Source organism: Perna viridis, chromosome 13 (genome assembly GCF_037379345.1).
Source record: "Perna viridis isolate PV_CMFRI_1.1 ecotype Kerala chromosome 13, ASM3737934v1, whole genome shotgun sequence".
NCBI classification, from domain to species: domain Eukaryota; kingdom Metazoa; phylum Mollusca; class Bivalvia; order Mytilida; family Mytilidae; genus Perna; species Perna viridis.
In genome coordinates, this window is record NC_142457.1 from 9,932,931 (window position 1) to 10,005,019 (window position 72,089).

The 72,089-nt window shown below is 32.9% G+C and overlaps 3 protein-coding genes and 1 long non-coding RNA gene across 6 annotated transcripts in view; 1 reads left to right on the plus strand and 3 right to left on the minus strand.

The window, feature by feature from the left end:
• The window catches only part of LOC148599509 (epidermal growth factor receptor-like), a 15,646-nt gene extending 7,288 nt beyond the window's left edge, over nucleotides 1-8,358 (minus strand). Inside the window, exons 1-4 of the mRNA XM_088557820.1 lie at nucleotides 8,238-8,358; nucleotides 3,012-3,380; nucleotides 1,825-1,956; nucleotides 873-953 (exon numbers count right to left, since the gene is read on the minus strand). Of these exons, the coding sequence (XP_088413946.1) occupies nucleotides 873-953; nucleotides 1,825-1,956; nucleotides 3,012-3,380; nucleotides 8,238-8,334 (679 nt within the window). The 5' untranslated portion in view covers nucleotides 8,335-8,358. The remainder of the gene's footprint in view (nucleotides 1-872; nucleotides 954-1,824; nucleotides 1,957-3,011; nucleotides 3,381-8,237) is intronic.
• A 13,893-nt stretch (nucleotides 8,359-22,251) lies between these two features.
• LOC148599510 (inactive dipeptidyl peptidase 10-like) lies at nucleotides 22,252-48,178 on the plus strand. Its single transcript, XM_088558028.1, has 23 exons — nucleotides 22,252-22,447; nucleotides 23,933-24,047; nucleotides 25,516-25,611; nucleotides 26,932-27,026; nucleotides 27,509-27,586; nucleotides 28,745-28,797; nucleotides 30,771-30,849; nucleotides 31,967-32,087; nucleotides 33,709-33,869; nucleotides 34,957-35,181; nucleotides 36,151-36,189; nucleotides 36,544-36,651; nucleotides 37,801-37,943; nucleotides 38,527-38,708; nucleotides 40,129-40,227; nucleotides 41,012-41,087; nucleotides 41,979-42,173; nucleotides 42,852-42,906; nucleotides 43,946-44,048; nucleotides 45,105-45,163; nucleotides 45,857-45,929; nucleotides 46,619-46,692; nucleotides 47,658-48,178. The coding sequence occupies exons 1-23, from the start codon at nucleotides 22,430-22,432 to the stop codon at nucleotides 47,796-47,798; spliced, it is 2,388 nt and encodes a 795-aa protein (XP_088414154.1). The 5' UTR covers nucleotides 22,252-22,429; the 3' UTR covers nucleotides 47,799-48,178.
• Nucleotides 48,179-54,699: 6,521 nt separating this feature from the next.
• On the minus strand, nucleotides 54,700-60,162 carry LOC148599511 (uncharacterized). Its single transcript, XR_015917776.1, has 3 exons — nucleotides 59,584-60,162; nucleotides 57,568-57,645; nucleotides 54,700-55,658 (listed from the first exon to the last, which is right to left on the minus strand). It is a non-coding gene; the product is annotated as an uncharacterized LOC148599511 (long non-coding RNA).
• A 6,769-nt stretch (nucleotides 60,163-66,931) lies between these two features.
• Nucleotides 66,932-72,089, minus strand: part of LOC148599512 (uncharacterized) — a 7,599-nt gene continuing 2,441 nt past the window's right edge. For 2 of the 3 annotated variants that reach the window (XM_088557576.1, XM_088557578.1), the window contains 4 exons: nucleotides 71,398-71,512; nucleotides 70,440-70,579; nucleotides 67,658-67,848; nucleotides 66,932-67,627 (listed from right to left, as the gene is read on the minus strand). In XM_088557576.1, coding sequence (XP_088413702.1) covers nucleotides 67,611-67,627; nucleotides 67,658-67,848; nucleotides 70,440-70,579; nucleotides 71,398-71,512 — 463 coding nt within the window. In that variant the 3' untranslated portion in view covers nucleotides 66,932-67,610. The remainder of the gene's footprint in view (nucleotides 67,628-67,657; nucleotides 67,849-70,439; nucleotides 70,580-71,397; nucleotides 71,513-72,089) is intronic. The other variant, XM_088557577.1, reaches the window with a different exon arrangement.

Here is a 72,089-nt window from a genome sequence, read left to right on the forward strand (position 1 = left end):
AGAAGCCGTTTGGCTAAACGAATGAGCAAGTCATTTAAGACAATTTAAACGACGGTAGGTGTCAATAAAGTCGTAGAAAATATTTTTATTCAAATTTTAACAGTATGTTATTTATGTGACGCCGACTATAGTTTCAGTTTCCCTTCTAAACATTTTTATCTCTTAGAACTTGATCATTGTCATTTTTAATCCGTATTTTTACCAAAAAATGATACTTCGCGTTTAACATTGAATTGAATGCTACGTTAATGACGAATCTCCATACATTTGAATGGTAGACTAGGACCCATTCTTACGAAACCACGGAGTCACGTGACGAGACTTACATACCCTATTGTGCATATCCATTGGTGGTGACCTGAGTCTATATTTTAGCGACTTAGGGTCGCTTACGATATTGACCAGTGAACAAGATCAATTAAGATAGTGCTTTATATGTTTTACCCCAAGTCTTGTGTATTTACATGTTTTTTTTTTGTTTGTATATATCTTTATGCCTGCGTCTTTTAAGCATGTGTAATGTTTGTGTATTTATATGTAATTGGTACTGTTTGACCGATAAATTACTTAAAATATCTTTTGCCCACTCGTTCCCACAAATGAATAATATCCTTCATCAAATTAAGCAAAAAAAAAGTAAATACTTTGAAATCCATTTTTGCTGACAAGGAAACCTACATTAGAACTTAAGGCAAATGTCTTCCTCATATTATTCACTTAATCTAAGTTTGATGGAAAATCAAATCTCTTTGTCAATTACCAAGTTAACTTACTACCCAAGGAAGTTCACTGGGTGATCGTCATTGAATCACAGACAGACAAACTATATACCCAGGAGTTAAATATATGACTGACTCGCTACATAATCTTACTTGTTTGACACATAAACCGTGTCTCTCCCCAGCAATGTCTTTGTCCATTTACTTCACATTCTGAATCACATTCTTTTTCGCCTATATATATATATAATAATACAAATTTTGTAACATGTACATATATTTTTTGTTTCTGATTTTGTAAGCTTAGACGATATCAATTTTGCCCTTTTGAGTCGTTAATTAAGAACGACCGTTTCATCAGTATGACTAATTGAAGATGCATGGTTTTGAATGAAGGGTCATCATAAACGATAAACATTGCTTGTTTATATATTTTACAGAGTTCTAATGGGGAAAGTATTTTGTGTACACCTAATAAAAAGCAAACGTACACAAAAAGCTTTAATCTGTGCACATTTTAGAGTGTGTACGCACAATAAAATGATGCGCGCATATGATAATTATTTCACGCTCAGAATATAATATCACAATATCTTTTTTCGTGAGCACTGAATTTTCTCTTTCGGGTGCTTATCGGAGCCTCGTAGTTTGGGCGACGTTTTATGAGTTAATTATAACAAACTGCGAAGTTTGGTAGGAAAGGGTTTTTTGTTATTGCTCTTACTTTTTTTTCTTTTTTATCTATTTATGCGTGTGTGTGTGTGTGTGTGTGTGTGTGAGAGAGAGAGAGATTGAACTAAATGGGATGCTTGTATTTCCGAAATATAAACATATATATATACATATATACATTGTAGATAACTCCAATTGCAATAATCTGATTATAATCGACTATTACATGTATATTCCTTCACGTGAGCAAATATACACGTCAGTTTTCAGCAAAAAAAAATAAAAAAGTCCTGTCTTTTGAACAACAATATTCACAATCAGATTGACTAACAGTTACGTGTAATTAGTAGAACAGACACGTGTATATTCCATCTTTTTTTGTGGGATTTTATGTACTGTAGATAATGCTTTTAAAATTGTTCTATCGACTCACACTGTTCAGAGTAAGCTAGCTCGCCATATTTTACTGGTTCTTCGTCATCGGGCACAATAGAGCGCCAGTTTATTGTGTTCACGTGACATAGATGGGGATTCTGAGCAAAGAAAACCTTTCCTTTCGAAATTTCTGAAAAAAAATCATATGAAGTCCTATTCCAAATTATTGCAACTAATTGAACGTTTAGAATGTTTCATCCCAAGCATAATATTAAATAGATGATGATGTTGATTATCGATGTCGCCAAAGATGTCGGTGTTTAAAGAATAATAGATATATATGCTGATAGTAAACTTATACACAAAAATTATGATAAAAAGTAAAGTTTTGTAAGATTCAAGCGAAATGGGAAAAAAATCAGAAACATGCATGTTTTAAACCCATTTGAAAATATCATTATTTGATCTCTGCATTACTGGATTTGATCAGAAATTTCTCAGTAGAATGTTAGAAAAAAAGTTTTGACAGAGTTATCTGCCCTTGAAATATTCATTGAAATAACTCGTTTTACCAAAATGATATGGAAAATCTTTTTTCCTTGATTCTGGTAGCGAAAATTTCAAAATGATGGTTTTTTTACATACCATGTTTTACCCACAGCCTGATTCTTACACAGACTGACACTTACATGTATGACATCAACTCGAAAAATTATACTTAACATAACAGCAAAATTACTGTAATGAGTATGCGTAAAATATACATCCGCAAAGTACGGTTTGGAGTAGAAGAGAAGAATTATCCTCGCGGCATGCTCGTGGGCTATCTCGAAGTTAACACGGAAAGGTCTATTCTTCAATGTTTCATATTACATATGAATATATAGCCGGACCAGTCTGGGCATACCAAAATATAAAATTGGCATTTCCGTTGGAATTACATTTTCAATTTATATAAATCGTAAACCATCAAGTGCACGCAAAGATGTTTCAGATTACTGTAAGTGGAATTTACGTCCTTAAACATTTACGTCAAAATTTTGACATGTAAAAAAATCATCTTATTTTGCGAATCGATACGAATGCCTGTGGATATCTACAAATAAAATGATTTTACAGTTCCCTAAGAAAGCAACAAAATTTTGCAAAAATGTACATGTACATATATCATGAATATTTAGCTCTCTCCTTTTTACACGTTGAAATCGGACGTTTGAAGGAACTAGTAATTGACATAAGAAGTACCTTGTAAAGCAGGTAGCTGTAACTCCCTGAGTCCAAGGCGAAGTGGGTCATCACCAGCCTCAGATGTCAAGGCAACAACAAGGCCGTACTCCTCCCCCATAATGTTGTAGGTACTATCTGCTCTAATCAGCCTCAAGTTTGTCAGAGGTATGGTCTCTACCTCTAACAAGCCAAGGAGGACATATCCTGTTACAACTCGTATAGAGGAAAGAAAGGTTATATCGTAGGAGGCATTTATTGCCTTGTCAACATGGGTCACTTCAAGGTTTCCCTCCACGTGGGTACAGTCTTTATACCTCCTTCGTAGAGATTCATAATGGTCGTCCTGGTTACCAGACATTCCAAAGCCAACGTGTGTTCCGTAACATTCTGAAAATTGTAGGTTGAATTTCCTTTATTTGTATTATTTCATGCGCTTTTAATATCTCATTTACAAGTCGATTTTACATATCCTTTTGATTTATTTATATGGTTTGTGATTTACTTCTGTAACAAACGAACACTCTACATTTCATTTTTAAGGGTTTGAATAGGATACAATTTGAAATAAATCGGCAGAAAGCAAATGTGTGATGAACGCTTTTTCCAACAAACGGTCGGCATTTCAATAGTCTATGCATACAAAGAATGCTTGTTTCTGGGCCCTATTTTCCGTCCTCTCTTAACAGTTCTAGTCACAACACCTAAAATCAATTCCAGCAATTCGTTTGTGGTATGGCACCTAAAACTAAAATTTCAAAGAGATCCATTCACTTATAGTCAGGATTGTGCCCGGACACCGTGGAAAGGCTTGTTTCCGGTCACTTTTGGGCCCTGATTTATAAATGATTCAGGTAATACCATAAATCAATTTCAGCCTTCCTTTGGTGCTATGGCGTCCTATTGTGCTGCTTCAAAGCGATTCATTCACTTATAGTCAATAATTTTCCGAACATCACAGAATGGTTTGTTCCTGAATATCCTTTTTGGCCCCTAATTCCTAAAAAAATTACGTTATGATCTCTTAAAGTACTCTAAGCCTTCCTTTTGTGGTATGACAACTGTATGTGTAATTTTTGTATGTGTAACGGCGGGTGTTTATAGAAAAGCAGAGGACGCTTACCCTAGCGGTGCACCTGGTCCATGCTCCCAGTTTTTAGTGGAGTCCGAGTTGCTCATTTGCTTTTTTACATTGTATGTATGATTTTAGTTACTTCAGGTTCTTTGTTGTGTGTCTGTTTTCCATGTCTGGTCTTTGTCCCTGGGGTACATTCTTTTGATTACGGCTATAACCTTGGTTCCCTTGATTACTGTTTCAAAGAGGTCCATTCAAAATTAATCAAGTAACTGTTCGGACATTATGAAAAGGCTTGTTTCTTGTCCCTTTAATTATGGCCCCTAATTCCTAGATGGTTCAAGTCACTACCCCCAAATTCAATTCCTTCCTTCAGCGGTATCATGGCACCTTATGGTATAATTCCACAAAGGTAAGGCCTTAACTAAAGTTATTGTCCTGATCTGAAATGTTTACGAACGACGACGACGATAGCATGATACCATTATATGACCGTAAATTTAGTGTGGTCGTATAAAAAAATAACCATTTTCTAAATATTTAAATAAAAGGTTTCGTCAAGTGCAGCATAATACGACCGCAGCTAGTTCACTTGATGCAAGTGTGAACACAATACTATTTTTGACATACTAAACATAGGGACTTACAGTTCATTATGGATACACCAACACATTTCGACACAATATTGCACAATATTTTGGAACTCAATTTAAGTATAAAGGTCTGCTTCAGGGTGCATTCATGGATCATTTTGTACCTCATTATCTCACAAATAGTAAATGATAAGGTTAATTTGGTCAGCATATTTCTTAAGCTCTTGCATTGAGGCTGGGATTTACATATGGAACCCAATAAAAAAGATTAAAAAAAAACCGCACCAACAAGAAAAAGGCCAATTTGTGAGGATTGGTCCCCTTTGAACCCTTATAACTGGAAAGCCGCAAGAAATATATGAAATTTGACTGATAAATGCAGGCAGGGAATTTCATGAGGAATGTAACAAAAAAACTTCAAAATAGCACCAAAAATAAAAAAGAAGATTTTTTGGGCATTGTCCCATTTGGCCCCTTATAATTTGAAAACTGTCAAAGATTCCAAAATCTGATTGAAAAACGTAGACAACGACTCATTAGGAATTTACTGAAACAATCCAAATAAAAACAGAAATAAAAAGGCCATTGTAAAGAAATAATAAGAAAATACATGTTTCTGTCCCCTTTGTGGCCCCTTATTCTTATTTGGTTGAAGTAACAGCCCCAAAAATCAATTCAAGTCTTTGTTTTGTGGTATGGATCATTGTTATGTCTAATATGATGTCTTCATGTCGTCAAACAGTATATGTCGGTACAACCCCATTTTTAGCACCTGCGGCACTGTCTTTTTTCTTTCGCTGTCGCTTCGAAACAATGCACTCATTTAATAACGTTTACGCGATGATTTAACGGCTGCGAGGTTATCTAATTGATATCAATTACATAAATACACTCATTTAACTCATACGATGACATAAATATACAAATTTAATCCAACTTCCATATGGGGGAGGTTAAACGGAACAGCCGTTATTTTGGCTACGCCCAGGGAAGTTGTCCCAAAATTACCGTATTTGTCTTTTGTGGTATGGAACATTGTTATACATGTACAATTTCATAAGATTAATTCACTAATGGTCAAGTTATTGTCTGGACATGCATGATTCTGGTCCCCTCTTTGGTCCCTTATTTCTCAGAAATTCAAGTGTTTACCCCAAAAATCTATCCAAGTCTGACCATTGTGGTAAAGACTATAGATTGTTATGAAACAATATCATAGCCATTCCTATACTTTAATTTGAATTATATAGTTAAATTCCATGAAATGCTTGTCTTTTTTGGTCCCTGATTCTAAAACGGATAAGGGCCATAACTCCCAATATCAATACCAACTTTTCAATTGTGGTTTGGAACCTTGTTATAAAATTTTATAAAGGTGTTCAACTAGTATGCAAGTTATCGTACGAAAAAAACAAGTGTGTACGGACGACGGCGACGACAACAACGATGACAGCAACATACCAATATACGACCGCAATATTTTAGCGGTCGTATAAAAAATGGGTGCAATCGGTATTGAGTAAGTCCGATAATTGCAAAATCCTTCTTTAAAATTTTTGTTTAAATCAAGTCTCTTAATTCTAAATCGTAAAAATGGAAATTAAAGAAACGCACACAGAACAGATGGGCTAAATATTGACACAACATTCCAGCTTTAAAATTAAGCTCTCAATTATGGTCAATAGCTCAAATACTTGCAATTAGACTTTTAAAGATAACATGATCAGACAAACAGACGGACAGACAAGTGCTTTCTTTCAATAACATAATTTATTTCTGTAGGGTGTGATCAATAAAAATCAAAAGCCTAGATAAACAGAAATAAACAATTAATAATTTCGTGGCATTTCGTGGAAGCGTCTATGAGTTGAAGTCTATAAGCACGACATTGTAGAATAAAAAAATACAAATATTAGAAGGGAGCTTACACAAATAGAAATAAACGATTAAACAAAGTTTCGTGAAAATTGCTTGAAGCTTTTTCAGGTCATCAGGAAAATATTGGACCCCCTTTTTCATGAATTAAGTCCCATAACTCAAAAATGAAAAAAAAAGAGAAAAATCTATAAAATCTAAATAGAGCTCACATCAATGTAAAAAAAATCAGCAAAGTTTCGAGAAAACAGGTGAATCTTCTACTGAGTTATAATTTGAAACCAAAAGCCCCCCTTCCTCATAACTCTAAATCTTAAAATCATAAAATTTCAAAAAATGAAAGGGACTTTCCATTGGTATACATAAATAATTCACAAAAGTGCATTGAAATTGCCGCAAGAACTTTTGAGTTCCGAAGTCCGGATACATAAAATCATCTTGTTTTGTATGATTAAAGTCCTACTACTCAAAAATAGCATAATCTTAAATAAATAAAAATTAAAGAGGATCTCACATAATTGAAAATAAAACTAATCACCAGTTTAAATCAATCGGTGGAGGCATATTTAGTTGAAGTACGAACTGTGGACAACGGGTGTACGGACACCGAAATAACATAATACAGACGTATAAAATCGAAATGGAGTTTACACCAATAGAAGTGAACAATTCAAGTTTTATAGATATTGATGCAAGGGTTTTTGAGTAATTGTCTAGAAACAGAAAATCACACAACTAAAAAAATGTAACAGAATTTTCTTAAAATCAAAAGGGAGCTACAATCAAAAGATGGTTTTATAAAAACTGTTGTCAGCATGCGAAGTGAGAACGACAGACGGACAGACGGGCTCGTAAGATAATACTTTCCTAAAAATATCTTTAACATAATAAGGCTATTACATGTATGAAATAAAATAATTTATACCAACCATCGCCTTTGTACCCTTTAACTTCATTCCTGTAGAAAGTGTGAGCTGGTAAATGAAAACATGGAATTGACCCTTTTCGACTTCATTCATGTAGAAAGTTTGCAGTGGTAAACGAAAACGTGGAACTAACCTAAGTACATCGTGTTTTTTTTTCGGTACCAGAGGCGGAGTCTATTGGGGTGATTCTGGGGTTTGGACCCCCCTTTTTGTTTTAAAATATTGTTAAAATTGTGCAGAACTATGGCAAAAATGAACAAATAAAAGAACAAATTTCTGGATACATGTAAATTAACTCGATACAAGTAAATTAACTCGATACGTACTGTCACCCCATTTGAAACCAAAATTATAAGTGATTATTTTAGTATTCAACTTTTTACAATACACAAAACACTTCTATCACGACCATGATCATGATTGTAATAAATGACGTAGATAATTGAAGCTGAAACTCCTTCGAAGATGATTAAGTGAAGGGGTTATCTCGGGTCGCATTCTCTCGCTAGTGCAGTTACACAAAGGTTTTGACTAGTTTATGAATACCACTACACATATACAGCACGCGATAAATATTTAAGAAATTAAAGGCATGATTATACAAGATTTTTTTAATTCTTGGTACTTTTCAGACTAAATGATTTGAAATACGCTTTTATTCCCCTTCGTCCATTAAGACTCGCATACACTAAGATTTACTTGAAGTTCTAAATACATCCATGTTACAAGAACATGTATCAATAATGGCAACAAAGTGGATATAATCTTAGAGACAAACCTTTTGTTTCCTCTTCCTTATCTACTGTTACAATTTTAACTCCATAAATATTCGGTAAAACATATAAAAAAGTAAACAAACACATTAAAACATCCATTTTGAAATGCTGAACTGAACTGATCACGTGACAATAGTTCATAATTGATTCAGCATCCAAAAATATATATTGACAGGCAGGTGGTGTTTTTTTTTTATATCTAGTACATTCGTGTGTTAATCAACTAATTCAAAGGCCTAATGGTTTTGTGTACCTTTTTGCAAACACGCTTACGTATTTTTATGGAGCTTGGGATTGAGTTTCGAACCTGGAATCCTTACTTCACCTACGGCACTCTAGATAGATCTATATCCAAATATTAATCCTTACTTCACCTACGGCACTAGATAGATCTATATCAAAATATTTTTAAAAGTTCCCGATTACAAGCTAATGAAACTATAACGGATCGTCTCGCGTGCCTTCATTTATATTTGAGCACTGTTCGAAGGAATAGTGACCGCTATCTTTGAAATAAGCGTAGATATTCATTTTATATCGACTGTTGTACATATAGGATTACCCAGGTCAAGTGCTAGCATGTCAGTTAATTACGAGTAGTCCTTAGTTTGTACATTTGTGTAAGTTATATCCAGTTTCTTCATTTCTGTTGTAACAAAGGACTCGGATCTTTTTGAACTTATTTTAGGTTTGTTTCATTGTGTAATATCATTTCCACAGTAGCTAGATTTTAAAGGGGAGGGTTGTGATCACGCCAAAGTATTTTAACCCCACCGCATTTTTTGTGCCTGTCTCAAGTCTGGACTTTCAGGTGTATGTATTAAGTTAATTATTATGTTTCTTGAGTATATATAGAGGCAACTTTTTCGCTGTGCCTGTGTATAAATATGTTTTGGGAGCAGCTGCAGCCTGCCCTGTGGTGCACGGCTTTCCACTTCGTTCTTTGAAGACCAATGGGTGGCCTTGGGCTGATATATTCATCCTAGTGGGACTGATGTCTCTCTGGCATATTCACAATAGCTATTTTCGTTATATATAAGATATTAATTGCATAATCAATGTATCCAATGGCGGATCATAAAGGTGATCCGCACACTCTTTTTGCTGAACAATTTCTTAAAAAAAATTGAAATTAATTGTCCGGAACCACTCTGGGTCCCTTTTTAAAATCTCTGGATCCGTCCTGATGTACATGTACAATAGGATTTTTTTTTAATTCATCGAAACAGTTATGACTCAATATGCTCGTTGATCTTTGTCAAGTACTTTTTTAAGTATGAGGCCATTACAAGACATTATTTGTACATATGTCGTGTAATTCCAAAATATAATATTGGCAATGCATAATTTACTATGCCTGAATTCAGCAAACTCAAAGAAACTTTAGATCCAGAAATAAAATATCTGTAAATACTGAGTTTATTCAGAATTTAGTGGTTTTCTGGAGACAGAAAGGTGTACAAACATCAAGGTCCAGCAATTCGAGTGTGTGTACTTGTTTAGTTACTAGTAGTATTTTTTTCTTACTTATTAACCCGTTCTATTTTCCCTGGCCGCATATACTTCATTCATTGGCTAAAGTTTCCATTTTGATGAGGTACAGGACAATTGAGAATGGGGCAAGGACAAGGACAATGGGTGATGGGCAATGAGGCGTGATGGTTATGGGGCAATGAAGAATGGAGAACGGGTCATGGGAGATGTAGGGGGAGGGTGTTCAATGTTGACAAGACACACATTGATGATAAAAAAAACTAGATATCATTGATATGAATTCAGGTAAAAAAATCTTAGATGTTAGCCATGCACAACGCATTCAATTTATCACAGCCGAGACAGTAAACAGTTAAGCAAAAATCATTAATTTGACCTTGAGGTTCAAGTTCAAGGTCACATGTCATCAACCATAGTACGCGACAAGTCGCCATGCGCTGATCTACCCTTATACCAAATATCAAAAGCCTACACCAAACGAAAACAAAGCCACAGCCCAGACACGATTTGTTACAGGTGGACGGATGATTACTATTGGGCGATAGAGTGGGAAATTGGCAAATGGGTAGGGAATGGGGCGATAAGGTCGGAAATGGGACGATGAAGTGTGGTCAGTGGAAAATTGGGATGAGTGGGAAGGTTATCTTATAAGATAAAAATCTGTTAATTAACATCAATTAATAGTAAACTATAAGAAGGGATAAGTTTTCACTAATGAATAATTTTACTCTCTTCAAGCTAAAACATGAATATCTACCAATGCCTCCTTTTTATAACCAATTAGTCTTTTATCTTTGCATTAATTACATGTTCATAGTTAATGTATCTTTACTATTTACTTGTTTGTTTTTCCGATGTTGTTGATAAAGAATCTCGGTAGGACTGTAATTAACCTTATGGTGTTAATTAATTATATACGATCATTTGTAAAATACATGCAGTACGTACATATACATGAACATATAGCATTTCATATTCGATGCTCTGTAAGAATTTTATAAATTTCATAAAGATGAATACAAGGCTAAAATGTTTGGATCTAGAATGTTGGTCCAGTCGTGCCAGGGTCTAAAATAATGGTCCAACGTGTCGGAAGAGAAGATTATAGTGTACGACAACAAATGAAAATTTGGCCTTTTTTCAATATTGAAGATGAAACATGGACAATAGTTTAAAATCTCAAATCCAGTTTGACAATTCAATGAAGCTACAGGCTGTGTCGATAATTGAAGAAGATGGAAAACGTATACCATCCCCTTGCGGTAAAGATGGAAACAATGATATGTTATATTCACATTTCAACCAGAATAATGTTTCTAGTGCAACCTACATGTATGTTCATGTGCTTATAGTTCAGCGAACGGCTGTTTATTTTCTACTTTCTAACATAACGAAACTGTTCTACTTAAATTTATAATAACATTCAACACACAGTAACAGGTACGTTAATTGTGCCTTCACCATTTTACACCACTAAACCATCGTACATTGTACACTATTCAACAATCGTATACGTACACTACTAAAACATCGTACACTACTAAACCATCGTACACTACAAAACAATCTTACACTACTAAACCATCGTACACTACTAAACCAATCGTGTTTTTCCACATCGAATGCCTGCAATCTTATCGGTAGAGTGGCACCATTGGCCGAACTGTGTTTACTGATGATTAAATCGGAACTCATTCTGAACATTATAAAGAAAGCGGAATCCCGCGAGTTGAAACGAGTGTTGCCTGATTCTTATGGACAGTATTACCTTAATCTATTGTCCTGTTCTACGTCGCCCCTTGTTTCAGTAATTTGGATAACAAGATCAACATGGAATAACGTTGTAGGTATACTATACGGGATCATTTGTTTATTTGTTGTAGATTTAGTTGTCTAAAAATTTGGCTCCTGTTATCACGTGAGTGTTAGAAACATTTTTTTTCGGTTTGAAAAGAGTAACAATAAGTTCGAAGTTAGCTTGCGATGTCTTACCTTAATAGATCATTTTGGGATACTAGTATTCTATAAATGGCTCAATGGTGATTTATAATGCTCTGGGTACATCTATTTTATTCGATATACATTCAACAAAGGAATTTAAGTGATTTATGTAGCCAAAAAAAAAACAAAAACAAAAAAACGAGCAAACAACCTTTTTAGTAGTTATTCAAACATTTATAATTGGTAAAATATTCACGGATCAAGACTGAAGTATACCGGAGTGTGTTCTTTTGGAAGGCTTCTACGTACATGCATCAACGCTAGAGTGCCTGCGCTTTGTAATGACATCAACCGTGGCAGTGGCTGCAATTCCACAAATAAGTAACAAAAGGAGAAAGACGATTAAGCAACTTGGTGCAATGGCTCAAATTCAGGTAAACGTGTGTTTGTTCTTACCGTACTGAATGTAACTGTAGTAATTAGGGGACAAATTTATGATTCTGGGGAGGCCGGTAAATTGTTCCCCCGTTAGAATCAAATGGTCGTCCTCAACCAGTTAATTTTAGAAGCCCGTATTGTAAAACTAATGCATATGTATGTACATGTAGAAAAAATGCATGCAGGATTAAATTAATCATAAAATTCTTTCCGTAAACAGTAACTTACATTCTGGACATTAATATGTGTCATATATACAGTTAAATTTCGGAGGGAATACTTCCAATATGCAATGTTGTAAGGATGAGACAATGGCAGTGGTCATCATTTATGCTTCAAATTACAAAAATGTATATGATACAAATAGGAAAACATGACTGTTAACTGAGGCGGATCCAAATATTTTAAAAGGGGCTCCTCAGAATAAGGTTGTGTGTGTGCTAGGACATTCATTACATGTATTTACCATTATTATTGTCAACTTCCCACATGAAAATGATACATTTTCCAACAAAAAGGAGGGGTGCCAACCCAATGTACCCCCCCCCCAATCCCCGGAACCGCCACTGGTTATTATATGATCAACTGAAGTACAATGTATTAAGATGGGAATATTCACATGTAATACAAATGTAACAGCAAGAATATAAATGTTATATGACAAGGGTGAGGTATATTTGGCAGCTGTTAACCCTATCTGAAACTATATATAGTGACCCTCTTCCTTAGACTTAGACTTGTGTTAACCAAACAACAAAAACCTCGAAAAACCCATCTAAACCAGACACTTTTATAAGTCCCTTTATGTCAGTTTACATATATATATTGAATCTTGGTAAACTAGACAGTTTTTTGTAGTTTATGTGTGTTCTTTTTAGTTTATTTGTTCATCCAAACAAGTATATCCAGGAACGAGTAACTGTTACGGCACATGCCTAAGGAGTTGTTGAAATAATACATTAAAACAATCTTTTTTAATTACAAATATTTTCAATCTAACATTCCAAAAAATACCAGCATTTTTTTAAATTAACATTGTCCATGTAATGATGCAATTTCAGAATTCTAACACTAGATTTCTAAAATCACAGCAATGGTTAATCCAGAAGAGGATTCCGGAGATTGGATCTCCTTTCATGTGTAACTGCTTCTTCAGGGGCTTCTTAAATTGCACTAGTCTCCTTTTACATTGTTAATGTATATTTATTAAGCACGAACTTGATGGTCATTTTCACAATTTCCGCAAAAAATTGACATTTACTGCTAGCTGTAAAGGAAGTAATTTAAAGTAAATATCCATATTGTAAAGAAATGTTAAATTTATTACAAACCGTATATTTGATTGGCAAATATAGAAACTCCCAAAAAGCATTAAGTACGTTTCTGTATAATAATTAGGCAAAATGTTTATAAGGTGTGGCGCATGTCGAAAAAAAAAAACACCACAGAGATATTATTGCATTATCAAAAGAATTTGTACTTCAAAACACACAGAAATAACCATCAAAGTGTTTGTAAAGTTCGTCTTTTTTTAAGATATTGACAGGTCAAATTTAGTTGAAACTCGCTATGGAATAAATGGCAGGAAAATCCCTCCTCTTTTTTCCTGATATAAGCAGTAAAAATATATCTACATGTATGTCACATATGCTTAAGGATGAATTTAGATAGCTTTTATGTTATTTCTGGATGTGTTTAATATACTTCCTGCTGAAAAAAAACCAAATTGAGAGATAAAAATGTGCCACCCCTTGCCTGAGTCTTACACAGAATGGTACTTAGTTCAATACTGATGCACAAAGTAATAAAATGACATTTCACTTTCATATTGTTGTTTTGCCCTGAAGGAAGACTACGTTAAAAGCATTTGATCAAGCGCGGATCTATACGTGTCCCATATGGGTTTTGCGACGCAAACATGAAATTTGCTAGAAAATTGATTAGACAGAATAACATACAAAAATATTGTTTGGTGGTTAGAAATTATCTTAATTATCAATTATAGAATTGATACTTTGGAATATTGCAAAATAGTTGCAAAGGTACATTTCACAAAGGATGAACGACGTTTTGAAAGATTACACACATTCTCTAAAACTCACAATAAGACAAAATGGCGTTACTAGAAATGACGATAATGATTCTCAGAGTATATTGAATTTGGAGGTAAGTTAGTCATATTATTGTGTAATTAAATGTATCTAAAACAGTCATGCATTTGTATGTCTGCAGTGCTTTTCACAAAATATCTTAAAAGCGTAAAATTAGTCGTAAGTTATGACGTCATACTATATCAAAGTATTATGACATCATAACTTACGACTTATTTAAGAATTTTTATGAATTCGACTGCAACTGTATCTTCATACAAAGCAAGTTGTTCTGCGTCTAGCGTTCTAAATATTGCTCAAGAATTTGTCCTGCTGGATGTAATGTACAACATCTCGAGGGCAACATCGCTCTGCATCGTTTATATCAATAAATTATGTGTTATAAAGTGTTGTAGAACGGGAAATCTTGAGTGAAATAGAGTATTCCAGAATCGGTACATGTAATACATTCAAAACATGAAATCTGGTATGAGCAGTGTGCTCAAGAACGGGAAACACTGAAAGCAGAGTGTTGTAGAACGGAAATCAGCTTGGTATGAGCTTGGTGCATGTACATGTGTTTACATTTATTCCAAATGTTTTACTACTGGAAGATACACTTGCGATTACTTCTAACCTCTCTTCGATCCTGCCAGGATTCGCTGTCATAGAACAGTTCTAAACTGTCAGAAACTGTTCTGACCCGCGACACACCTTGTCAGAGTCTGTCAGGGCTTTGGACAAGCCCTGTCATAATCTGTCATTGGTCCTGACACCCTCCTGTCAGGAACTGTTCTAGGTAGAACAGATACGTGGATTAGAAGAGTTCCTGACAGATTTTGACAGTCATTAGCCAGAGAATACTTCTCTGACTATATTACAAACAGTACATGTACGTGATTCCGAAAAAAGGCGTAGCACCCGAATCCGGATTCGTACGAATGGAAGGAAGCCTTGCTATGTTTAAACTTGATTTTTTGTCAATTTTTTACCCGACTTTTATGTATAGCATGCAGTACCAACAAAATATATTGCCTGTCATACCCGCTACGCCCCTGACCTTAATGAATTTGGACTGAATTATTTTGGTTGCAGATCTAGACACCGGCATGCTACAGAGTACCTATATATTGACAATTTTAAACAGCTTATACAGAAATTCTAGACCTTTATTTATGAAACTTTAAAGTGTTTACACTCATACACTTTGAAAGAATATGACATTTTTAAAGAACTTTGACTCAAAATAATGTGTCGCAGCGACCACCTGATAGTTAGCATTTTAGTCATTAATTTTAGACCCTCATGGAAAATAAAAATCCTCGCACTCATACATTTTTCAAGGATATGACATTTTTGAAGTATTTTGACTCACATTAATATGTAGCAGCCACTATATGACAGTTATATTGAACAAATGAGCATCTTAGTCATTAATTTTAGATCCTCACGGACATTAAAGGTGTTGGCAAGAATATGACATTTTTAAAGAATTTTGACTCAAAATAATGTGTCGCAACCACCACATGATAGTTATATTGAAAATTTTAGCATTTTAGTCATTAGTTTTAGACCCTCATGGAAATAAAAGTGCTCACATTCACACATTTTTCAAGAATATGACATTTTTAAAGAATTTTGACTCAAATTATTGTGTCACGGCATTTATATGACAGTTATATTGAAAAAAAAATAGCATTTTAGTCATTAATTTTAGACCCTCACGAAAATTAAAAGTGTGGGCACTTTTACATATATGCTGGAATATGAATTTTTTGACGAATTTTCTATAAGACTATGTAGAATTTTGACCGAAATATTTAGGTATAAGTCACCCATTTAATGCTGAAATTGTCAATTTTAACATTTTTAGTATGATTTGTGACCCTTAATAAATGTAGCATTCACTCAAAAAGTATTTTCTCAATCTTGAACTTCGTGAGAATTACGAAACATCTGAGTTACAATGTATCGGTTACCACGTTCACACTTACAGAAACATAGACCTTTAATTTTATAATCAAGTAATTAAATTTAATCAATATCACAGGTGTATGACAGAATGTAAAAAAATATACATGTAAACAATGATAATTTTTGAACGATGAGCGACTGGACCGTGATCGACGAAAATTGGAACATGAACAACGATCGAGTGATTGTGAGATGACGATCACGATGAGCTCTCTATATACAATTGGAAATTCAATGCAAATTTTGAAAACAAGATTTTTTTTCCTAATCGAATTTGCTAATTTACATTAGTCACACAATTTGATTTATTAATCGCGGACTTCCTGTTCTAAATTGCGTCACACGGAATAGAAAGATTCAGTGTCAGGAACTGTCCAGGGTATGACAGTTTAGAGCAGCTTTTCGTAATTTCTTTGTCACGACCCAGGACAGTTTCTGTCAGGATCTGTCAGGGAACGGGGCAAAATGTGTCGTGACCCATGGAAGCCTCTGTCAGGATTTCTGTTCTATCTGCTGTCGTAGAACACAAATCCTGACAGGTTGTGACAGAATTTAAGAGAGGTTTAAGTGATCGCAACTGTACGTGTATACATATGTACGAGATTCAAGTTACGATCTTGCCGATGGTTTATTTTCACAGGCACATGACTAAATGCTAAATTAGACAATTACCATTAATAATACCACTTGTATGCATATTTTTTTTACAGAAGTTGAATCTTGAATGTCTCCCTGTAAGAACTGTACATAATATGCAATAAAACAAACACTGAAAAATGTGTAAACCTAATACTACTCAAATGTCTCAAACTACTCTAATGTCAAACGACTCTATTGATAAGAAAAGCTAGAGTACCTGATGAGGATAGATGTACGGTCTTGGTCATCATGAGCTAAATGATATCCGAAACACAAGGTGAACAGATAAAAATATAAGTTCCTACTGACTAAATATAAAAAGAGAGGTAACTGCTACCTCTTAGGAGTAAATTGAACATTACAGAGGGAATAACATTATTTATGAAATCGTGTGTAGAGAAAATTTATAAATAAGAACACACAATAAACTCCTAAAACTTTTTGGAAATATGTAGCAAAAAGCCAACTAGAAATTCTGTTGAACCCAACAAGTAAAAATAAATATTATGAAACAATATTAGAATCATAATAAACGTAAAGATGTTGCAGATCATAGGAGGGATAAGACAGATGTTTATCTATTTAAACAAATGCAACTCATTTCGAAAGGCATTGATATTGAGTTTTGCTGGGATGGGAATATGGACATGTTTTATTATTACGGTTTATATAATAAAATAAATGCAACGGATTTCGAAAGACATTGATATTGAGTTTTGCTGGGATGGGAATATGGACACGTTTTATTATTACGGTTTATATAATTAAATAAATGCAACGGATTTCGAAAGGCATTGATATTGAGTTTTGCTGGGATAGGAATATGGACACGTTTTATTATTACGGTTTATATAATTAAATAAATGCAACGGATTTCGTAAGGCATTGATATTGAGTTTTGCTGGGATAGGAATATGGACACGTTTTATTATACAGTTTATCTAATTTAACAAATGCAACTCATTTCGAAAGGCATTGGTATTGAGTTTTGCTGGGATAGAAATGTGAACACGATTATTCTTAAAATACATAATATGCAATAAAACAAACACTGAAAAAATGGGTAAACCCAACAGTATCTTACTTTTTATAATACCATTTTCTGTTATTTTCAAAGACTGTCGAACCAGTGTTAAGGAGGAGGTAGACCTAGGGTTAGGGACATAATTCATACAAATCATTGGAACGTTTGTGTAAGCATTTTACATCAATCTCATCTAAGCATCAAATTAACTTGGATTGATTTTAAAAAATAAAAAAAAATACATGTATGAATTATTCAAAATACACAACAAAAACGAGAAAGAGAATACAAAATATGAATCAGTCAAATACTTCCGGAATATACCACATATAAATAATACAAATATAAAGGCCAATCCGTGTGTAAATAATACAAGTACGAATCACAAGGCGAATCCGGGTGTTAAAAATACAAGTACGAATGTAAAGTCCATTCGTGTGTAAATTATACAAGTACGAATGTAAACGCCAATCCGTGTATAAATAATACAAGTACGAAATCTAAAGGCCAATCCGTGTGTAAATAATATAAATACGTATGTAAGGGTCAATACGGGTGTAAATAATACAAGTACGAATGTAAAGGCCAATTCTTGTGTAAATAATACAAGTACGAATATAAAGGCCAATCCGTGTGTATATAAGTACTAACCAGTATTTGAATTATTTCTATTTTAATATGGAAAAAAAAATACCCCCAGAGTAGATATATCGGGTAACATATCGTTTCACGTTTGGGGGACGTCATATATGATTTTTTTAATATGGACTAGAATCGATTAGAAATTGTAAAAGGATTTTTTTTTCATTTTATTATTGACAACTTAAGGAAACTTTACACTCCTTCGTAAACTGCCCCTAAATTGGTTATATCGCATAATATGGTTTACGATTAAAAGCAATCCTCAATGAAGACAGGCCGCAAAATTTGGGTTTATATCTATCGTTTTAGTAAAGCTTTAAATGTATACAAAGAAAACCAAAATGAAAATCAGAAATAAAATGTGTCGTAATCAATAAACCTTAATTGTAAGTAAACAATAGTCCATTTCTTTTGTTTGTCATGTTGAAGTATCAGTCGCAGTAAGAATCAGGCAGAGGGTGAAACATGGTATGGATAAAAAAAACAGTAAGCACCATTTTGAAAGAGTAATTTGCTTATTTGCACCATTAGAGTCAAGGATATAGGAGCAGACTTTCCTTATCATGTTGGTAAATTGAGTTATGATTTCATTGAAATGAACATTTTAAGGGCAGATAACTCTGTCAAAAATCTCATTTTTCTAACGTTCTATTTTAAAAATATCTAAGCAAATCCAGTGATAGAGAGACCAAATAATGATCTTTACAAATAGAGAATGCATCTTTTAATGACTTTATATTATCAAATCGGTGAGGTTTCGACATGCATGCTTCTGATTTTTTTTTCATTTTGCCTGATTGTTACAACAATTTACACTTAAATACGACACGTTTTAATTGATAAATCCTTCTAGATCAAGCAAATATTTGAAATAAACACTTGAAGTCGAAACCATTTCGTTTAAAAATTTTAAAAAATGCATAGCGGTACAACTTCTCCAAGGAATGATTATCGCAGTGACACGGTAAGCGTATGAAAATTGTATTTCAATATTTCAAGACTCATACATGATTAATATGTAACATGAGTATACATATACAAAGTACAACAAATACATATAGATAAGAGTAATCAAGGAAACCAAGATTATAGCGGTAATGAAAAGAATGTAATTCAGGGACAAAGACCAGACATGAAAAACAGACATACACAACAAAGAACATAAAGTAACTAAAATCATACATACAAAGTAACAAAAGCAAATGAGCATCCACTAAAAACTGGCAGCATGGACCAGGTGCACCGGTAGGGTAAGCGTCCTCTGCGTTTCTAGAAACACCCGCCGAGTTGCTCATAAAAAGTCAAGTCCAGGGTAGACGAAAGAGGAAAGGAAAACTATGACACGTTGAACAAATCAGTTTTCATGGCGCAGATTAACAATGATTCGGTACTCAGTCTGATGATTTGCACACATGTATACTGCAAATCTTATATACATTTATTTGCAATTTGTTCATGATACATGTAAGTTATAATAAAAACAGGCAATTGAAAACTAAATAAAATGAATTAAAGTAATTTGGACAAAGGCTTGATCAATATAAATTTATCGAAGTTTCTAACAGACATCAACTTTGCAGATATACAACAAGCTTGTCATTTTGATTTCACTTGTATAATAAGCAGATAAATATTTATTTTCCAAGTTAACTACATGTAAGTTCTCATTTAAACAAAAAAATAAAATTCATCACCAATAGCTTTGTAACATTAAGAACACATTCTGTTCTATTGACATTAGCCCATCTTCTGTAACATAAAGAACACATTGTGTCCTGTCCATTGATATATAGTCCATCTTCTGTAACATAAAGAACACAATCTCATTCTGTTCTGTCTATTGACATATAGTCCATCTTCTGTAACATAAAGAACACAATCTCATTCTGTTCTGTCTATTGACATATAGTCCATCTTCTGTTACATAAAGAACACATTCTGTTCTGTCTATTGACATTAGTCCATCTTCCTATTTCTGTTAGAATTCTCAAATTAGTTTTTTATGTCCGTAGCTTTGTTATCCATAATCTCCTTTTTTTTTTTTTGGGGGGGGGGGGGGTGCTCAAGCCAAAATACTATAAAACTAACTACAGGACGAGTTAAAATTTCACTAAACTCATGAAGTCATGAATTGATCACATTAAATTTTATTTAAATAGTTCTTATCGCAGTATCCATCCTTGTTCATAATGCAAAAAATGATTAAGACCAGCACTGATGAATATACAGATTCCTCGAAGATAATTCAATTAAATGTACACCGACCTTGAAGATGCAAGCTTAACAAAAGTTTATACAATGAACTACATTTACTCAGCTTACCGTCATTGTTTCCGTGCAGTTAAAACCAAAATGACAGCATTCTGATTTCAACCCGTACTCTACCCAGCTAACCATTTACCATAAACAGTTGGGTAGAACCTCTAACTTTCAATAATATTTTGCAAAATTTTAGATGTACTTTTAACCAGGGTTTCAAAGAGTAATCAAGGGAACCAAGGTTATAGCGGTAATCAAAAGAATGTAACCCCGGGACAAAGACCAGACATGGAAAACAAACATACACAACAAAGAACATAGAGAAACTAAAATTAAAATATCAATTGGGAATATATATCAACTGAGAAAACATAAGGACTTTTTTAACATTCGTGCATTAAAATGATAAAATAATTGTTTGAAGTTTACATGTATCAACATTCTGATATTCTAGTCATATGTTGTGTGACTGTCTACACACGAGAAATAACTTCATATTTAATGAAAACACTAATTATTTAAATAATTTAGCATTTGTGAAAAAAAAGTTGTTTTGTTAGTGTGGACAGCAGTTTTCTGTCATATGACGTATGATTGTGGTCTGGTATCACTGTGACGTCATTACAATGAACTATTAATAGCAAAATAAAATAAACCATTGTTCCTATGACTCTTATGTGTCACTATATTTTAAAATTTTGTTATGTAATTACAGCAAAATTGATATTTTTGATGTGTTGGCAATAATAATGGCCTAATGCCCCTACACCTTTCGTGCTTTAAAGCAATACACTAAGCGGGGCTCAGAGTACTTACATATTGAACACTTCTGACGATGACCAATTTACACAGATAACGAATAGTGATTATTCTCTTACTGCAATAACTACGAAGTTAATGTGATAACCTTTGTTAATTACATAACAATAACTACAGTCCAGCCGAATTATGCATTGACTTTCATAAGGAACCTATTATTTTTTACCTGGATGGGGAGGGGTAGGAGAGCTGTAAAATAGTGTATCATAATTTTTTTGAACCCTCATTATATCTATGTTGAAATTTGTTGTAATCCCCTTTTCCATTTATACGAAACCGAATGATATAGCTAAAAATTAACACCCCTCCCCACTACTAAATAAGGGAAAAAACTGATCTTCCATTTCCATTACAGAACAAAATAACTTGATCCCCCCTCTATTTTGACCAGCCCGAACCCCCCCCCCAAAAAAAAAAAGACAAAAAATTCCAGGTAAAATAGGTTCGTCTTTTTTAGTTTTCGTCAAAGCTCTTTCTTCAGTGATTTTTTGATAGATATTAGAAATATCAGTTTACGTAAAATCTCAATTTATGAAACCAAGTCATAATGTTTTATGGAAATGTTAATGGTTAAACGGGTCTAACTGTATATACACTGATTACCTTAAGCCGATGTTGTTCTTAATGATCGTAGACAAACAACGGCGAACTGAAAACATGTACAATAATAATGATTATCCTCATAGACTTCACCTTCTGCACAATTCTCGTGATCTTCATATCGTTCACTAATTAACCCCACGTTCTACCACTTGTTGATAAAGTGTGTATTTGTCGTGAGTCTCGATCCCTTTTGGAAGCTCTATCTCGAGAGTTGTGTATTTGTTATGCTTAGATACTTTGGAACTGCTAGGGACTAGTTTTTTTTTCTAACATGGATGCAGATGACACGGTAAGATTTGACAGTTTTGTACAGAGTTTATACGTCCACCTCTGGTTATAATTAACACGGTATCTTCTTGTAATTTAGGTGGGGGCACAAGGAAACTATAAAATGTCCAAGCTCCTAGTATTGTTGAAAGAAGCAGCATGGGTTTGATTGGTGTGTAAGTTGACCTTTTTGACCTTTTTTGTATTTCTTTTTTTTTTCAAAATCACCACAAAATAGAAACACTCAATCAAACAGTACTCCAGACCTCGAGAAGATAGACTATCGTAATTTCAATTAAACGTTTCATGCCTTCGGTTTCCACTGTATACTGAGTCTGGGTCCTAGTCCTTTCCATATTATTATTGCGAAGATTTTCCAAATCAGCTTTCTAATTAATCCGAGAGCAGCCCATGCGTAGCTATGAACCAATAATCCATCAACCTGTGTAATTACCTGTATTGACCAAGTGTTGGCGCTCTATTAATGATGGCCAGGAACTTTTTAAAATGATCAGTTATGAGAAAAAAATTGGAACTGCCAATGTAAAATTATCATGTTCGAATTTACTCAACGTTCGATGTCAATTGCTTAACATTTATTTAATATTCAATTTGGATCGTGAAAACTTGAGTTCCATTTCAGTTATATAATGTTTGCTCAGTTTTGCAACTTTCGATTTCAATTGTTAGCTTCTTACGTAATGTTCGATTTAAACTATAAACCATTTACCAAAATTCTATTTCAAACGTAAAACATTTAGTAACTAATCAAATTTTGCAAATCAGATTTCAACCGTACAATGTATAACATTCAACCGAGATTCGAATTCTATTAGTATCCTTAATATTTGTATGTTAGGTTTCCCGTAAATATCATGTATACAAACTGGCGATAGAACACTATTCGCACCATTCCCAAATTAGGTGTAAATATAAAAGTAAGTAGTACGAACTGACAGGAGAACACTGCATGCGCGCGTTGGTGCCAATTCTATAGTTTTAATTATATACTTGGATTGAATTCTATTTCTATTTGATTCAATATGTGGCAGATTTAACCATTAAAAGAATGAAGAATTGATATTTAAAAAAAAAATAATCATGCCTTTCCAGTGACAGTTGTTCATTGACTCAACTTGAATTTATTTTTTTTTCATAATTTTACACACTATGAATATATATATATACATTTTGTTTTTGTTACAAGTAAAGTTCTTTCCTCTGTATTATAGGGTGACTTCATGTCAGTCTGAAATCGGGCTCTCAATACTTCTCAGGTCAAAGGTTTAAAGTCGTATATACATGTATTACTGTTATTTTATTTTGCATTTCGGGTCTCAAGGATGAATTTTCATAATTATATTGTTTCGGTGTATGCCGACTTCATAATAGCTTTTCTTTTTGCAGGTATTTTTCCCAGGCATTAATATCATAATGCATCTTGTTATCAATTGTTCGGCAACCTGCACGTTCAACAGGTATAAAAAAAATTGTTCACTACTTTCAGGAATTAGTGGAGGAAGCGACAGAAGAAAAGAACTGGAAGGGGATAGCTCTAGCTGTTCTAGCAATAACAGTCATCATTGGGTTAGTGGTAACTGCAATAGTCCTCGTCACACCAGGTAATATATCAATATCGTTATTCAACAATTCTTAAAAGGACTGACTTGCATAAGACAGCGCCATCACAAGTGATTTTCTTTAATCAACCAAAATTTCCGAGCATAAGCGTCCGCCATTGTTTTGTGAAATCAATCACTGACGTTTTATTTTCTTCTCAATACATTAAGCTAATCAAAGTATTCATGTACTGAATCAATATATACCGGTTGTTTGAATTTTCATGCCTCAAATAATCGTCAAATTGCTAAAAAAACGGGGGTACGATAAAAAGAAAAAGACGGGATCGACTAAACACAAGCCTGTTGTAATTTGTTAACAATGAACTTTTAGGTTTAAATTCACTATGATTCTGATTACGAGTGACATTCAATTAATCTTTAAAATATCACACAGACGTTCACGTGACATCGGAGCAGTGCAACAGTGTTTGTGTTATAATCTGATTTACATGGAATTCCTAGATGAATGAACAAAAACAATCGAACATCTTAAATTCTACATAGTTGACTTTGGTTTTGAGTTTTGTAAAAGCACTTAGTTTGGGCACCTTTTTCCAGATGCATGTACATTTAATATAAACGCCATAGTCTTAGAATACATGTATGATTTCAACAATTAAGTTTGATAATGGAAACACTAGCCATGCACTTTTAGTCCCTTGAACACTACAGCTGTAATAGTATTATATAATTCTAGATCCTGTTTTGAAATAACTTTTGATTACTTAATACATTGCCAAAGAGCTAAACAGCCAAATAGAATGATTATTACAATAGCAATAACACCATTTCTCAGACTGACACCATTCCTGGGAAAACTGCATAATCAAAATTACTATGGCACCGTCTAAGCAAAGTTCTATTTTTTATTGTAACTAATTCTAGTGTCACGAGGCGATATCCGCACTAATATTTGTCAAGACCAGTACACGTTTTGTTTTCAACCTACATGTAGATACCAGGTTTTAGTTTGTTTGACTCGGCATTTTTTTCTGTTTTGTTTTGTTTCGAGTAGAGTGATATGGGATAAGAGAGTCTCCTGTGGTCATAAATGATAGAACATACTCAGTGAACGTAATCTTTCGCATAACGGTCTAATGTAAGGAAAGGTTCCATTATTTTGATGCTGTCTTTTCTGAAATGCGCGAAACAGTGACGCTAAATAGATAAAAATAGAAGTTGTCATAGTAACCAAAAGTGCAATGAAATTCTAGGCAAATAACAGTGATTGATTTTCTTCACACATTCTACTGAAGTTTCACCACATTTGGTTGTGCAATTGAAACATTATTATCCGGATGCTATCGCCAGGATAGTCTTCATATTGGCCTGGTTATTTGACCTCGGATGATATCGTTTTATTCCACCCGTATTTATAAAATCAAAATTAAAAAGAAACTACGGTGCAGTTTTAGTCTGACAAAATTTTAAGTAATCTTTTCGTACAGTACGAGTGTTCTTTTTATAGCAAAAGAAGAGGAGATAGAACTGACAAGACTTACTCTTGATGACGTCCTGTCTAAGAAGTATTCGCCAAAAGAGTTCCACCCAAGTTGGATAAAAGGTTTGGTTGGGGTATTTTCTTGATCACAAAGCTTATCAAAATCCAACATACATGTACATTTAAATACAAGTAGATGTGCTGATATTTACAGAAGCCTTGACGTGTCATTTAATGAATAAAATAAAGTATTTTGTGCGCGAGTTACTAACTTGTTCGCAAGAAATACAAACTTGTGTGCACAAGTTTCAAATCTTGGGCGCTTGAGTTACTACATGTAACTTACGCGCACTAGTTACTAACTTGTGCGCACCAGTCTCAAATGTATTGCGCACAAGTACTACCTTGCGAGTTACTTACTTTTAATTGCACGCATGATTTACTAATGTGCACGTCGTTACTTACGGTATTTCCTCTCTGTTTCGATCAATAATAGGCATGTCAACAAGTAATCATGCGCACATTTATAACTCGTGCGCGCAAGTTTGTAAATCGTGCGCACAAGATTTGAAACTGGTGCACACAAGTTATTACATGTAACTCGTGTGCGCTAGCCAGTAAATCGTGCGCACAAGATTTGAAACTCATGTGCACAAGTTTGTATCTCGTGCACACAAGAAGCATTTTTTTCTATATTCATTAAGTGGCACGTCAGGGCTTCCGTAGATATTTGATAGTTTTGATACTAATGATGCCATTAAGCAATATACATATTTTGTTTTGTGATCTAGAGTGTGTGTTGCGTTTGTGATGAATGATAATTCTTTTAGTGTAACCCATAGCAGTTTTTTTCGAAATTTAGCGTAACAACAAATACACAACAAGAGATGGTAATGATCTAAAAGGTCATGGACGGCTCCCAAAACCGGCCTCATCTGTGACTTCAAACATTTTCGAAAACTAAATATTTTGATTCCGCATATTATTTTCTCCCTATAAACCAAATGTCATTCAAATTTTAGCATTTTGAAATTTTGGCATGATACATGTAATCATTTACCATGACAACAGCGATTTCTGAATCTTCTCAAAACATAAAATTTGCACTCGCTATGACATTTTGAAAATCAAAACCAAATTTCATCCCAATCGAATAAGCATAAACAATTTCACTCGGCATGCCATTTTTAACCCTTAACCCCAAATTCCATTCAAGTCGTTTTAATTTTTACGGGAAAGTTGGTTGTCATGGCATATGGCAACATATCGTTGGATACACTCAGTCCAAACTTCAGGTGGTACCGCATATGTGTACGAAGTTGCATTTAAATATCCTCATATTGTGCGTCATCATTTTGTTCTAGCAAGTATAAAAAACAAACACTTGCACTCAAAACTGCATTTACTTAATTTTGTTTTTTGTTTGTGTGTTTTTTTTTCTAGATAAAGAGGCATTTACCTATAGAGATGACGACGGGTCTGTTCTCGAGTATGATTGTAAATCAAATACGACCGTGTTGATACCGAATTCTGTTTTTGTAGGTGTTGATGAACAGGTTTATTTTTATCAAATCATATTGTTGTTATCGACAGTATTTTATAAAAATCTAAAAATTTAGATGGAAACTGATTTAATGTGGGAAACTGTTCGAAACTACATGTAGTTGTTTACAATGTACTCCACTCTGTCATGATGTACATAGCAACGCTGCATACAGTAAATGAAAATAGAACGAGACATTCAGACTCTGATAGAAAACAAATCGTAGATTTAATGTTCATGACTTCGAAGATTTTAAAGATGTTCCGGAAGACATCCACCATGCTAACCTTTTAAGGTCAAAGGAGAAATGATACCTATGACAGATGAAAATTTTCATATTAGAAATGCACATATAAATCGGTCAATTAGGTCATTGTGACAACCACAGAACTAAGATACAATAACAGTAATTAAAATATCCTCAATCATTAAAAAAGTAATGGTAGACAAAAAATAAGCTTTAACTTTAAATTTCAGAAATCATTAAACACATCTGTTTATAAGCTGTCCTCAGATCGGAAATACGCTTTGTTAGCCGTAGAGACACCTGATAAAGTAAGTATGGATAAGTCGTAGTAGATGTTAGTTACAGTGGTTTCATCAAACTTGTAAAAACATTGGTAATAGTTTGAAACAAAAATTTGAAGGACAAGAGACGTATGTTTTCAGTTCAATTAAAAGTTATTTCATGTCATTCTGTTCGATTATTTCAGATATTTATCATGTTCTACTCCGTGTGGGATATATATAAATGCATCATTGAATTTGAGTACGATAAATAATTTAAAAAACAGGTGTGATCTGGTTTAAATTTTGCACTTTTTGATGTAGAAAACGTAAAGAAAACATCACCTTCAGCAGCTTGTGAAACTCATACAAAAGAGTCGAGCTGTATTCGTTAAGTAAAACATACACTGTACATCCCGAATAATATCAGTCGTGTAATTCTGCCGATCTACGATTGCTCCATTGAGAGAATCAGACACGGAAATGCCTAAAATTATTCGAGTAAATGGTCAAGAAGTATATTTTGTAGACATCTTGAATTATTCCTGACTAGTTAACCAGAAGTAAATGTTGTAACAGATCACTTAGCAATACAATTGTTCACTTTTCAATCATCAAAATCGATGTCTTCAAAGAGTTTAATCAATAAGTATTCGATTAACAGAGCCAATCAATCGATTACCATTCGAGTTGTGAGCGATATGTAATCGATGATCAGCTTGGTCGATTAGTTAAGTTGTATATATAGATATATTCACCACACTATTATGGTTTTATTTATTTGCTTTCGTGGATATCAATTTCTGTGGAAAAAAGACATTTCGTTGTATACTTAAAGGGGTAGACATAGGGTAGAGAAAATAACTCTTGACATCAGTGATATGTTTGTATTATATTCCATGTCACAAGAGCCTATCAAGCTTCCATTTGATGCAGAATGAAAAGAATCCAAGTTACTTTGATGCTCACATGATATTGATGTACAATAGTGAATACAAACGTTCCAATGACTTGTAAGAGTTGTGTCCCTCACCCGTGGTCTACCTCCTTAACTTCATAGTTTATTTGTCAAAACAGTAAAATAAATCAACGATTTGCATGTATTTCTGGTAAAATTATAACTTAAGCAAGCCTTTTCTTGCTGAAGATAAAAGACATTTTTATTATATATAAATTCGACTGTTAATGAGAATTCCTCCATTTCAGATAAATACGTATTCAACATTTACACGATATACCATATATAATATAAAAACAGGGTAGGTACAGTTTATAAAGTATATGCCCATGTTTAAATCAAAGGAAAACAATATAGAAATTAAAATCTACGTTTCCACGAAACGTGTAGAAGTCGCCTCCCGTTTCCTGATCTGTGTTTTGAGAAACATATTGTCAATGGAACTGCTTATTATTAATCGAGGCAGCGTAAAGAACGTGGATATAAAATTTCAACGAAATTGAAAAAGTTTGAATTTTCGACCGTGGTGGCGGCCATTTTAAAAATGGCAGCCGATACGTAGCTCAAATTGCCAATTGAACCGCAGATTATTTTAATCGGGACGTCTAAAAGAATCTTGATATCAATTTTCATCAAAATCGGGCAAATTAAAATTTTCGACTGCGGTGGTGGCCATTTTAAAAACTGGCAGCCGATACGTATCTCAAATTGCCGATTGAGCCGTAGATTATTAATCGGGACGTCGTAAGAACCTAGATATCAATTTTCATCAAAATCGGACAACTGAATTTTCGCGTGCTTCTCGGCCGCCATTTTTAAAATGGCCGCCAACGCGGTCGAAAATTAAAATTTGTCAGATTTTGATGAAAATTGATATCTAGGTTCTTTGAGTTGTCCTGATCAATAATTTGCGACTGAATTGGCAATTTCAGCTACGTTTCGGACGCCATATTCAAAATGGCCGCCACTGCGCGCGATTTTTTTATGATTTTTTTTTGACTGTTGAGCTTAATTTATACACCAAGTTTCGTCAAATTCTAATCAGCGGTTTTCGAGATAAATGATGTTCCAATTTCCGGTGTAAAAATGGATACCTTTAGTCAGGCGGCCATTTTGAAAAAATGGCGGCAGCTGAAATTTTTTTTTGAGGTTCTGCATCCTTCGGAGAGTAGTTCTAACATCTTGAAAAGTTTCATCTCAATCGGACCAGCCACTTTTGAGAAAAAGGGCGGACACTTTCAACAATTTTTATGACAGGAGAATTAAAATAATAATAATAATAATAATAATAATAAGAAGAAGAAGAAGAAGAAGAAGAAGAAGAAGAAGAAGAAGAAACACAGTAAAAACAAAAAGTCACGCCACTTCTTGGTCGGCGACTTAATTGTACTCAGTTATTTATTTACAAAAGCATACAATTTAGAGGCTTTGCTTGGTTTCAAAAGCTATTTTCTCTAAGAACTAGGTAGTCGGTAAATCATGGTGAAAAAACACTCAAATGTTGCAAAATGCTATCTGAAATGCAGAAGTGACATTCATATACAATTATTTTCTCAACTGTCAGTGATTCGAGGTATAAACTATATGAAATGCATATGAAATACATTGTAATTCTATAATCAAAGAAAGATAACTCACATTCTCCCTATTATTCTGTTATAACTTTTAACTTTTTTGCATCCGCCGACTCTTCTAAGACAAATAGTTTGTCTCCGATAGATCCTAAACTATGACATTGTTCCCACGCCAAATTTGCGTGTAGTTTTTTTCTGAGCATGATTCGTTGTTCTTGCCTGTCTCTAATAGATTGTAGCACTAATATAACCTAGATGTAATTATCTTCTAATCTGCCATTTACACCATGGTGAATTATCAAAAAGAGTTGTTCGTTTTCTTTAAATAATTTTGAATGGTTAACCGTAGCTTGTATTCCATGATAGTTTTCACTGATACATTTTGATATGAATAATTTAATAAGATAATTATTTGGAAAGAGTGAATAACCAAAATATTATCACTAGTGCCAAAGAACGCCTAGATTGAACGAGTGTGCAAAACTTGGCACGAGTGATAATATTTTGGTTATTTACGATAACCAATTTATTGTCCTATTTATAATAAAGATTTTTTTCATTATTTATCGATAATTTCAACATGAATTTTAAATTCTGTGACTTATTTCACAGTGTCAATAATCGAAAGTTATTACACTGGGAACATTAAAAAAACACTGCTATCAATTTAATATAATATATTATTCTGTCCGTTTATTAGAACAACTGAAAACTTTAGAGGTCAAAATGAGGACGGAAGAATGCAGTATGGAGAATGGTCACCGAAAGGTCACGATATAGTAAGGTTGTTGTTGTTATGATTAAGTTAAATATTTGCAGACAGACGATCAGTTTTATTCTTATAATCACATAAAGTTAATTGAAATGCGTTGATCACGTTGTGTATAGTTACATGTATATAATGTGGTGCTGTTTTTAACTTGGGTCACAACCTTAAGTACATATCTTCACCTGCACTTATTAATGTACGTACATTAAATGATTTCATTATGTACATTTGTATATATGACTGTGTATCGTTATGACTTAAAACTTATCATGTTAAAAGGAATAACTAATTTATTTGACAAACCTGAAACTTATCAAACAGAACAAAAATTTCCGAACCCACTAAATTTACTTTCGTCCCAAAAAGCATTGTTTATTCTGTGGGTGTTTTCTAAATCATTTATCACTCTGCAATTGGCAATGTATGAATTTCATGTGGACTGGAGAACATGAACAATTGCAACATATGTATGCTTTTCTTATTTCTCTAAAACAAAAGTTTTCAATTAAAATAACATTTTATGATATTCTCTCATTAATATATTAGTAGTTGAATAATTGGTTGCAATCATTAAAGGTATATCTTTTCATTTGAATTGGGGCAAAATATATATGAATTTTGTTTTAATGGGCAAACGCATATATATTCATACTAGTCCTAAACATATGTTTCCACATGATATGAAACGTATGAAAACATATGTTGCTATTTCTTCTGTGTATTTACGTGCCGATCCATATAAAATTCAGACACTGCCTATGGTAAGGTGATTATTCCACCGAACAAACAACGCTTTTTCAATCTACATATGCTATATATGTACATTACAATATATGTTTCAGTATTCAAATTTACACTTTTTGAGAAAATCTTACATTTATCTCCCACTATAATCAACCAAATCAAACAAAATCAAGAACGGTAACTCTTGCAAAAATCTAATTTCATGTAAAATCTACATACATTTTATCTCAAAAGAGCAACCACAATATAAAAAAAACTATGAGTGGTTATGTGATCAGGAACTGGTTCTGAACAAGAAATAAAAGTGAATTCGGTGTTTTTTTTTCACATGAATCACCTCCTGTCTAGTTTTTATAAAGACTGGCACTTAACCTTTGATTTAGATATTCGTACAACACAACAACCTTTTTTACCATAAGTTTGAAGAGGGACGACAAACACAACTGACATTTGATGGGATCAATGGAGACATTTACAATGCTATTCCTGACTGGCTGTATGAAGGTAGGATGCCTTAAGAACGGAAACAGTTTGTGTAAACAATATATATATATAAATAGTCGAAATCAACTAACATTACTTATGTATAAGTACATGTATTTGTAACAATCAGGCAAAACGGAAACAAATCAGAAACATGCTTGTCAAAATCCCATCAATCTGACAGTGTACTTTCACTGAAGGATGCTTTAGCTATTTGAAAAGACCGTTATTCGACCTCATTCATTTTGTAACACGATTTGCTCGGAAGTTTTTGATAGAATGTTAGAAAAATGAGATTTTCAACAGCGTTATCTGCCCTTGAAAATATCGTTTACAGTGCATTTCAATGAAATTACATGTATGACTCAATTTACCAAAAAGATATGGTAAGTCTAGTTTTCGTGATTCTGATGATGCAAATAGTCAAATTACACTTTCAAAATAGAGGTTTATTTCACACCATGTTTCATCCACTGCAAGAGACGTTTCTTACAGAGTCTGATACTTAATTCCTTCACAATTAGTTAATAAACAGAGCTTTTTTAACTTTGTTTTTTAACTTACTAATGTTACATCATTAATCAAGGAATTAAATTAATTTCGAATTGAAAGTATTTTTTCTGAGTCACTGAAAGTGGCAGTTTAATATCATACTGGTCATCTCTGTCAATCACCCGAAGGGTTACACACATTGTACATTCCCTGTATCAGTTTGATCCGATGGAGCAGTGTAGTGAATAGAGTCGTCACATTCTGAGACGTTTATATAATATTGATTTGTTGTGACATGCAGCATTAATTTGATCCTCTATCCTACATAATAACATCTAAATGAATTGTCCCGTACTACCATACATCGTGTACTAAGTTACAGCCCTAGATTAATCCTACGAGGAGGAATGACCCGGCCAGCGAAAGCTATATTTTATATAGCCTAGCTGGCCGAGTTGTCTAGGGCGCTGGACTTTGTGCAGGCGGTGTTGCCATAGATCTCACAGCGGTACGAGTTCGAGTCCCGCGGAGGGAACAACCAAAAATTTGCATCGCAAATTTGACAGTTTTAACATCGTTGGGAATTTTTCAGACCTTTCTATACGTTTACATATCTTCCCTGTATCAATTTGATCCGATGGAGCAATATAGTGAATAAAGTCGTCACATTCTGAGACGTTATATATATATATATTAAATACAGGTAGACATATGTATGTTGTTTGTGCATATATTACAAACTGAAACATAAGAAAATAAAAATCTATTCATATAATATGCAATTTTAAGGAGAACATATAATTACCATAAGATGTATATTTTGTTCTTTTTCGTATATTAATTCGTTGGTCCTAAACAAGTTTTTCATGTACATATATTGGTCGTCCTAAATATATGAAGAAAAAATGAAAAAAGTATGACAAACCGTCTTTTATTTCAAAACTTGATATGAAAAACAAATATTTCAAATTCACCTGTGTTTACAATCTTTGTTTTGCTAGTAACACGATAATGTCGGAGCTAAAATTATGCTTATATAGCAACAATTAATTTCGCTTAGTTATATTTTTTCTTGTGATAGATAACGAAATACTCATTCCTAGCTTTTCCTTACAAAATACACTAGATAATTTTTATCATTATATTTTAGAAGAGGTATTGAAAGATGACCATGCTTTATGGTGGTCCAAGGACGGAATTTATATTGTGTATGCTCAGTTCAACGATACTGTTGTCAGGAAGTATAGTTATCCATTCTATGGAACTAAGAACAAAAACTATGCTGAAATACGACAAGTTGCTTATCCAAAGGTAAGCGTAAGCGCTCGTAATGGAACAATTCATATACAGTCGAACCTGCCCAAGCGGTCACCACAAACTATCGGTCACCTTACCTTACGATCCCGCCTGATCGCAACTGATTTCCCTATACATTTTAACCCCATTCAACGGCCGCCTCTCTATTACGGTCAGTGGTTACCCGTTTATGTCCAACGTAGAAACTGTGTTTGTTTCTAGCAGCCATATTTTATGTCTACATTCGGAACTTGATTTTAATTTACACTATTTACCGTATACACCCAAGAATAACGAGAGATGTTTAACTGGGGTTGCCTAAAGGGTCAATGATTTATCGCTCGGTTGGCCTGATTGATCTTGCTAACTAAAAACAAATACAAGTGTACATTTACAGGAATTGTCAAAAGGTGTCGAAATCTATATAGATAATGAACAATTAAATAAAAATTAAATTAGTTTGTGAAAAAATGGATTAGTCAGGTGGGAAAATATTGACTTGCTGTCGTATGCCACGATGCTATAACAGTAAATCTATCTTCTGCTAAACGAAATACGCACAAGAAAGACACTTGGGTGCAAATCTATTCAACTTTCACTGTGGATTTTGATCATTTAAGCACTTGACTAGACTTCTTTTGAAAGGTCACTTTTATCATTCCCAAACTATGACCGCTTAAGGAGGTAGACCTAAGGTAAGGGAAACAACTCTTACAAATCATTTGAACGTTTGTATTCAGCATTTTTACATCCATGTCATGTACGCATCAAAGAATATTTTACCATATTTTGTAAATGCACGCTTGTTGAATAGATATTCTACTTCTCAAATGTGTTGTATTTGTTTAATTTATCTAATATATAAAAACTTGTATATATATATATTCAATGCATAATTGAACAAATGTATCCGTCACTGATGTTATATTAGTATTTTTTATTATATTGCTTTGCCTTATATATGATAACAGATAAATCGAGGAATGTTCTTTTTTTGTATCTGAATGTACTTTATTTGTTACCGTTCACAGTATTGTTACTTTGAAATTATATTTTTTGAATGTATGAACATAACCTGACTGTATTGTAATTTTCTTTTTAGGCAGGTACTGAAATACCTACATTCAAATTAAAAGTTGTAAACCTCAAGACACATTTTATAGTCAGTGTCAACCCACCGTCAGAACTTCAAAACTCACCAATCGGTTACTACTTTACAACTGTGTCATGGGTTGATAACAGTAACTTCCTAGTCATGTGGTTAAATAGATTTCAGAACGAGTCATTATTCTCAATGTGTTCTCCCGAAAGTGGAAATTGTGAGATGGTAAGTTATGTACAAATAGTACCTTCAACAAAAACAGTGACCTCACTCATTTTCCTAGATTTTGTTATATTTCTAAACAGTTATTTTCTTCATAAACTTGAATTACAACCAGATATTGTCATGACATTGAGACTTTCAATAGGGAAAACAAAACGATATTCATTTGATCGTTAAAACGTTTTTTTGCATAACTTGATTAACGATCGTTTGCGTTCGCCTATGACCGCAATCTCCAATCCACGCTCCACTAATGCAATTATTTGCATACAAAACTGTAACTCGCTTTGTACTGACTATGTTTTCTCTAGTAAAAATGTTTAGTCGCGAACTACATATTTTGCGTTATAAACTGCAATTATATTATCATTTTTTGTCGTGTCAAATGCCATAGTTATTTAACTATGTCTATATAAATGTGTGTTTATGTATTTATTTTTCTTTTTATTAAGTACCAGTCCATCTAAAATTCAGACACCGCCTATTGTAAAATGATTCATGGTGTAGAAAAACCCATGGATCAAATGATGCTTTTTTGGTCTACATATGCTATATTTTAAGTGACAATAGTCCTTTCGGTATTTAGATCTGTACTTATGAGAAAACTACACTTTAAACTCCCACTAAAATCAACCAAATCAAATCAAATCAAGAACGACAACTGTTGCAAAGTACTAATTTCATGTACAATCTATATAAATTTTATGTCAAAAGCGCAACCCCAAATGAAAAAACTAAGACTGGTTATGTGATCTACAACGGTTTCTGAACAAGAAATAAAACTGAAATTGGTTTTTGATATGCATGAATCACCTCCTGTCTGATTTTTATAAAGACTGATACTTAAGATGTCATATTTCGTGTAATTATTGAACATTATTCATACATAAAATACCAATAATCATTTAGGCTTTCCTATTTCCTTCGAGTATTGTTTTTAAGTATAGTCTATAACACCGCATTTTTTTTCAGATTTTTAATGAAGAAGGCCATGGGGCATGGGTTGAGCCAGTAAGTAAAGACTGACAGAAGACCTATATGTGTTCAATTTAGTTGCATATTAAAGGGGGTGTAGTCCTTGTTATGTTTTGTTACTAATAGCAAAATAAAGTGGTGAGAAACAAGGACAAAGATAGCCTGGTACCCGTCATAGATTTTTTACTAGTAACCCAACCCTTTTTGTAGCTCAGGATTCGCTCTTAGAAAAATTGCATTACATTACATTACTATGCATATTTGTTGAATTGGATAAACGAGAACATCTACTTTATTTGCACTGTATTTCTCATACACTTCAACATGCTTTAAAACTTGTCACCTCTCCATAAAAACAAGTGACGTTATTGTGTACTTTTTTTATTTCAGTTTAAACCCATTCTTATTTCCTCAGATGGCCTGGACATGTATACTATTATGTCGGCTCCAGAAGGGAATGCTGGATATTTTAAACATGTAACTTTAGTAAAAACAAAGGTATACATCTATTTTTCCCTCTTCATAAATGTGTAAAAAGTTTAGGCAAAACAAAAAGCAAATGATACCATACACACTCTTTCCTCTTTTTTTTTTTTATAATATTTTGAATTCACCCCTGTATACAATGTGAATAAAATCCTGTGAGGGAATATTTTAATTTAGGATGTAACGTCTTTTCTGATTGGTTTATATTTGTTTCGTTTATTTTCTCATTGACGTAATTTTGCCTTGTAATTATGATGTCATACGTTTTGTATAATGTTTAAATTAAAATTAAATGAATATGTGTAGTATTTTCAGTATTTTTGAAATAATCTGAATATATGTGATGACTTGGAAATAACACGCTTAATTGGTTATTATGTCAGCACTGCATGATTGATGCATTTTTTTAAACACACATACGCAGTATGTTTACATATGTTTGCTAGTAACAAGATAGTTCTTTCGGGTGTTTTCAAAACATATGAAAACCATCATCCTCCCAAGTCAGGGTTTTGAATCCACCTTAGCTCCCTCAAACAGCTGACACACCCGTTCTTATTCCAGCCAATTCCGATTGGTTACTTCTCCGGGTAAGAAGCACCACCAATGAAAATCGATTTTACATATAACGTCAGTGGAAAGGTAAACAATAATATGTAGTAATGGACCATAAGTAACTGATAGTGGTAAGATGTCACAAAATGATTTAATATGAGCAAAATTGATAACTGTAGATTATGTTTAGAGTCTTTACCTACAAAAGTAGACGTTATGTGTAGCCATTTTTAAAGTTATATCGAAGAGTTGCTATTACGAGTGATTTCATTGGATGTTGGATCCGGGTTAAATTTAGGTAACTCACTAGATGGCGTTGGACGATACCGCTTAACATGAATGAGTGATGTCAAGGGTTTGAGGAAGCGAAGGTGGACTCAAACCCTGACTTGGGAGGATGGAAACGATATATTACAATTTTTACTGTATACCGACAAAAATAATACATTCGTTTCAAATTTGGATACTTGTATCGATGAACATAGCAAATTATAAATATTGATGATAAACAGATGTTGTTCGACCGATGTGAAAAAAACTCTTGCAATTAATTACCATCATGCGAACACTTTTGTATTCTGTTAAATTTATTTGTACTTTTTACAGCATCAAAAAAGAACTTCCGGTGTAAGTAAATTCTTAACACATGGTGAGTTTGAGGTGAAAGACATTGTTGGAATAAATGAAGCACTAGATGAATTGTACTATTTAGCAACACCCGGGGATGCGAGAAAAAGACATCTTTACAGGTATTTTAACTTTCATGCAATATTTTATCACTTAAATAGCAGTATTTATATAAATAAGAGCAAGAGGTAATTTACACATTTCAAATCTCAACAAACTAATTTTTTAATTCAGAAATAGTAACCGACCACATAACCAGTGTTAGTTTGTGATTTAGTTGTTGCACTTTTAGCATAAAAATGTATCAATTGTTTTGAAATAGGATTATACAGATATTATTGTTCTTGATTGTTTATATGGAAGATGAATGCATGGTTTCATGACAAAATACACATTTGGAAATAGAAAAGGCTATAGCCACGTACGTAAGAATATAGCATATGAAGACAAAAAAAAAAACGTTTGCTATGTGGGTTTTTTTCTGCATCATGAATCACTCATTAGTAATGATATCATACAAACGTGATCTTTTTTTTTTCAATTCTGCGGTCATAACTTACTAAATTTACACCAATTACTGTAATTTTGTAAATATTCGTTAAGTTGGTTACCGTAAATATATATTTTTGACATGGAATAATTTCTTCAAATGTGTTTTATAGGTTTAGTATGAATCTATTTATTTGTCATGCTTTATATATTCAGTGTTACCATAGGTTCCAAGGCATCATTACTCAAACCAATCACAAAGTGTCTCTCATGTGACATTGATGAACAGTGTCAATACGTTACAGCGTCTTTCAGTGGCTCAGGCAAATATTACATCATAGGCTGCCTAGGACCAATTACACCTTTTTATATTTTAAAGTCAACAGAAACAAGTTCATGTACGTTTACTTTAAGATATTAGTATATACATTCTTTTTGTTTGGACAAATACCCTTGACAAGTGTGGTCATGATTCAAGGGCATTTTTAGGCAAAATGCATCAGTTTCGAAGATTCGTCATTTCTGGAATGAAAAATTATGCAAATAATTAGAGATATAAATTCTGGTAAACAAATGTATGAAAGCAGATTTGATGCATTTTGGACCGTTTTCGAATATTAATGAGTCAAAGGGGCTACACAAAGAACATTTTCAATTTAGTCTGATTTCTATTTTTACTTTTGGACTCCTTATAAAATCCCTGCCTCCGTTTTCAATCAAATTTCAGATATCTCGTATGTTTTTCGTGTTGTAAGGGGCCAAAGGGCCACACACTCCAAAAATCGACATTTTTATTTTTGGTCCGAATTCGATTTTTTTATTGGATTCTTTATGAAAATCACTGCCGCAGCATATCTATTGTAATGATATTGCTGATCATGTGTTTCAAGGCATTACCTCCCCACAGCAGCATCAGAATAAAATATATAGGAACTTTAATTGTGTATAAGAAGTACTCAAGATCATATCAATCGAAATAGGAAGCCAAATTAATCACAGAAAGGTTATACATTATACAATACAAGACATTTATCCTCATTGTTTTAGGCATTTTGAATTTTTATAATACTGAACATTTTGAAAAAAAATGATTTAATGCGGGGTCCAACAAGTGTGACTGCTGGTTGGTGGATACACTCGGGACCATTGATCCATTAGCAGTGACATCGAACCTATGGTTACTTAATACAATAATACGTATCATATTATCAAGCCACCTTTTTATATTTTTATCATTTTAAGATAGTATTTTTCTTTTAACTTGATTTGAATGTTTACTTTCTCCGATTCTAAGCTGATAATTTAAAAATACACGTGACGTTTTAACCATCAGGCGGTGATTAAATTTCTGCAAGAATTATTCTGCCATTTTACAATTCCATTCCGTGTTTTCTGCAGATTTCTCGGGATAAACGGATTCTCCTCCAATGCTCTCGGGGATTACAATATTTCTCCAATCTCGATAGTTAAATTTTGAATTCAATCCACTCGCTGATGCTCATAGGTTGAAGTCTAAAATTTAACTATCACGAATTGAAAAGTCTTATTATCTCCTCAAGACTGAAGGAGAATCTATGTTGATGTTGCAGAAATTGAACTTGTAAGAATTGAATTTACATGTTCGTGTCAGTTAAACACTTCATATTTCATGCATGGGACAAACGGCAATAACAACAAGTTTATTTAAAAGTGATGGCTTATGACCATATCTAGTATAGCGCCGTAATTTCTGTCATTGCCTTGGTAATTTGATTTTCCTTACCCATGATAATAATGCGAAAAAGAACAATAAAATTGTTATATTTTTTTTTATTTTAGCACAAGTTATAAAAAGTAATAGTCTATCAAAAGATGCGCTAAACACAATGGCATTACCAATACAACGGTACATTGATATAGACATTGGAAACGGCCAAGGTACGGAAAATTGATAGAAGCCTTATTATAGTTGAAATTTTGAGGCATGTTGAAAGAGATTCTTATTATTTGGTATGATGATTATCTGATGTGATGTAGCGACGACAGACCCTCTGTGAACCCGTTTTAGTATTGCAGGTTTTTACCACTTACGAACTACAGCATATCATGGATACATCATGTCATATATGATTAACGGTTAATCTGAAACCTTTCTAAGTCATTGAAAATATTTTACTTTATTTACTATTAAAAGACTGTCCATGTAGAAACAAGACACAGAGTAAATTTAATTCCACCATGTTTTGTCAACTTGGTGAATAAAATTATATGTTCAAATTCTCCTAACAAATCATCTAAATAATGAACAGGTCAAAATGTTATTTTTGTTTATTTTAAAGTATCCAGGGTTTCCTTTTTATTTCATTTCATTCTTATATTTCAACAAATTCCAAACCAAAATTCAATCCTCATGGGTTTGTGATCTCTTAAGGATGAAAATATTTTAAAAACAAACTTGGCATGTGTCTTCACTCCGCAGAGTAATTCAAGTTTTTAATGCTAAAATGAAAGTTACAATGACCAGAAAAAAAAGTTGGGGGAAATTGTACTTTAATATGAAATAAATATTAAATTCACTAACGAAATCCAAAAACCATAAAATTGAAAATTGTTATATCTTGAATGTGTCTGCATCAGCGAAAATATGCCATAAAACATTCTCCATGTTTAAATTGTCACTCATGGAGAACCCTGCCTGCCTTAAATATTTGTTTTATTTCAGTGATGCATTGTAAATTATATTTACCACATGCATTTGATGATGAAGAGATCACCAGATATCCACTTATTCTTATAGTGTAAGTATACATCAAATATTGTATAAGAGTTATAAGAGTCCCGGGCATCAATAATATAAAAAAATTGTAAAATAATGGGCTTATCATCTTACAGATATTCACAATTGTGTCCTTCGTCATTATGGACAATCGTGTATTTATCAGAAAATGCAATGGGGCAAATGTTTGGCTGTTTCCCCTGTTTTTATCAGTGTTAAGACTAAACTTAACGGGAAATGGATTCGAACGTTAATCAAAAAGAATATTATCTAAAAATAATGTCTAGATGTGGCAAAAATACACACACAACAAAATCTATTAAAGAACATTTATAATACGCACATATAAGTTATCCAGACCCCAATAAGAACTGATATCATACTTCGGTTGGGTAAGCGTTATCTGCTGAAAACCCCGAGTTGCTCATAAATTGTCGTGTTAGATAAAAAGGAAAGGAAAACTATGTAAAAAACAAATCGGTTCTACATGCGATTTCATTGAACATCACGTAAAGTGACTTTAAAATAAGTTTTTCAAAAGATAGTTTCCGGTATCATTATAACAGACGCTACACGTAGAAATGATAGCAATTTAGAATTTATCAGTACAGTACACGTATAGATGCCTGAAAATATTTTTTTTGTTTAAGTCACTTTTATTCTATTAATTCTTATTTTTTGTTTGGGTGTTTGTGCAATTATTCATTTTCAGTGTTAATGATTCTTATATAGTAAATTTCGTATAAAAATAGGAGTGTTAACATTTTTAATGGTAAAGGATGATGTGATTTTCTGATAAATTTGATTTATTATCTAGAATCTAAATTTGCCAGACAGTTCTGTTGATTAGTTGTCTCAAAGAGAAATGACACAACTTTTTGTTTTACCATTCTGTAGAAGTGTTACATTGTAGAACAGGAGAGCCTGGATCGCAGGATGTAACGGAGAAATTTGAACTTAATTGGGCATCATATCTATCGAGTGCAAAAAGCTATATTATTGCCTTTATTGACGGAAGAGGAAGTGGTGGTAGGGGCGATAAATATACACATTCTGTATATAAACGCTTGGGAGATTTAGAAGTTAGAGATATAATTACTGCAGCAAGGTTTGTTTTTAAACATCTCAAACACGTTCTTTATTTTTTTTACATTTCAAGTAAAAGAGATATAAATATAAATAACTTAATCTTAAATAGAGTTTAGAAAGTCATATTAATTGATATACATGTATGTATTTGATATCCAAAATCAATCATCATTAGAGTTATTTATTAGTGCGTATCCCAATCTAAAACTGCAATAAAGTTCCAGTATTTTTTCATGAATCACCCCCTTTATGTTTCTTTAAAATAAATTTTATTTTAAAAAGAAAATATGAGAGTCTTTGTCGGGTGTTTCTAGAAAAGCAGATGACGCTTACCCTATCGGTGCACCTGGTCCATGCTCCCAGTTTTTAATGGAGTCGAGTTGCTCATTTACTTTTGTTACTTTGTATGTATGATTTTAGTTACTTTATGTTCTTTGTTGTGTATGTCTGTTTTACATGTCTGGTCTTTGTCCCTGAATTACATTCGTTTGATTACCGCTATAACCTTGGTTCCCTTGATTACTCTTTCGTCATCATATTTTCAAATCTTAATCCTGTTGAAAATTTTGTCATTTAACTTAACATCCACCGGTGTTCACGGTTTTTTTTCCATCATCATGATGAACGACTTGTTTTAAATTCATTTAGTCTTCCCTTTCATCATGTAGATCTAAACTCGATTTAAATTTTATTTCAGTTATTTTGAAGGGTTACCCTACGTTGATACCAAGAAAATGTCAATATTTGGTGCGGTAAGTAAGATCACATAAACATGGAAGTAGTTGATGCATTTGTATGTCTTCACAAAATCACTAACGTTACTGACTTTTTTTTTACTTCCAAAAAATGTTCTGTATAAATTTATCCATATCTATGTCTTCTATACATAAAGTATAATCGAATATTAAATTTTAAAACTAACAGGTAACATACAATATATCATCATGACTAGATCGTAACACGACACAAAACTCCTCGTCTAGGCAACAACCCGGAACAAATCATCCTGACTAGACCGTCGCACGATACAACACTCCTCGACTAAGCAACAACCCGGAACAAATCATCCTGACCAGACCGTAACACGACACAACACTCCTCGACTAAGCAACAACCCGGAACAAATCATACTGACCAGACCGGAACACGACACAACACTCCTCGACTATGCAGCAACCTTTAACAAAACATCCTAACGAGGCAACATCCAGACTTAGCATGAACTCAAAACAAAATAAAAAAACAACAAAACAAAACAAAAAATGGCCGAACAAACCAAAACATAACACCCTGGCGAAACACCCCCCCCCTAAAAAAAAAAAAATATGCATTAAGAATGGGCAATCCAGAACAGACCATTTTGCCTCGACAACAATCCGGAACAAGACATGCTGACTTGACAGCAACCCGGTTCAAAAACAGTTTTACTCTGCAGCAAATCTGAACAAAACATTATGTTATGCTTACCAGCAAGCCAAACACATCATACAGGCAGTCACATAAGGACATATCTCCCATAAGGACGTGTACAATGATTTACATCAAACGACAAGTTAATAAAAACAATCTTAAAAGTAAACATACACACAGAGTTGCAGTTATCAAACATTTCACACCCATTACAATAATATATGTCGTTTGAACTCCGACGATTCAGATGAATCATAACTCACCATAACATATTAACGTATGAAAAAGCCACTCATTGACAATTTTATCAATCGAGTATCAACAAGTACCAAAATTGCATTTACTGGTAGGAAAAAAGAAATGCAAATTTTTATTTTGTAGTCTTATGGTGGTTATTTAACAGCACAAGTCCTCGGAAAACAACCTAAAGGATTGTTTGAATGTGGCATATCAGTGTCACCAATTACCAACTGGTTATACTACGGTACGTACGTTCTGCATTCGGTAAATATTCGTCATTCCCTGTTTTCAATGAGAATACACATTAATAGTACTTTTTGTTGTGTTTATGTGTTATCTACTTTATACGGTTCGCTGCATTGTGTATGTAAATTGTCTTTGTACCCTGTTTTCACGTGTAGGCAATGTATTGGATTTTTACCTGTTTGAATTATCGCACTGGTTACACGTAAGAATTTTTTTGACGATATTTATTGCTTATCATCTCTTATATAGGTGACGTGTTATTGTTAAACAATCCGAGTTACATGGATATTATACATCGCTACTACTCCAAAGAACTGGAGATAAAGGATGCTACAGACACTGTGAAATCATCCTCATTTTCTTACCTATTCTTAGAGGTCGATAGATACCTCTTACAATTAGGCTTTTGGAACAAGTTTATGTTGCTACAAGACTGAATCCTTACTGGACAAGTTCTTTAGTCGTCATCATGAACCCGTGGATCGTTAAAACCATTTGTTCAACGTGTCATAGTTTTCTCTTCCACATTCGTCTACCTCGGACTCGGTGGATGTTTTTAAATCTACACGGGTCCATACACCCAGTTTTAAGTGGAGTCCGATAGTTATTTTGTGTTTCTTACTAGAATCAACATAAACAAAACTTGCGCTTTAGCAAGTTTTGTAAAATTAGTGACACTACAAGCACTGTGGCAATGCTTACAGTAAAAAGACTGTAAATTATAAAGCAAAGATATCCATATTGTCTTGTTTTAAAATCCTCCAAGATATTTGTAATAGTGAAAAGTAGGGTCTGAACTGTTCCTTGTGTGGTAAAAAAAAACAGAATTCATAAGTCGAAACAATTACAAAACATAACAAAACCATATTGCTTCATAACATATGTGATGAAAAAGCTAAAACTGTAAATGAGTTCACGAAAACATGTTGACAATTATTTTATCATGTCAATAGTCAGTTTTGAAAACCAATTTATTTAGTCCCTTATTATTAAAGTTTGCATTTTCATGTTTATATATCGTTTTGCCATCTCTAATACAAAATCATTTTAACAGATGCAGCATTTACAGAGCGATATATGACTACTCCGGATGTAAACCCAGTAGGATATTCGGTATGTATTTGAATTTGGGCGTGATAATAACACATTTCTGTTATGGGTACAACTTATCGAGACTCAAGATTAAAACTAGTGAAATGATTAATAAATCTTCTTCTCTTTGCAAAGTAAAATCAATGATACAATGAAAAGATAAAAAAAGATAATTATTAATTTCTTTAATTTCTTTTTAGAAAAGTAAAGTTAAAGCAAGGATACCATAATCAGAAGATTAAATTAAACACTATATGAACAAAAAACAAAAAAAAACAGTCCAAAATATCAGAAATATCACAAATTTACAATGCAAATATACAATTTAACTGATAAATTAATAAACGACCTGGCATTTAAAAAAATAGTTTGTTTAAGGTGTATTGGAAGGGAAGGCATCACTTGCTTTTACACAAACAATGCCGAGTTGCCTGTTTGTCCTATCCGTATTTGATCAATAAATCGACCTTAAAATTATTCGGTGATAACTTTTTGTTTTGTGGCAACATATCATAGTGTATTTTTGATGGTCAATGATAGAGTAAATATACGTCACTAAAAATGTTTTATACTCATTTCCTTTTTTATTTCTTTTTCGTTAAATGTAGAACCGGTATTTCATTATTTGTGTATGATTCGTTTCGGAGTTTGCGTTTGTTTGTTCCGAATATGTGTAACACACATGTTTTTAGCTAAATTCATATGATATTTCAGACAAGTTCAGTACTACAGCACGCGAAGAATTTTAAACACGCTATGTTCATGCTAGTTCATGGGTTGGTAGATGGTAAGTTGAATGTACACAAATTAAGAACTATAGTTGATTTATGATATTGACAACAACGATTCCATTCATTTATTTAAATTTCAAGAAACTGTTCATATCTATGTATACTCCCAGCAGAACCTATAAAATGGGTGACAAAAAATAAATTTTATCCCGATTTCTTTTTTTGTTCCAATCCAATGCTAATTGCTTTAATTGAATAATCAACAGATCAATGAGTTTTTCCTTTTTATTTTAAAGTTGCAAGTGATTCCCTTCAGTTTATGTGTACATGTATAATTCTTGTAAATTACAAGCCAACATACAGGAAAAATGAGTTTGTGATTTCTAATGTATTTAATGTCTGCAGACAATATTTTGAATGTAACACCTATTGACTGGGTGTTCCATGAACGCCCTTTTAATTAACAAATAACAAAACAAAACAAACAAACAAACAAAAAGGTAATTATATTTTTTATTGTAAACTTGGAAATGTCAAAGTACTTTTTTATAAGTATAGTTAGCTGTGTTTTATTTCTATAATATATATTGATACGTTTTAATGATCACACTTGCGACAATTATATATACGAAAATATTGCAAACAATTAAACCGATACAAAACAAATACAGTACATTATACTGTAGGATTTTATATTATTATTGTTATTACTGTATTTCAAAATCAATGTGAAACTTTTCTTCAGTCAATGTAAACTTCCGCGGCTCAGCTGAGCTTATAAAGGCTTTGCATGAAGAGGATGTCCAATTCAGTCAAGAGGTAAGAACAGTGATGTTCCGAAAGTACCTTAGTTAAGCAAATACTACTTTAGAAAAGCATACCCAACCTGTGCACCTGGTCCATGATCCCAGTTTTTTAGTGGAGTCCGAGTTGCTTGTCTGCTTTTGTTACATTGTATGTATGATTTTAGTTACTTTATGTACTTGTTGTGTATGTCTGTTTTCCATGTCTGGTCTGTCCCTGGATTACATTTTTTATTATGGCCATAACCTTGATTGCCTTTATTATTCTCTTACTATCGAAGTTATCTGTCAAACAATAATTGCATATCTTCGAATTCCACTCCAGTAGTGTCCAGAAAATCGTTTGCTATTAAGCGAAACACGTTTTAGGCAGCAAAAATATGCTCAATGGGTTTTGAACCGGATGGGTATAAATGTACTTGTATGGGGAAAGTTTCCCATTTTGTGATATATGGGGATGGGGAATGGGGTGATATATGGGTTGGGATGGGGATTTGTTATGGGGAGGATTGGGAAATTATTTCTAAACAATTTATTGATATGAAAATATGTATTAGGTTTGGTTAATATAAAACCTTACATGTCACAAATTTAATTTAATAATGTAAATATTCGATTAGGGGATCACAATTTTTAATGGGAAATGGAAATAGGGAAAGGGGATACGACATATGGTATATATATATATATATACGTAAGGCGACTAAATAGTGCTCAGAAACCTAGCCGGGGGCTAGACGCTCTGCCCACGAAGTTTATACCATTGATTTGACAATAAAATATCACTCAAGGATGCTTTCTCGATATGGAAAATCTTGTCTGTTTCCCTTGATTCTGATGGTGAAAACAGTCAAATCACACTATCAAAATGATGGGTTTTGTCATACCATGTTTCACCTACTGCCTGATTCTTACAGGGACCGACACTAAACAATAATGGACGAGTGTAATTATTACCAGTTAATTCTGCATTTTTTTCAGGTGTATATAGACCAGCCACATAATTTAGACAGCTTTAGTAGACATCTTTTTATGTCATTCGAAGGATTCTTAGAAGAGTGTTATTACGGCATATCTGCAAAATATGAACTTTTTAAATCACAGAAAACAAATGGAGAATAATATACTGTCATTGGAACATTTACAGATCTGATCGTGATCGTTTCTTTAACAATTAATCATTGTGTTCCGTTAGAACGTGAGTGTAACACACTGTCAATTACATCATATCTAGATGTAAAAATAGATCATTTTCCTATACCTGATGAACATTAAAAAAGAATTTCTGGAGGATTGTGTATACAAGGCCGAAAACTTAATGGCAGCATAGTGTGGAAAAGATTATGAACATCCGAGCTTGTAGAGTAATAAATTATAATTCGTTACGTAAATATTGCCGTCACAAAATAACTTTCAAATTTCTTGACGCTTTTTAGAAACATTCCATGATAACTCGCTCGTGTTTGTTTTCCATGACATACATGTAATAACATTTCAGACGATGCAATTTATTTGATATTGTATATTTATTTATAGTGAGTAAGCGTTGGTCATGTAACCCAATCAAGTAACACACTTTTTGATGGGATGAAACAAAAATTATCATCTTAAAGACCAAATTTTGAAATGTGACTGTGACGTCATCAACGTTTTTTGGCTGATTTATACCTTTAATTTTGATACTTAAGTAGTAGACCTGGGGTAAGTTAAGTAATCCAAATTGAAAGGATTTTAGTCACTTGAGCGTTTGAATGACTCTTTTATGCAAGCTTCAAAGTGATACCGATGTTAAAGGGAAATAACTCCAAGACAGGGATCAACTTCAAGAACAAAGATGCCAGCCCCAGTAACTGCTTTTGATGTATTGATCAAATGTTTCAAATGGGTACACTGAGGAATATATTTTATATGGTTTTGAAATGATGCCCTCTACTACAAACCAAGATTCCTTTAGATAAAATATTCAAATTGAAATTTGAAGATAATCTCTGACTCTGTCATGAGACAGCACGGCTAACCAATAATCTTGCGAGTTTTATAACTCTGCAACCTTTTAGAGTTAAAAAAAATAAACTTATTTTATAATTCCTTATTAGACCTCAAGCTTTTTGTTGTCATTATGTTGCTTTGTTCAGCGTCTGACTCTTTCCAGCATTGAACTATGTTTATCATATAAGTTTGTCCCTTCATGCAGAATTGTGAATATTTGTATAAACATTAATTTGCAACAGTAGTAGACTCAGCTGTGCCCAGCAATGCAATTTTATCAATATAAGTCATCGTAATTTGATATTTGGTAACCTTACTGAATATTAACATTATTTCAGCCATAATGATTAATTATTAAAAAAATATTTCATTGCCTAACCCTTCAAATATTATAACATTTAAAAAAAATGCACGGTTAACTTTCCTAAAAATTTGTTTATTGATTTGTGTATGAATAGTCCATATAATATCCGTTTTGTACGAAAATTGAATTATGGATTTTTGCAAAATAGAGGTTTTTATATAAGCAAATAGCTGAAAATCACCCTCTTTTTTTGTGATTTTGGTAAATTAAAAGCCTAGTATCTCTTCTTCAAAATAGATATTATGAAATTTCATGTTAAATCTGATATAATAATCCTTTTAAAGTGAATTTGACTTAATATTCAGTTATTTATTTAAATATATTGTCAAAATGACTCTTAAATACCAGATATGGCTCAGTTTGGCCAATAATTCAGATTTCTAAAAAAGCAATATTTCAGACTGCATTGTTCAAAGTCTCCATGGTGAATTTTCTTAAAACTTTGACATATGATGTGTCAGAGTTAGTGGAATATCATGTTCAAATTTAAAGAAAATTGACTTATGGGAATATTTTAGGGGTACCCAGGTCTACTACCTTAAAGTAAATTATACGGAGTGGCTGTTATATTTGTTCGGTCTATTTTAACCTCAATACCCATGGTACACACTTGAAAATAAGTTTCTTGCAGATTGCAGTTATTTCCTCATAGACCAAAAAATATAACAGTCATTCCTTATATGACGTGTTAAGCACGAGTATGAATAGGGGAAATTTTATATTGAACATGATTTTTTCAACCATAAATGAGACAAACTCGCACAGTACCAATATGAACATATTACAACAGTTAAATACATTACAGTAATATTCCTGCCAGTTTGTTTTCTTATATGGATAATAACTCAAATTTAATACATGTAGATCGACTAAAATTTCACGTTGATAAAATTTTAATGCAATAGGAAAAATTCATTACACAATGATATCGTATTTTTACTGTACATTTAGATTAACTTGTATGAATTCAATTTTTTTTTAAACGAAAAAAATATATGTACAAATTGCAATTACTAATAAACTACATGTCACGTTAATACAATGTTGAAGCAATGGTAAAATTCGCGACAAAACTATGCAACAAACGCAGTGACTTCTCATACCGAATGGTCAACTACATATTTTGTACTCTTTAATCTGTCACAACGACAGTTTAGCACTTGAGTAAGGAGTTTTCGTATGACAACTACTACGTTATGCCAGAGCTTTCCGAAACTATGTTGAGTTTTTTTACTGTGCTAGATTACTTTTAGTGAGGCTTCTGAAACATGAGTATGTTGCTTAAATTTTAAAGTCATCACTAAAAATATGTTATGGTCACATCACCATGAACTCGTTGATCGTTATGGATTAAGGAGGTAGACCTAACGTAAGTGACACAACTATTACAACTCACTGGAGTGTTTGTAATCAGCATTTTACATCAATCTCTTTTTCGCAACAAAGTAACTTGGATTGATTCCATTCTGTTTCAAATGAAAGCTTGATAGGCTATGATATAGATTTTTTTTGGAAGAAAGATTATTAATGCAGTAGTCATACAACGAAACAGATTTAAGGAGAAAACTGCTTTGTAATAAAAGATTTTGGGGCGAATACGGATTCCATCAATGGTTATTTGCAAGCGTTAAATACCAACGATAATAGTGTGACTACATTTCTTAAAAATCTAAAGACGTCAACCTTGGAATCCATACTCGACCGATTGCTAAGTACTAACTATAACAAAGTTTCTTATTTATTTATTACTTATTATTATTATTATTATTACTATTATTTATTATTATTATTTATTTATTATTTTTATTACTGAAATTTAACGAATATAATTTTTGTTCGTTTTCCAAATATTATTGTAAAGAAAAGAAATTTTTATATAGTATTTATCAGGGATGACGCGTGTATTGTTTCGGTCTGAAACATGCGTAGCACTACGAGTGCCGAACAACGCCTAAATTTATCGAGTGTGCTGAACTAGTACCATGCACGAGTTAAATCCTAATGCATTCTTCTAACTATCATTCATTATGATTTAATTTAAGTATAAAAAAGTTAACGAGTAAATCAGCAAAACAGATTGATGACGTCAAATTCACATAACAAAATTTGGCCTGAGGTGAAGCACACAATATTCTGTCCAGTCAGAAAGCGTGTTAAGTTACATAAGAATAACAAAAAATGGCCGTTCCGAGTTGATTATATAACGGACACTTTTCTGTTCCTTACACTAAAGAAGCTGTCTTTATATAACCTTAAAAAGATCCAAATCAGAAGGGAATCACTGGGAATAACTTTCAACTGAAGGCCTTTAAAAACTTAAAACCAGAGGTATCAAATTAATATTTAGGATGGTCTGTGAAATAGTTATGTATGATTGTGGTAAAAGAAACATTTTTGTTTATTGCATGCGTCACAAAATAAGTCAGTTTTATTTTCATTCTATTCAGCAACTCCCTCCTCCTCCGTCGCCTCCTCCGCTCCCATCACAACCACCCCCGCCTCCACCTCCACCATCCCCTCCCCATCCCCCTCCCCAACCACCACCGTCATTACACCCTGATCTGCCACCTCCTCTAGATCTCCTATGACGATACCCTTTAACACTTTCCACTTTATTATTACATTTCTTTAGGACGCAAACGAAGGGAATAAGTACAAAAAAAAATAAAACAAGCTCCAAGCACGCTGGCAGCCACTGCAATAATTGTTGATGATAGTGCCTCCGTACATCCCCCGTTATTGAATACTCCTCTGTTAAGGATACATTATTATTGTTATTCAAAATACTTCTTATATGGATATCAAGAAAATGTATTAGTAAAGTAGCCCCTACTACATTAAAATTACCGAACTGATAAAATGGAGGCAATAGTCGAAAGGAATAGAAAAAAAATGAAAGTCTGAATAACAAATAGCAAGTTCGGGGTGAAATACAGGAAAACCAACCAAATGGTCCTTACGATGTACGTGCATTTGCTGTAAGAAAGGTCACATAATCCAACTCTGGTAAGAAATAAGTACATGCAATATGTTAATATCTTACAAGGACTTTACCGTTAATGTTGATACTATAAAGTGGTAACTAATTTGTAGGACGAGATGTTTTATTATCAATAGAGCTCTCTGTTGGTAAAATGTTATAAATTAGACTCTATATAATACTCTATATCTAGATAACTTTTGCTACAAATAGAGTAAAAGTCGTATTGTGTCATGCTAACTGGACATTTATGTACCATTTACTCGGTTTCTGCTAGATTATCACTTCCTAAGAAATGATCGACACGAATAGTCTTAAGTTATGCTCAAATGTATCTGTAAAATGGAATTTAATTATCTTAACATGTGTCAACTGAATGTGGGACATGGGATATTTAAATAGAAAAATATATACCTCCCACTACAATAGACAGAAGGAATAGATTAAGAAGTTAAAACTTACTTATATTCATCTTATATGCAACTTCATCTGTTTTCAGATATTTGTCTCTGGCTTCTTCATAGATATTTTGTATACAAGATGATGTGAGAATTTTTCCAGCTTCGGTACCAACTGAGGTGTAAATCTGAAACACAAAGGATTATCATTTAGTGTATTAAACTGTGTATATAGTAACCTGGAAGCCCGGTTAATATTTTCGTTTTACAAGTTTCTCTCAAATATAACCCCGGGTCACCAGTGACGTCTTCTGTCTTTTGATTGGCTGAGCGAATATGGCGTTATTTTGTTTACTTTTGCACGTCCTTATTTTCACATTCAAAGAAAAATACGTTTAAATATTTTTTCATATTACTTATATTATCTTTCGATATAAATGCACAATGAAATCTTTATTTGTCGAAGACGTGTAGAAATATTTTGTAATCGTATAAGAAAAACTGAAAATAATGTTATTTCTTATTTGCCTACGCATCTTTTGTGGCAGTCATTCTTAAACGTTACAGGCTTTTTTAAGCGCAATATATTTACCCTGTAAAAAGCGAGGTGAAGTTGTGCGTGCATTATGGACTGAATGCAATATTAGCTTCAAAATTATGACGTTATCAACTACAAAAATATTTCAAATGGGTCTGTAACTGTAAAACATCTTATTATTGCTTGAATATTCGGAAATTTGATCGCTCGTAGAGTATATTCATAGTATCCGCAAACAAAATATTTCAGTTTTACAACATTGTTTGGTCTGCATACACCCATTATAAACATATCATTTCTTTGTTCACGCAAAACTTTCCAATATCAATACAGTTAACATTTTACATATATCAATGGTTACCCTAAACATACCTGCCTGTCTGTTTCTGCGTAAAATATAATTACATCGCTGTCACAAAAACTTGGTCCAAGATTCCATCGTTTTCTAAGATTTTTTGCAAAACTCTCAGCGTTGGATTCTTTTGTCCAGCATTGTAAAATTGCATTGTGTATATATACCGATTTATCATGTCTATACCACAGTTAAACCTGCCTTTTATATGTACCAACAACTGGGGATATAACTATTTTTTAAAACAAATTCACTCAGATAATACAGTATCTTGTCTCAATGGTTTGTGTTAAACATTCCTGCCTTTGCGTCAAGGCATAATTATCACTAATTATATTTTGATGTAACTATTCGAGCAGAGCAAATAAAATCTAAAGCACAATGATACAATACGCAAACAACCTGTAGATTATTAACAAAAAGATCACAACCAAATTATCTAACTACTGTTTGACCACAAACAATGCTCCCAACAATATACTCGCTATACGGACAACCTATACTCTAGATCTTTATTTTCAGGTATCAGCTTCTGTAAGATTCAGGCGTCGGTTTCACAAAAATGTGGTAAGTTTGAAATTGATCGTAAATTATGACGTCATTACTTACGATCAGCGTTACACTTACGACTTTTTGTGAAATTGATGCCAGGCACTAGGTATGATATGTCATACCAATAGCTTTGATGTGTTAATTTGACTATTTGCCCCATCAGAATCAAGGAATAAAATATTTTTAATGTGACTATAAATGACTTATTTTCATTCATATAGACTGCAAATGAACATTTTATGGGCATCTAAATTCATCAATAACCTCCATTTTCTAACATTTTCATGCAAACGTTTTAAACATGTACAGTATTGCAGAAATCAAATAGTGGTCATTTCAAATAAAGAATAATTCTTTTAATAGTGTTATGTAATATTGGTGGATTCTGACATACATGTTTCAGATGTTTGCATATTTTGCCAGATGCTACCAAGGACTTGCACTTAAAACGGATAAAAAAAGCTTAAAGAGTTAATTGCATATCTGCAAACAAACATAAATGTATTGAACAGATTTGTGTAGTTTTGATTAGTATGAACAGTAAATTCTTGTTACAAATCACTTTTAATTATCTTTAGCAAAAAGAATTTACTATTTTCTTTCGGATTTCGTTTTTTTTTTATGCTCTCCTGGTTTTGTTACATATAACTTCATTTTTATGTGTAGTTTTTTTGTGTACATTATGTATATCAATCGCATTGGTTTCTTGTTATCGCTTGTAGCCATTTTTTTTTCATTATCTTCTGCTATAATGCTTTGACATTATTTTCCTGTATTCAGTTAAACGGATTGAAACTCGGTTTAGTATTTAGCGAAAGATAACACATATTCATAATAATAATATCCGTATAATCACCTATTAAAAAGCATCATCTAATAGAAATAGTCAATAAATAGCAAAAACTGAAATTTCGGCTATCTATTCCAATACGTCCGTTTTTTTGTTGTTTTTTGTTTTTGTTTTTGTTTTTGTTTTTTTAGGTTTTTGTTGGTTATGAGACGTAATGTTTCTGATACTGTGTCACGCAGAATGTGAAAAAATCAACATTTTATCCTTATAAAATTGTTGTTTATAAGAAATTCCCGCAGAATATTTTTTTTTATGAAATTGTGGTTTTATTTCTGTTGTTGAATAGTATACATGAACCACAGTCACTTACCGTTATGAAGGATGCTTGTGAAGTCTCTATTCATATAAACAAATGTAGTGGTTTGACAATTACGACTTCACGCTAGCTCTTCAAGTGATTTAGAAGAATAAACAAAGTTTCAAAAATACTTTTAAAATGTTTTGCATGTTTAGATATACTGGACTACAAAAAGAGGGTACATTTGTATTTCTTAATATATTTGAAAAACAATTGACAGTCAATATGTATAGTTTAGAATAGAATGATATTATATATAGCGAATTATGACCGAAAGATCTTTTTGAAAAAAAAAAACTCAAATTGACTGGTAAAGTTTTAATTGTTAATATTATCATTAGTATGTTAGTTACCGCTTTTGTTTCTTTTAGTGAAAAAAAAACCTACAGAATTCCATAGCATCCACTTTATCAAATTGTTTTTAACAGAATGTAAGGTTTCGTGCCTCACGAAACTTAACATATTTCGTGTCGAATGCTTCCCAATAATCAAAGTCTGAAAATAATAGCGGATGTACAAGTATTTTTTTTATTTTCTTACCCAAAACTAAAATCCATTTTGTTGATCAGGGCAACGCCAAAATATACTATGTTATCGACGTCATAATCGCACAATGATTTTGAGGATGTAAAATATTTAATTTTTAGGTCTATTTGATCCGCTGAAAGAAAAATAAAAAATCAATGAATAAATGTTTAAAACGACAGAAATCTTTATATATTCCAGACAAAAAACTACATCAAGGTTTCCTATATCACAAGCTAATGGAATAGAATAGTGATCAAGGTAACCAAGATTTTAGCTGAAATCAATCGAATGTAATCCAGGTGAAACACCAGACATGGAAAACAGACAAACACAATAACGAGCATTAAATACCTAGAATAATACATACAAAGTAACAAAACTTATTCAGCATGGGACAGGTGCACAGGTAGGGCAACCGTCCTCTGCTTTTCTAGAAACGCCTGCCGAATTGCTCATAAAAAGTAAGGTCCAGGGTAGACGAAGAGGAAATGAAATTAAGACACGTGGAACAAATCAGTTTTCATGGTGCAGATGTATACACCGTAACGATCCACGAGTTTATGATGACGACCATAAAACTTTTACAGTGATGACTGCAATCTTGTAGTTACATAAGCCTCTAAACATTCACAAAATTTTTCATCCGATACAAGGAACTCATTTTTAAATGCAGAAGTACTTGTAAACGATTAATGCAGGTATCTCCTACCCTATGTTTTATGGCAATATTCTTCATAAAGCACGGAAATGCAATACACGCCAAAAAGATGACTAAACCATTGAATGTTCTTTTTCGCAAGGAATTTAGTCACATGTATGATATTTTCGTCAAATCGTTAAAGATAACATTTAGCATAGAAACTTACACACTATATTTAAAAACAGTTTTTGGCATAACATTGGTTGTGTCCTTATTGTATGACTTGTGAGGTACTACGGGTATCACCTCCGCATGGGAAGATATGGGATTGATTTAACATACGATGAGGACTTAACTTTGGGTAGGTTTAAAATGATCTAGAGCTGGCATGTCAGTTAAATGCTAGTAGTCCTTTGTTTGTGCCTTTGTGTTACGTATAAGCAGTATCTTAGTTTCCTTTTAAACAAGAGACTCAGACGTTTTACATATTATTTTTAGATCTGCTCAGTTGCTTGTTTTTTTCACAGTGGCCAGATTTTAAAGTGGAGGGTTGTGATCACTCCAAAATACTTCAAACCCGCCGCATTTTTGCGCCTTTCCCAAGTTGGGATCTTCTGGATTCTGTCTGTCTTGTTCCGTTACTATTTTCAGTTTATTTATTTATATTTTTTTGCTTGAGTATATATGGGCATTGACTTTCCTGTACCTATGTATAATGTTTTTTTTTTTTTTTTTTGTTTTTGTTTATTTGTTTGTTTTTAGCAGCTGCAGCCTCCCCTTGTGGTATGAGTGTTTTCTATGCGTTCATTGATTGGCCTTTAGCTGAAATATTCCATGTTGGTAGGGTTGTTGTTACTTTGAGTATCAGTTATCATTTTTCATAATATTAAGCAAAATTTTGATTTTTTATGAAATAATGGTTAGAATGAAGTCGTTCTGACTATTGTGCTTTTGTGTTAGTGCGTAACCTTTCCCCTTTTTATACAGTGAAAGGTAATCAAGGTAACCAAGACTCGAAAAAATAAAACGAATATACAAAATAAGGAATACCAAATAACCAAAATAACACGTACAAAGAAACTAAAGTAAATGATCAACCAGGACTCTGAGCATGGACCAGGTTCATCGGTAGGGTAAGCGTAAAATATATAAATACATTTTGTCAATTGAAAATCGCCCCACATCAAGTGAAAACAATGAATTATTTCCATACGTTCATAATACATGTAGTTAGATTTACAGTTTAAAAGAATTTTTTTTCGATTTCGACCTGTAACAGTGTAAATTCTTTATGTTTTAGATTGTTTGGTTTAGTTTTATTAATTGTTTGTGTGTTTGTTTTTTGTTTGTTTTGCTTTTCTTTCTTCTTTTGGAATACACAAAATAATTGCTACTACTTTACCTTTCTGTGAACTTATTATTTTGCAAGGATCACAAACGAGAGATTGAGAACAATTCTGTCCACACAGTCCATCTTGGTCTGAAAGATGCGGAAGTTCATCAAAAGTCCAATCAACTTTACATATAGGGTCAGAACACTGCTGTCCATATACAATTATCATGCGATATCCGAGATTTAACACAAAAAACGTTATCCGTAACATTTGATGCCGATTGATTTGTCACGTATTATTTTTTAAGCGTATCAATGAATTAAAAGTGATGTTCTACATGTAGATAGCTCCCATTGCCTTTGGATACAAATTCAATTCATTTCCACTATCAAACAAGTATTGCGTTGATGAATAACGCATTACACAATGAGAGATTTTGTCATTTTCATGATTTGTCAAATCTTTTTTAAGGTATGAAGACGCACACAATGAGTATCCGGATTCGATATTTATCACAACATGCAATTACTTGTGTACTTTAATAAGTAGGGGAAATACAAACGAAAAGTTTTATAGTCCGTAACACAAGATGTTTATTCATCTTATTTCATCAAGTTTATTGCTATAAATATTTGTTAAGTAATGACAACTTGATGACATGAAATGAAATATTTTATTTTAGATTTCTTTGATAAACGCGTTAAAAATTAAACTTTGGAGTTACAAACACGAGTAAGATGTAAACATGTTCGATGATTCTTATTGTGAAGACAACAACAGTCGCAAATTGATTCACAAATGGTCTGATGCACATAACTGGCTTTTCTGAGTCTCAATTAAACATACAAACTGCCTCTCATCATTATTCTACTTCCTAATCAAAGAATTTCCTTTAAACTCACACCCTTATTTACAGTTTCAGTTTTAATCTTAAATAAGCTAATGTTCTTGATTCACTTTTCTCTCAGTTAAAGATTCTGTATGTGCTTTTTAAGATACTAAATATGTTATATAAACCGCAGAATTTACTCAGCATTTTCAAAATGTTCAATTCACTACATTGCATTTGTGACAAATGTAACGAATGATAAGATATAATTAATTTCCACAGCTGTACTCGAATCTAGATTTATACTTCGTTCTATAATGCTTTACGAACAGAAATAACCCGAAGAATTTTTGGACACGTTTTATGATGGTACTTGCTGTATCCAAGACAAGGCATAAATAACCAATAACAATTTTCTGTTAATAAAATAGTATAAACAATTAACAAATATTGTTGTATTCATAAACTCTTTGTCAATGTATAAAATAACAATTTGCGATTATTTAATCAATTGATAATAGATAGCAAGTGAAATGTGCTCGCCTTCCTTTCCTTTAAGGCAGCATTCATTCAACACCTGCGCATAGATTTTTCATATCACAACACACACGTCATACCAAAGCTTGCCGAAACAACGCGAGCATCTTGTATCGCCCTAGAATTCTTATAATTAGACTTCCAAACCGAGTTATTTGTACTCAAATCCAGATCTTTAAAGTTGCCAAACCTACAATTTTGTTTTCGATTGAACTTTTACTTTTTGCGAAAAATTGACCACCACCTCGACCTCTACTACCACAACCACCTCTCCCAACACCTCCATCTCCACAATCACCTCACTAAACACCTCCACCACCACCATCACCTCACCAAACACCCCCAGCATGACAACCACCTCTGCCAACCCTTACAATACCACAACAACCTTTCCCAACACCTCCACCCCGCCACAACCTCTCCGAACGCTTCCAGTTCCACCAATAACTATCTCTAGCAACATTCAACCACCATATAACCTCCCGAAAAATATTTTGCTAAGAAAATCACGACTTTGCACGATATGTAATAATGTGGAGTATTTATATAAAACGTAATTATATACAACATTTACACGGCCAACAAAATCAAATGGCCATCGAAACTGCACATAAACGGTGTATTTTTTGGAATAGTTTAATAATTTTTGTTTTTGTTTTTGTTTTGTTTTTTTTTTTTTTCACAAAAAAAAACAACCTGACTAACTTTGATAACTTACTTTCTATTCATCAATCATATATCTAATGCCTTTTCCTAATCGATTTGATTTTTAGATACTAATCTCTAGCATCTTCATATATATCCTCTGTTATACACGGTGATTTCAGAACCTTGTATACATCGCTACCATCAGAGCTGTAAATCTAAAAAGATAAACTCTTTCTAATCCTTACGTTATTTTATTTAAGTCATCGAAAGATTTCATACAAATCAGCATTCCAAAAACTATTATGTATTTCTCAATATTGTACATATTAATAGTCTGCAAATTTATAATTAAATTTACCATTTTGAGAGCAGGAAAAACCAATTCAATTACATGTATCAAGTAAGACAACATCATACAAATACAATGTCAAAGTATCAAGTATGTCATTTCGTATAAAACTATTGAAGCTCCATTGCTTGGAGATTTTTTACTCCTCTCCTTCATCTCATATCGACGGTTGGAGCCAGAATTTGATTTCTGAACCTACGTACATTTTAAACAGTACCAGTACTAACACTATTTTACATGTACTTGATTAATCCTTGACACAATCAAACATATTTCTTTTTTGTTCTTTGTAGAATTCCCCAAATTTTCTATTTCCATAAAAAGGGAAGGTAAAATCCTATTTGCAAGCTTCAAGCACGGTGCAATTATAGTGTATTTCAACAAAAAAATGTCGGAATGCTTCTCCTGGAACAATGCAGTATTAGCTTAAGTTTATATATATAAGCATACCTGACAACGGTGCTGTCACAATAAAATAATATAAATCTCTTCGAAAAAATATATTCTTTATAATTTTATTTAAAATTTTATGTTAATGCATTTACCTTTCAACTGGTTGAATGAGTGTTTATTTTTTATAACTAACATGATATACATGAGTGTAAACATTTTTATCACATCGATAAATCTATTACTAGAATGTGCATTACACAAATCATTTGAATAATACTTATCATTAATATTTTGCATGACTTTTTACGAAACTTAACCAGACGTGGGAAGAACGATATACGGGTAATATTTAGATTGGCGAATGAACTAGCCGAGTAACATGAAAAACAAAAACCAAAAACAGAAATTGTATTTTCTTACACAAAAACAATTTTCAATTGATTTAGTCCCATCATCTAATGTTAGCAGCATCCCCTCACTTAATCCCTAACACCGTAAACACCACCTCCTTCATTTCCACAATCACATCCTCCATTACCACCCCCAAGATTTCCCATATTCTTCGGATCTATAATGCACTGTTCTGCTACCCACTTTTAAAGGATTAAAAATAATGATTAAGAAAAAAATATCCAAAAACGGTACCAATAGTTATCTTAACCTTTTCTAAAATATCGTCATCATCTTTATCATAATCCTTCGTACAGTCTCTATCTTTGAAAATGTTTCTGAAAAAAAAAGAAGTACAACAGTTACTAAGAGTAATCAAGGGCACCAATGTTATAGCCGTAATCGAAAGAATGTAATCCATGGACAAAGACCAGACATGGAAAACAGACATGCACAACAAAGAACATAGAGTAACTAAAATCATACATACATGTGCAAAGTAACAAAAGCAAATGAGCAACTCGAACCCCACTAAAAACTGGGAGCATGGACTAGGTGCACTGGTAGGGTAAGCGTCCTCTGCTTTTCTAGAAACACCCACCGAGTTGCTCATGAAAAGTCAAGTTCGGAGTAGACAAAGGAGGAAAGGAAAACGATGACCCGTTGAATAAATTAGTTTTCATGGTGCATAACGATCCACGAGTTCATGATGACGACCATAAAACTTCTGTAGTGATGACTTCAATCTTTTAGCAATATGACCCTGTTCCAGAAACCTATTTGTTAGAGCTCTAGCGTGATACAAAAAGTCTGCGTAGTTTCGGCCAGATTAAGCTCTGGCATAACGTCTGAGTTGTGATATGAACACTCCATACGCATACTAAATTATTGCATTACCTTATTCACTAAAGAAAGAGTGATCAAGGGAACAAATATTCTAGAAGAAAAAATAAATCCAGGTATAATGACTAGACAGGGAAAACAGATACATACAACTAAGAACGTGAAGTAATAAAAACAACAATGTGAAAAAAACATCTTGGACTTCACAATAAACCGAGAGCATGGACCAAGAGTCGATAGAGTAATCGTCATCTGCCTTTCTAGAAACACCAACTGATTTGGTCATAAATAGTCAAGTCCGAGGTAGACAAAAGGGGGAAAAACCTATGACACTGTGAACATTTTGGTTCTCATTGTGAAGTTATGTTCAAGATGACGAATAGCAAATATCTATAGTAATGACTTCAATCTTATAGCAATATTTCGAACCAAATAGTTTGTTTAGTCTTTTTTTCCACAACTTGACATTTGAGTCCATAATAGACCGAGTGCTTACATGTATATCTTTGCACACTGTATTTACCTAGAAGGGTTTCATCTGAGCTTGTTCAGAACATTTTACAAATATTTCAAGAAAATTCATTTTTAAACCTGAATTATGACATTGCTACCTATTTTCATGACTGTGGGATTGTAGTTTTATATACGTTGCTAGCAGTAAATAAACCTACCAAAATTTACCTTTTATATCAGTAATGAAACTTTACTAGGGTCACATTATTGTATTTACCATCTGAATTGATATCAAGGACGGACAACCCAGTCAGAACCTATATGCCTCCAAAACATAGCTTCGAAACGGCAAATCTGCTCAACTACTAGATCGCATCGAACTTGAACACCATCTTGGTGAAATGGTATTAATTGATCACGAAGCTGGGGATGTGCTTCAGGTGTCTTAAAAACTATTTATCGGGGATGGTTCAACGTGTTGTTTTGAATGGAAGTAACTCCATGTAGAGACAAATCAAGGCGCGTGTTCCACAAAGCTTCATCTTTGGCCCTTTACTTTTCATTTTATTTATATATGATACAGTATCTGACATAAGTGTCAGTATAAAGCTGTTTGCAGATGACACGAGTATTTATGTTGTTGTAGATACTCCAGAACATGCTGGAGAGGTCTTAAACGGGATTTAGATCAGATGCATCGTTGTTCAAACAAGTGGCTTATTGAATTTTATCCACAAAAAAACTAAATCAAACTGTTTCATCGCTACTTATTCGCGTCTCCCTACTGTTCATGTGGTCATGTCGAGTCATCTGATAATTTTCTATTACAGTGTCCCATGATTTATTACGCAATGAGTTATTTTTTTCCAATGTATATGATATAGACATTAATGCTAATATTCTGCTGTACGGCCCAGAACATCTAAGTGAAAAACAAAATATAGATATGTTCCATAAAGTTCAGAAATTCATAATCAAGTGCAACAGATTTGTTTATGCTTAATTTAATTTTCTCCCTTCAGCATCTCAGCACATAATATATTTTCTACAAATGGTTAGTTTAAAAACAACATTTCGCAAGCTGGTGACTTTTTTATACTTTGTAAGGATAAATATTAGGGACATGGAACTTTGTATAGGCTTATTTAGCTTGTTTCCGAATCCTAATGTGTTTTTGAATGTTAAATGTCATACTTGTAATATTTGTAAATTTATCTGAATAAATAAGTTTAAACTAAAACATAGATTTGAAAAAGCAAACAAACCATCAATTGCTTACTTATACTTATCAGTCATATATCTTACGTCTAAATCAAATCGCTCTGACATAAACTTCAAAGTACTTTAAACAGTGAGGTTTCGTACCTTGTAAGCATATAGCAGTACCTGTTGCTGATAAATTTTGCTTTGCCGCTGATAATATCCCTAGAAACATGTATACACCATATCGAACTTTGCAATATACATACATGTCATTGATATTCTTGTATTCATCAATAAGTAAACATATAGTTTTATAACTTACTAATGGTCTTAAAGTAGCATACTCGCCTCGAATTCAGAAGGTAATGGGTAAGGTTTTCAGTTTGTTTTTTTTTTCACTAAATTCTGTACAAATGAGAGTCGCAGCTTTTCATCCAAGCACGCGTTATCTATGTGAATGAGTGGCGATTTGTCGACTGGGTAATCAGAATAATGCAACCGTGTGGGGAAACACACGCCTATCAGCTACTTTTTGAGCTTACACAATAAAAAATCGGATCATCGTGTTGGACTAGTACAAAGCAGGGTCTGCTCGATTGGTTAGATATTATTGTCCTGAAATAAATTACTTTTCTGCCGCTTGGGTTTTATTACAATCAATCGGTCTTTACTTGATAGCACATTTAGCATTGATTATGTGATTAACAATCTTTTTCTTTCCGATGTGATTCTATTAAAACTTACAGACAATGAAGAAAGAAAAAGCAACGATATTTCTTTACCCGAAAAATTGCTTAACTCTTTGAAGTCTGTTGAAAACTATTTAATGACAAAATTGAAGTTTAGATTTCTGAAATAAGCATCAATAAAGGGGAAAAGTTACATTAAATGGCCCTGTTTCGTCAACTATATTCTAGTAAATCTTATGTATGGCTGTATGACATTAATTTAGGCTTTATGTTTAAATAAGCTCTTGTTATGCATTTTTTTGAGTAAGGACTGAATAATCGATGACTTTAGTATAACATTAAGGAGGTAGGGTATGGGACACAACTCTTTCAAGTCAATAGAACGTTTGTATTTAGCATTTCACACCAAATCTCATTAAAGCATCAAAGTAACTTGGACAGATTTCATTCTGCTTCAAATACAAGCTTGGTAGGCATTGTGAAATTTCATATGATATAAACATATGACTCATTTCAAAAGTTAGGTCCCTTATCCTAGGTCTACCTCCTTGAGGAGTCAGATTAAATTATGCTGTGCTCTAATGTTTGGCTACTGTAAATGAATATTTCCGTGGATATCAATTTTCGCGGTTTCACAAAATGATTAAAATTAAAAACTGTTAATAGTTGATTTCGCGGGTACTATATTTCTAGCTTTTATGTCCACAGCGAAAATACCGGAAATTAGAACACCGCAAAAATGATGCGTTTTCAGTATATGTATTTATATCCCAGACAAAAGTTAAATGGCATCGTTAATGATGGGGCACGAAATTTTCAATTATCGACCATATGTTAGCATAAAATTCATTTTCAATTTAATATATTACCTCACTTTTAACAAGATGAAGACTTCAAATTTGTCGAAATTATAATAATTATTTTCCAGAAAACATGTGCCATGATAGCAAATAAAACAGTAAAAATATTAAAACTGAAGATCGAATGCTCTAGAAAAATTTCAATGACAAAACATTAGACGTAAATAACGCTCGGGTTATTCTTCAAACACCCCATTTTTTCCTGGAACATTCTGTGAAGCCATGCTGCGAGCATTCTTTTGATTAATGTATTATCAAGTTAGCACTGCGATCTAGGCAAATTTTGGAAAAATTGTTTTTTTAGATAGAAACAATCATTAGCCAATTTTTTTAACAGTTCGGAAATTGGCTTTTTCGGTTTTTTATCGGTTGTCATGGTGTGAAAATGAACCGTTCGTCTACCCCGGACTTGACTTTTAATGAGCAACTCGGCGGGTGTTTCTAGAAAAGCAGAGGACGCTTACTCTACCGGTGCACCTGGTCCATGTTCTTAGTGGAGTCGGATTTGCTCAATTGCTTTTCTTACTTTGTATGTATGATTTTAGTTACTTTATATTATTGTTGTGTATGTCTGTTTTCCAAGTCTGGTATTTGTCCCTGGATCACATTCGTTTGATTACCGCTATAACCGTGGTTCTCTTGATTACTCTTCATCCAAATTAGCAATGTTGAATTGGTAATCAGTGTCATGTTGAGAACCCTCTTCAAATTGTCATGAAAATATTCTTACGGCACAGCTTTTACAGACCACTCAAGTCGGGTAGTCACAATACCGGTTAGATCGCACTTCAATTTTCAAAGCGTGTAGATAAAACGAAATACTAAAATCGCAAATTAAAGTTTGCGGTCAATTTTATGTTAGGAGGATAATTTTTTAAGGAGTCATATTAAAAATATGATACACTCGTGGTAATGTTGTCCATCATAAACATGATTTAAAACGACATTTTGTCCATAGCTAAATCATATGTCCTGGTTGTGAAACGACTTGTGAACAATAAAGATTTGATATTTCAGTAATCATTACACCAAAATCACAGATTTTTATACATGATTGTATTTTGGTATATATTTGAACTTTGAATACCGATTTTGTTTTTTTGTTTTTTGTTTTTTTTTATGGTTTTTTTTTTGGTTTTTTTTGTTTACTTTGTTTTGTTTTGTTTTTTTGTTTTTTTTTGTTTTTGTTTGTTTTTATATCGTGCAACAAGATGAGACTTGTAACGGATTTCATCTTTGTCAATTGTAGTACGTTTGTATGTCGTATTACGTTGGGTGTTACTATCAATGCCCAATTCCTTGATAAGGTAAAAGAGGAAATGGGATTTACAAAGATAAACAATATTGTTTGAAGCTTTGTCCGCAGGGACGATAACATATTTGTCATGCAGTGAGCAACGATATTTTACTACCTCGTGATTGTTTGTACGGACATGGGTCGTTTATTTACACACTTCATGAGATTGTCAATACGATTCAGTATCAACGATGGGATAAAACGTATCCAATCTGATAGTAATATTTGGTCATCATTTTCCCTATTTATCAATGATCTGGCATAATCTTCCACAGCATCTATTACGGTTTTGAAATTAGGTTTCTTATTGAAGCGTCCTGGTTCCCTGCATTTTAATCTATGTGAAACTACCTTACGTGCAAGTTAATTCTCAAAATCACCAGTGGTGACATGACCAGAAGGATTGTACTTAAATATGGATGTTACAAAGTATTCCTCAATTTTAAGATTCGGCAATGTCTTTTCATGGTTGAAAAATCTACTACTTATTCTAAGTCAATTTACGCAATATCCTTGCGCTTTAATATTTTTTGGGGGTGGGGGATGGGGGGTACATCTTATATTATTGACAAGCCTATGAATACACGATTCGCAGTAGAATAACGAGTGATGTAAAAAAACATAAATTCCGTTAATAATCTGCACTTTGGTTCCATTGAGTAACTAACAGAAATTTAATGCTGATTCAACTACGTTGGTTTAAAGTTCAAAGCAACATAATTAGAGAAAAATAAATGATGGAAACCGGCATATATATACATATATATAATGTAGGCGAATACAGTTTTATTGTCGGCGGTGTTAAATATTTTCCTGTAAAGCGAAACATCATATGAAAATTCTGACGCTGTATACATCTCATATACCCAAAAGAATGTTTCATATTGGTATATGCTATGCATTTCTTATTATCAAAACGGAGAAGTTCGTCAAATGCAATGTTCTGTAATCTTTAAATTTCAATTTATTCCTAGAAACATATTAATACATATACATCTACGCATGTAAAAAAACGCTAATTGAGCAAAATTTAATCTTCTTTTTACCAGATATAATGGGCACATGGCAAATGAATTATGCACTGTCCAATTATCATAATAGATATAAAGTAAATAATATATAAATTGTCCATGTCGTACGACACTTGATAAGTAAATTGATGGTAAGATTATGTGATATTGGCAATTATGACAAACATTTCCTAAAATTGACAATTATGACAACTAAAACATGATTTTGAATGTTTTAAAAACTATTATAACAAACATTACTTGATACTGACGATTATTGGAACCATTATGAGAAATATTGTGTTTCATTGATTATTATGACAACTTTAACTTGATATTCACAATGATGACAACTTTTACCCTTATATTGACAATTATTACAACAATAACGTGATATTGACAGGTATTACATGTACGTTATATTAATTATTATATCAGCTAGTACGCGAAATTGACAATTATGACAAACAATAAGTATCTTCCCTTTCTAATTAGTATTTTGCTTAAATACGATACCCATTTAGTGGAAGTCATAAGTCTGAAGGCAACCCTAGCTAGTCAAACAACTTTGTTTCATGTCTTTTACTACATATTTTGCTCCCTTCTTCTCTCAACATCCTCCGCCTCCTCCTCCATCACCTCCCCCACCACCGCCACCTCCTCCATCACCACCGCCTCCCCAAAAACCACCACCACTTCCAGTAGTTTCACCTGATCCGCAATTTTTACGGCAACTACCAACCAAACAACAAAGAAGCATAATTAATAATACTACTCCAGTCACCAATCCAACAATCAATGAAGAGCTTGAATCAATGTCCTCACACTTCCCAACGCTAAACACTTTTCTGAAAGTAAAAGTTAAGATGTTAAGCAATGAAAAAAGTACTCTTATTTATATTTATTCGTTTGACCATGGCTTTAATTTCATTCAAATTACATATTGTAAATATGTTGAATAAAATAAGAATATGAGACTCTTAGATAACATCAGTAGTCTTAATAGTATGTAAGAGGAGTTGATAAGTCCACTGTAACTAACAGGTAATGAAGGTAAATATTTTTATTGTCGGCGGTGTTAAATATTTTCCTGTAAAGCGAAAAATCATAGGACAATGTAGAAGCCGTATACATCTTTTATACCCAAAGAATTTTTATTTTTGTATATGCCGTGCATTTTTCTTATTGTCAAAACGGAGAAGTTCGTCCAATGCAATGTTCTATTTTTAAAACTTAATTTATGTCTAGAAACATATTAATATCCGATTTGTACCTTCATTTAGGAGGATAAAAACATCATCATAAATCACTTTGTAAATGTGATTGGGAACCAAATAGTCCTCGGAAAACATTCGCAAGCCTCGGTAATTAAACTAAATAGGATCATTGCTTTCTACAAGATTGGGATGACCAAAACAGTCAACAGTATGATGCCGGCCCAAGCATGTTTACGAAAATGATGCACTATCAGTTTTACCTTACAAATGCCGGACAATTCAACCAAAATACATTTCAGACCATAACCATTCGGAGCGTGTATTCTTCATTTCGAATCGTGTATCAGGAAGATTAAAACCAAATTGGAAGTTGGGAGGTAATTGGAATAATATTACAGTTATGAAAAGTGTTTATTCTGTGTTTCTTCTGAAAAAAAAACACTACAAACAGGAAAGTGGCATTCTTTGTTCACTTAAATACAAACAAACAAAAATACCAGTTTTATATATTGTATAAATTTCGATATGCTGTACACGTATTTCAAAGAGTAATCGCTCATCAGCAGAAATAAAATCAAATGTGTAGGAAGATCATAATCAAAATATTAGTTGTATACATAAAGTGCTCAAAACCAAAACTACCGAAAGAGTAAGCCAAATCCAAATCCATTACCGAGAGTTTCTACCATGAAAGTATTATTTATGATGAATTGTAGTCTAACAACTAATTTTTGTATCTGAAATGGGGCATTTAAGGCTAAAAGTATGAAAAATACTGGATTTTGTCATAAGCGTAAGGCTGTTTACTAAAATACTAATTCTGGATTTCTTTGCGCCTTCATTTTTTTATAATTGTGCATTAAAGGTTGCTCGGATGACAAACATATGTACAAAGTGAAAATAAATTGTTGGTCTTTGAAATTCGATTCTATATGTGCAGCTAAGCTACCGATTTACACGAAAGAGACTTTCATGACGTCGCATTTTACGTGATAAAAAAATTATCATATTTGGTTGCTAAGGACTTTCGGACATTGATTAAAGAAATGCAATTAAAAAAAACATTGGTTTCTATTGTAAAAATGATACTATATTTCAAATGTAGGGTGTGTAAGACTTGCCATAAGGTTTCACTCCAAGTCAGTGCAGATAACTTTGTCAACTTGTAGAAATAAAGCTATATTGAGACACTCAAAAAAGCAAATCATACAATATTTTCCTGTAAAAGTATATATTTTCAAATATGGAAATCAATAGAAAAAGATAGATATTCGCTTCAATAGCATCTGTATAATGCAATCCAAGGTGCATTCATTGACGTTTTCAGGATGAAATACCAGACTGAGTATAGAAAATACCAGACTGAGTATAGAAAATACCTAAAAATTATATACCTGCAACAATTATTATTTCCACAGAAATCATACAACCATATACCAAAACGTGACGTCAGGTTCAAAAATCAAATTTCCACAAAATATATATTAATTATTCGTACGGACATCAGTGAATATTTTTTTTAGCTTATTCACTAGTATTCCATTAAGCAAGATAGAAAAAAATGACTTTCTTTCAGCCGGAAGAAAAATTATCGTTTAAAAATATCTTATTGATGAAACATTTTAAAATACTTTAACATATCCCCTTTTCAAACAAAAATACAATCTACAATGAAATTTCCATTTTAAATCACTTTACAACCATCAGTTGTCATTTTTGTCATTTTTCATCCTAAGCCAAACGTCAGAAACATGAAAAAAAACTGTAAAGTGTTAACTGAATGACACGAATAAAACATGTTCGTAGGAAGTAACTATATCAAAATCATTTAGGGCTTTTAATATTTTTCAAGGTTGTTATTTGTAATGAAGTACTTACATTTCTCAAGATACAATAGTGATTTTCAACATTCTCTAGGGTTGCACAAGAAACAAACACTATATAGTCACAGTCTTAATCATAATATACAGGGCAGTATCAGCATCTTTATATGCAAACAACAAGGAGAACGAACAAGTATAATCGTATAATACCTTACCTATCCGATCTCCGAAGTTCTATATCAACGTTGCCCCGACGTAAAATCGTATACCCTGAATTTGGGTTATACATGCAGAATATGTTTCTACATTTCAGCATGACTACCTGTACCGGAAGTTGCAATGCATATATATACTTTTCAATGTGTGCAAATTGAGATAAATAAAACGTAGAAAACTTACTTATATTCAATAATCATATGTTTAATGCCTTCTCCAAACTGATCTAATTTCAGATATGTGTCTCTAGCATCCTCATATATATTCTGGATACATGATGATGTAAGAATATTGTGAGCATCGCTTCCAATTGAAGTATATATCTATATTGAAAATATAATTTTGAGTGATAGATATATAAAACAACCGTAAGGCAGCAGACCTAGGTTATGAGAAAAAAAACTCTTTAAGGAGGTAGATCTAGGGTAAGGGACATAACTCATGAAATCAGTGATATGTTTGTATTATATTCAATTTCATCAAAACCTCTCAAGCTTTTGTTTGAAGCAGAATAAAATTAATCCAAGTTAATTAGATGCTTATATGCTGATATATTTGTATCATACCAATTTTTATCAAGGTTTGTCAAGCATTCATAAAAACACTATGAAATCAATCTAAGTCACCATGTTGCTTACATGTCATTTGAGTAAAATGGTTTACACAAACGTACCAATAATTTGTAAGTGTTCTGTCAAATCGAATCTTGGATAACCGATTACACCCCGAAATTTGCTTTGGTTGAGAACTTAACACTTACAATTCGCCGACAGATAATTTTGTTCATAATTTCTTGAATGATACTTAGGAAATGTTACTTTATATCTAATTAGGGTAAAGTTCTGAGGATATTATTTCATATAACCGATATAGCTCTTATTAAGTAGACTTTTATCAAGTCTTTTCTTTAATCTTTCAAAATAAGGATTAACGTTATGGAATTGTTTCAAATAGTGGTCACATAAATTTTATTCATGTAAGTAATTTTTAGACGATCTTTTTAAAGGGAATGGCATATTTTTTTTTATTGAAAAACCCGTTAAATAAGAACAACAGGGTGATAATATTTACTATGAATTGAACGAAAACTATCGTCCTATTTTTAATAAAAAAATAATTCGTTGCACCCTGATTGTTTTACCTGTCTGTCTATTCTTGAGAAGAAAATAACAACATCATTATTGCACGTCCCATTTCCTATATCCCATTGCTTCCTAAGATTGGTAGCAAATGTTTTGGCATTTTCCTCTTTTGATCTAAAAAAAGATAAATCTATTAACCGTCTACCCTCTGTTTCCGCCATATAGATGACGTATTGTCTTTAAACAATCCTAATTTCGGGGATTTAATACATCACGTCTACCCCAAAGAATTTTAGATAAAGGATAATACAGACACTGTGAAGTCAACTTCATATCTTGACCTACACTTAGAAATCGATGGTAGAGGAAAACTATTGACCAATCTTTACGAGAAACGTGATGACTTTTCATTCATATGCAGAGTTTTTGTATCGCGCTAGAATTCTAACAAAATATCTTCTGGAAAAGGGATATGTTGCTACAAGATTGAAGTCATCACTTATAGAAGTTTTATAAACGTCATCAGGCACACGTGGATTGTTATGATGTACCCATCTGCGTCATGAAAACTGATTTATTCAACGTGTCATATTTTCCTTTCCTCGTTTGTCTCCCCCGGATTTGACTTTTTATGAGCAACTCTGCGGGTGTTTCTAGAAAAGCAGAAACACGCTTACCCTACTGGTACACCTGGTCCATGCTCCTAGGTTTTAGTGGAATCTGAGTTACTCATTTGCTTTTTGTTACTTTG

Coding starts and splice junctions, on each gene's coding strand:
- LOC148599510 (XM_088558028.1), top strand. Junction 28,798..30,770: donor ATATATAATATAAAAACAGG/GTAGGTACAGTT, acceptor TCCGTTTATTAG/AACAACTGAAAACTTTAGAG. Junction 45,930..46,618: donor AGTTCATGGGTTGGTAGATG/GTAAGTTGAATG, acceptor ACTTTTCTTCAG/TCAATGTAAACTTCCGCGGC.